This window comes from Cibotium barometz, chromosome 57, assembly GCF_041138505.1.
Source record: "Cibotium barometz isolate CiBa-2024 chromosome 57, ASM4113850v1, whole genome shotgun sequence".
Lineage (NCBI taxonomy): Eukaryota > Viridiplantae > Streptophyta > Polypodiopsida > Cyatheales > Cibotiaceae > Cibotium > Cibotium barometz.
Genome location: NC_141102.1, coordinates 12,259,281 through 12,331,369, shown reverse-complemented (window position 1 = coordinate 12,331,369; position 72,089 = coordinate 12,259,281).

Sequence of the window (72,089 nt, the reverse complement as noted above, 5' to 3'; positions counted from 1 at the left end):
GCACGTGAACGCGGCCGGCAAATCCGCAGAGAAAGCGGTGGAGCGTGGAGGATAAGGTAGGTGCATTTTTCTTTTTTTTTTAATTTTTAATTTTTTATGTTTTTTTTGTATTTTTAAATAAAAATAAAAATAATAAATATAAAAACAACCAAAAAAATATTTTTTTAAAAAAAAAGAGAGAGATAGAAAAAAAAGAAAAAAAAAATAAAAAAAGAAAAAAAAGAAAAAAATATTAAATTTAAAAAAAAAAGAAAAAAGAAGAAAAAGAAGAAAAACAATTTTTAGTTTTGGTAGTTTGAATCCATTTTTTAAAATTTTTGTAAAATTTTGCATAAGTAAAGTAGCGTGCATTTTTTATTTTTATTTTTGTAACTTTGTGCATAATTAGTAGATTTATATTTTTTGTAATTAGGCACAAAATTTATTAGTTAAAAAAAAAACCAAACAAACAAACAAACAAACCAAAAAAAAACAACAACAAAAGGAGAAAAAAACAAAAGAAAATTAAAAAAAAAATTCTATAAATTAAGTGTTTTTTAGGAGTCTATTTTTTTTTGCATATTTTGTAATTCTTCATTTTTTTAATTTTTTGCATAATTAGTGTAACCTGCATTTTTTTAATTTTTGTAACTTTGTGCATAATTAGTATTTTTTTAGTGTGATTCATAATTTTTGTGTAAATTTTAAAAAAAAAAGTAAAAACATAAAAATCATAAAATCATTTAAAAAAAAATCATTTAAAAAAAATAATAATAAAAAAATAGGATAGATAGTTACGCCACACGTACTCATTTTAGTTGCATTTAGTGATTAGGTAGGTTAAAAATATATATATATATATACACATATATATATATTTATTAAAAAAACAAAAACAAAACAAAACAAAAACACATAAAAAACCAAAAAATTTTTGACCTTATGCACTTGCGGTCGGGACGTCTTGTAGATTCTGCCATAGAGCCTAGGGCACCTTCTAGAGTACCTACGCAAGAAAGTGGGACCCAATCGGTAGGAAATTTGGCGGATATTGCTGAAACCCTTTCTGAATCCCAATCTGATACCCTTTCCTCCAGAACAACTAGTTCATTGTCCATGGACAATCTAGGGCCGACAAATAGTCACCCCTTAGTCCCAAATAGGACACCCACAAGATCTTTTAATCCATTTGAAGCCGACACCATGGGGTTAACACTTAATGTGAGACTCCAATATGTCTACACGAATGCTCAAGGAGCTGAGATCTTTAGGGATCCACAACAACGGTATCTTGTTAAGATCGCAGACATTTTCTCAGAACTTGATAGAGCACCTCTAGTCAATGACCAGGGTAACATGTACATGGGTGGAGATGGTGTTCGCTACGAAGTCACCTACCATCCAGAAAATGTAGACAAATTAGGGGAGCTCTCTAAAACCGAGTTCTTAGACTTATCAAAACTTTCCAGAGCAAGGGAGTCTAGAGATGACTGGCTCATTGAGCTGGACATGCCTGGACCCTCCAATGCCCAGTCCTCAAAACCATCCATAGATGATTTACTTCTTGTAGATCTAAATTTGGAAAGGGATAGGAAAGGCAAGAGCAAAATGGATCAGGGGGCTGAAAGCCAATGGGAGTTTGTACGACAAATTCCAGTGACAAAGGTCTTACAGGATGACCCACTTCAAGAGGTCTATAAGGACTCGTTAGAGGGATATTATGCCACAACTAAATTGCCGGAGCTGAGAGGCCGTAGGCCCTATGATGAGTATTCACGACAAGTAAGGCCATCAACTCTTCAGAAACTGGTAAAGAAGTATGAAGGGTCGGGAGATCCATACGACCATGTAGCAGCATTTAGGCAAGCAGTTCGAGCTGAGCAAGTGGCCGATAAGCATACTCAAATTGAAGGATTTGGACTCACTCTTGAGGGAAAAGCCCTGGCTTGGTTTCAGGCATTAGAGGCTTCAGACAAATCTTCTTTACGAGTTTTGGAAGAGAGATTCATTGCTGCTTTTTCCTTGATGGGAATTCAACATGACACGGTAGCACACATCTACTCTTTCAAGCAAGGCGAGAATGAGAGTGTTAGAGACTGTGTAAATAGAATGAAGCAGTACATTAATCGTTGCCCAGAAGATGAGAAGCCTGCCCAAAGTCGATTAATTTCTCTCTTCTTAAAAGGACTCAAAAATTCAACACTGCATACACATCTCTATGCGAAGAAGCATACAAATTTCAATAAGTGTTGCCATGATGCTATGGATTTCACCGATAACTTCAAATTCCAAGATGGTTCTGGCCCAGAGGTGAAACCTAGAGATCAGTGGGGTGATGACCAAAGTTCAGGGTCTAGCACGCTAGTAAATCCAGACCAGATAGCTAACCTAGTACTAAGGAGATTGGGACAGACCTATCGTCCACCCATGCAGCCACAACAACAGCAGAGAATGAGGAGTGTACTTCCTACAGGTCCTCATCTTTGTGGAGCATGTGGCGGTAACCATAAAACAGAGGAATGTAATACCTTTTCTCCTCTAGTCACAAACCAACCCACAAAAAAGTGGTGCCAAGCCTGTGCTTGGAACTTTACCCATACCACACAGGAATGTACTCGCATTGCGAGAATGAGACAGGAACGTGAGCAGCCAAGGGGTGGAGTGGCTCCACAAATGTATCAACAGTATACTAATTTTGAACGTAAGCCACCGATGGCACAAGAGCAAGCACGACCTATTCTTGGTGCTCAACCTCTTGCTCCTGGGACTGCTCCTGTGAGGGTTGTCGACTACGACAATTCAAATATGTGTAGAGAATTGATAAACCCAGGCTATGTGGAGGAGGAATATGTATCATATTCATCCAAAGAAAATATCTTTGAAAGTCCCACATACCCAAGCCCAGCACTGGACACTCAACCAGGGGAACAAAACTCTTTAATGTTGCTAGGCGGCTACCAACCTAGGACTCCAGGCCCCTCAGGTCAATGGCAGCCAAGGAAAGTAGAGGCCAAACCAATGGGCCCCTGTTATGAGTGCGGAGAATCCCATTGGGCTCGTGATTGTCCACATTGCTCAAGGCAAGCATCTCGATCCAATACAACAGTACAACAGTTTCCACCAATTGAAAGATATTGTCTAGGGTGTTGTGTAGAACACTTCCCAAAAGATTGTCTGCTGAAACCACATGAGGAAGGCACCTCTCAACCAAAGGTCTCACTCAACCTTGTAGGGGCAGTTCCATCACCACCTTCATCTGAGAATGAGGATGTCGTGCCACTTAGAGTCATGACTAGATCACATACACGAAATGCTGAAATACAAACTGATGAGACACCTCGAACTAGGGATGCAAAGACAAATCTAGTGGACAAGACCCTACAGTCCAATAAAAAAAAGACCACTAGGAGGAAGAAGAACCGAAACAAGCGAACTAAAAGTGCATCCACTAGTTCTCAAGAAGCCTCTAAACAAAACATGAGGGATAAAACTTTTACATCCCAAGAAGTGCATGAGGAGCATCAACCTCAACCTGGGCCTAGTACTAAACAAGATGAGGCTAGTATGACTGAGGATAGTTCTGGGGGTTCTATTTTTGTGGATAAAGTGAATGAGACTCTAGATGCCATCATTGATGCTCATAGAAGTCGCATTGCAGCTTTATCTGAGCTACCCAAGAAGCTTCAAGAATACCCAAACCCTCGTGAGGAGAAGATCAATCTAGCTGTACATCAGCAACTCATTAGGGAAGCTCAGTCAATACTTGAGGGACCACCACCACCTATTCCTCGGGGCCCAACCTCTCTTAAGCCAACATTAGAAACCATACCAGAAGTGTCATCAAGTCGGGAAATGAAAAGTGAGCTCATTTCACAAGCTCATAGCGAAAGGTCTGCACCAATTGACACCCAATTGAAAGGAGGTAATCTGCCACCACCTAGCCTTGTCTTCCCATGCAATGATGAAGTTATTGATGCCAATGAGGACATGGCAAATGAGATGTGGGCCGCAGTTCATGAGAAAGTTAATGAGAACATGTCTTCTATTAGTTCGCCTCCATTCTCTGAGGTGGATTTTACCAGAGGCACAGAAAACAACTTTGGACGCCCAAGCATCCAGGAGGAAGTTCAAACAATTGTTTCTCCTAGAAGTAAGCATACAATGAAAACCTTACCATCATATCTGGGAGAATATGAGAACTGTTCTCAAACCTTGAGGATACCCTCCATGCATAAAAGGTTGACAAAGGAGAATGATATGAGTATCGTGCAAGCTATTTTGTTAGCACCAGTGGCTTGTACCTTACCTTTGCTTGATTTGATAAAAATTCGACCTGAGTTGTGGAATGATATTGCCACATGTTTGTCAGAGCAGGTATTGCTACAAAAGGGTCACCATGAGTGTACTATACAAACTGAGACAAAGCATGTTATGCCAGTTCCTATCAACAAAGTAGGAAAATTTTGTGAGGACGATCAGGGAAATGCTACCCTCCCATTAGAAGTGCGAAAAGTAGCTTCAACTGCAATACTTGATAGTGGTGCAGGAGTGGGCATTGTGACAAGGTCCATTTGGGAAAAGTGGGGCAAACCGGCTATTAGGAGTACCAGGATGAGCTTGCAGCTAGCAGATGGAAGCTTAGAACATCCCCTTGGGCTACTTGAGAACATATTGGTCACCACATGTGGGATTGAATATGAGCACACCTTTGCAGTAGTGGATTTTGGAAAACATCCAAACTATGAAGTGATATTGGGTAGACCATTCATGTGACAATTTCAAATGATTCAAGATTGGGGATACAATTATTTGTACCTCCGACATGATTCTGTCATCACAAGGGTCAACCTAAGGAATCACTCATATCGTGATGTAACAAGGTCTCCAATAGATGAGTTTGATTCTGCTTCATCTGAGGGCTCAAGAGTTACATTGTCAGATGGGCGAGAAGATCTATGGATGTGTGGAGCCTCATGTAGGGATTTCAACACTGAGAGACTTAAGGGGAATCGAAGTGTATCAGACGAGGCATACATTCCACAACCCTTCCCTGAGCATTTAATTGATCCATTAGAATGGAGTCATGTCCTTGCAACATTATCGACCTGTGCTTTACCTAAGCCAATTCAATTCTGTGACTCAGATGGATATGATATTATTCCTATACGAATGGTACAACCACGTGACCTTCTAGATGATTTGTACTATAGGAATGCATCCACAACAGCACTGCAAGTAGAGGAAGTCTCTGCTAATCCACGAGCTTTATCATGTAAAAAGGGTGGTGTTTCTACCTTACACAAAGCACTTTCAAAATCTGCTCTTGAAGCTCCAACACAAATGATGTGGATAATTGATGAGTACTCAAGTGAGGGCCATGGCTGGCATGTTCCAACTACTCTAGTTGCTGCTCAAAGAAGTCCGGGCAAGAAGGAATTATCAATGTGGCTACCCAAAGATGCGTACAAACTTGTACCATTTAGTCCAGTTGAGAAGCACATAATTTCCAAGCCTAAATCTCGGATTGTTACTCGATGGATCCCAAAACATGTTCTTAAAGCACAAGGCTATTATGAGGGTGCAACAGCAATTTGGCTTCCAAAATTCCATGCTTTGCTAGGGGTAAAAGAGTGTTTCAGAAAGATTCCAAAAGCTACCCTTGATTTTCCTTATCAGTGGGTGCAAAAGAAATCAACACAAACTCTTCAAGAAAGGAAAGGTGGCTGTGATAGCACCTACAAATCTACTTGTGTTGATCTTCCTAAAACATGTCTTGAAACACCGGTTGTCCCGATTTCTCCTTATTACCCAATACCACCATCAACTTGTGTACCTACGACAAGTCCAAATGAGTCTCATTTGAGCATAGATTCTAGCATTTCAATGCCTAAATCCTCTTATCTTGCTCAAATTCCAAGACAATTGCTAAAATCCCCACCTAAGAAGGACATACCTAAAACCAAAGATAAGGCATTAACACTACAATTGAAGCTCTTTGGTAGATCAATGTTTGCATAGAGTGGTTCCTTATGCCTTTAGAGGATTGTGTTCTTTGTGAGATGATCTCCACCACCAGGGCAAGGGTAAGCTCAACGACTCCATAATAAGATCGACAAGCCAGGGCACTTTTCTCCCATTGGGTTTTTTCCCCTCGGCTATATTCGGTGATTGGCACCAATGGCAAATTTTATTCTTTTCTTTTCTTTTCTTGTTTGTTAATAAAAATTTTGCAGAGATCTTCGCTAAAACAAGAGCATCAAACACGCCCCAATAGTCCACCTATCGTGCACACAAATTAGGAAGGGGGGAGACATGCTACGCCTACAAAGATCAAGGAGGAGCAATCTGCACAAAATTAGCAATGCATCAATGCAAACGAACAACATCAACAGGGCACTACAACAGGTGTATTCAAATCTTAATCTTTATCTCTTTATGTGCTCTTATCTTTCGAATATATGGTTTGCATGTTCACACAATGTTGGCTGGTTTAAGTTTTTGATTAGTTGTTAAAATATGGTGAGTGAATTCTAGACTCTTAGAAGACTTAGTAAAAGATATTTCTATCTAAAGACAGTGTAGGATATATACCAAGGGAGTATGCCAAGTTCTTATGCTTTCAAGGTATATTAGTTATCCCTAGTGGTAGCTACCTCTTATAGGTGCTAGGAGTAATAAAAATTTATAAAAATTATACCCTTTAAAAAAAAAATGTACAAAGTAAATTGAGACATGACGTGTCTACAGCCATGAGAAATGCTTGGTAGGACCTGGGGTTGTCTTAGCACCTTGGGGCCGATGCCTTGGTTTCTATGGGGTGAACACTGATGTCTAAAAGCCTTAGAAAAAGACCTTTGAGGAATCTATCGCCTTGATGGATGTTGGTAGGACTCTGGGGTACACTATGGGCCCTCGAGACCGATGCCCTCATCTTCAATGGGTACTCCTTAGGTCATAAAAGAAAGAAAAAGGGTCTGTCGCCCTTGAGATACTTAGCGGTCTTTAGATTCTCTTGGCGGAGGTCTCTTGGCCATTGCTTGGGTCTCTTTGGGATGGAACCTTAATCTTTATCACCTTCTATACACACATCAAAAAAAAAGAAAAAAAGAAAAAAAGAAAAAAGAGTTCCAATCACCTTTGCTCATATTTAGGAGTAGGTTTGCCACTTAGGAATAACTTACATACTTGTAGGACATTGAGACTGCGGTCATAACCGGCGGTGTACAAAGCACACTTGCCTTTGCATAGCACTATCTACCACTTAAGTCTCACTTTGACTAGTCTTTACTCACCTATTTTAGAACTCATTAAAACTTTAATCAGCCTTGCACTTGTATGCTCACGTGTGAAATTATCATTGCTGGTTTTTCTTTTCTTTTCTTTTCTTTTTTTTTAATAAAAGACTTTACTTGTATCCATTGTTTTTTTGTTGCAGCTCTTGCTACTACCGCGCTCGAGGACATGCGCAAAATAGGAAGGGGGGAGTGTTGCATGACGAATGAAGATCAATACAAGGATGCAACAAAAAAGACACTTAGGGCTCTTGAAAAGAGTTCCAAGTTGTAGATGAATGTGGGAGAGGGCTTGACAATAATCCCACATGGGAACTTTTGGGAGTTCTAGAATTTTTGTATAAAAGGTGGCCCATTTGAGAGCTAGAGGACTCTTTGGTCATTTGGTTGAGAGGCTCATAGAGAGAGCTTGCTCCATAGCTCCATCTCATGTGCTCTCCCAAAGCTCTCCATCTCCATTCATGCTTCAATCTTGTACTCTCTATTCTCTACATTCTCAATGATATGAGGTTATGGTCTACACACTTGCTAATCTAGATTTCTTAATGATGTTTTGATTTGTGAATTGTAGAGTGCATGTGATGAAGCTTGTGCATGAAAAGATGTGTAGTTGAGGCTTGTGTGATAGCTCTTTGCATGTTAGATTCTTTGCATAAGTTACATTTTTGTGCTTAAGTGTAGCCTAATCTTGATGCGTTGATTATGTTAGATTGAGAAGGGATCAATGGTTGATTGCTTGAGTGATGAAGAAGCATTGAGTAGGACTAGAAGTCATTAGTGTGTGGTTAACTAATCTTCTCCCATTCGGGATAGCCTCTATGCGCTAATCGGGTTACATTCACGGATTGACAAGTGTGTGGGTTGGAGTGTAGCCTCCGCTATGCTATGATGTCCCAAACAACATGCCCAATGCCTAGTACAACTGGAGACCTTGGATGAGAGGCGACTTTAGGCACTTCAAAATTTGGAGGCTGCACAACAACGGCGCAAGGCAAGGCATGACACTCTCATGAAGAAGAAGAAGAAGCCAGAACTCAAGCAAGGAAGCTTAGTCTCATGAGGTATGATGGTCGTCATGTGGAGAAACAGCTAGATAAGAAGCTTCTTCGACGCTGGGAAGGCCCCTTCAGGATAAAGCAAAAGTTCAAAAATAACACCTATCTTCTAGAGGATGCAAGTGGCCCAGGAGGTTCCCAGACATGCCAATGAGTACCGCCGCTAAAGATATTTTACCCTCGAGCACCATGGCCAGACCCCCAAGACAAGCATGGAGGATCTGCTGTGGGGGGGAAAGATGTGACATGAAAAATTGATATCTTTCATTTTCAATTTTGTACATATTTTGATGGTTTCTTAATGGTAATAAGGTGAAAGCTTGTCCAAGAAGATTGTGGCACCCACAATGGAATAACGGTGTAGTGATGTGGCGGCTTGGCGGCTACCCTGATAACAGCATTCTATTTTCAAATATAATGGTTTTACTTGATTTAGGGTGCACACATTGTAAATGCCACAAGTATGCTTGATAAATACTTTGGTATGGTAGATAGGCTAGTGATGTGGAAAATAAAAGTGGGCCTTCATGCTTACATGGATTTTAATTGTATCATTAATATAGTATTCACCATAAGGCTATAAGTTGGGGAGTGTGGAAGGCATATGGAGGAGTGTGTGTAGGTGCATGTGTAGGTGCATAATTGGGAAAGATTGTTCTTGAATGCCTACATGGAAGAGAAGAATTCCGCCATATGTAAGTGGGATCTTCACCTACATGCCACTTAGACTTGGCAATTATCTCATCACACTTTCAAAGTCAAAAAGTCTTCAATTTAATAATCAATAGAAGACTTAGCCTAAGAGGATAATTGATGGTGACATCTACCCTTATGTAAATGAAGGGTTGAAGATTTTTATGTTGTAAATTTGTAACAATGGAAGAGAGGGTGATTCTCCACCTATAAAAGGAGCCCTCCTGCAAGATGCGATGCATGTTATGGAAAATGCGGTGCATGTTGTCGAGGTAGACAATGCAGAACTACATTGCAAAATGCAGGGTTTGGAGAAGGACAACAAAAAGGTGACAGCAATGCTTTCAAAGACTGTTGTTGCTGGAGCCTCCACGAAAACCAAACAAGCATGTGCGCATGTGAGGTCTATCAAATCACTTCATGAGTTGACCAGAGGGAGTGGGAAATATAATCGGCGGGTCTATGCACAATGTGTAAACATGAAGAATATGTTTTCCAACCCAAGTGAAGAGGTTGATGATGTAATTACAAAGGTCTTAAGCAAAGGTATGGTGAAGTATACATTGGAAAAACCTAAATTCAAAACCATTGGTGATGAGGTTGCAAGAGAACGCTTAAAGGAGGTAAGCAATACCTTCATAGCTACAGATGCTTAAGGCATATGTAACAAGGTAGGGATTAGCTCTAAATCCTATGCTATGATTTATAAGAAATTGGATGCAGGGTTTAAGGCTGTTCTTAACAAGAGATGGGTGGTGCCATTAGATCCTAAGTGGGATCCTATTTTAGAAATACCCTTAACAAGGGTCCAATTTTACACCTTGCATTGCATAGTAAGGATAATAGAGAAGTTGGTGTTTGGGATCCTATTTTAGAAATACCCTTAACAAGGGTCCACTTTTACACCTTGCATTGCATAGTAAGGATAATAGAGAAGTTGGTGTTTGAGTACGTGTGTTTTGCCTATAAGATGCAGCCTGCTTCAAATGCTGCTACAACATGTAAGAAGGTAGAACAAGTCTTGTCTGATGTTGGATTGCACCGGGGCCAAGTAGAAATAAAAAAGGACGAGAAAAAGTCAAAGAGTGGAAATTCGCCATGCAAACTATGTTTTGGGAGAGCAAAGGCTAGAAAATTCTTATCTCCACCATGAGATGAAGATGGTAAGCTGGTTGTAAAAAAACCAGAGAAGTACAAAGCATGGAAAAAACTACACATGGCTGTCCCTGATCAGAGCAATGGGGAGAAATAGACGCGGATAGCAAAGGCAAATGTGTGGATTGCACTTGATAAATTGGCACCACTTTTACAAAAGATGACATTCAATTCTGATGATACCAATGCATTTAAAGAGGTAGTTGTAAACTTTCATAACTCAATGAAAGAGGCATGGACGGGTTGTTGCAAGATCAGGGTGTTCAGTTTTATCCAGTTTATGCTGGACTGGGACAATGCTTGGAGAGTAAATTTTGGGGGGCAAGGTACTTAAAATGAGATCAAGAAAATAATAGAAAATACACTTGCCCTTAAATTAACCCAATATAACTTAAATTAATATAAATTAGTCTAATTAATCAAAAATATGATGAAATGATAAACAAATGATCTTTCGTGATCCAATTTATTTTTCCATAGATGCACCATTACAAGTACACTAGCCCCTATAGGTAATTTTATTAATTAGATTATTAATATTTACAGGCCTTTTGATAGTCTGGAAGAATTTTAAAAAAGAGATCATTAAAAATCCAACCATTGGATTTATAATTTTTACTAACCACCACATTCTACTAATGTCTCAATATCTACCCACTCTTTTGATCCACAAGATTGAGGATTTTAAGTGGTAGCTATTGTGGGTACAAAAAGTGGCGTATATTATAACACTTTAAAGACCTTGAAATATTTAAAGAAAATAGACAAATATCTTAAAATTTTCTCAAAAAATCAAGTTAAGCTCCATATTATGTGAAGATCTAAGGTACAAAGTGGGAATCTCATATGAGTTTATATGTAAAAGATATTAGCATTTTATGGAATCAGTTCAAATTTGGGACAGGGTGTATACATTGACTTTGTACCTAAGAAAATGAGGACTTTTGACTATCTAATGCTTAATAAAATTATGCAACTATATTTCCAACTTTGAATATGATGTTCTAACAAAAGAACTTGAAACGAAATTCCTTCATTTACTAGGAGAGATTAGTGACTAAAAAGACTGTATTAGGTATTATGGGAAAAATCCTGCATTATGAGAATTTTGAAATTGAGAGGTTTCATGTATTATGGGAATTTCCCACTTAATGTGGGAAAAGTTATTGTGGAATTTCTTAATATACAACGGAGGAAGGTAGTGTTGATCAAACCAAAAAAGTGGTATTAGTATTTGTGCATAAACATATTTGAAAGGAGTTTGATAATCATGTAGGAAGGTGGTGTTGATAAACACCATTAATAAGAAAGTGGTATTTGTTTCTTTGCAAGGACCTGCACCAATTGAGTTGTACACTGCACAAAATTTATGAAAAAATTGAACAAATAAGATAGAAACATTATTATATCAAAAAGATGTAGGCGGCACAAAGAAAAATTTCATTCAATAAGTGAAAATAAAAAATAAAGAAGATACCAAAGTACATCTCTTTTGGATATTAGAGTTATATTAACCTAAAAATCCACATTGTCAATATTGAATCTACAAATGCTACTCCTCATTGAAGGAACCATCAATATGAGCTTCATCCTCACAAGCCAAGCCTAAGCATGCTTTTGCTTTACGGGTTTCCTTTTCTGGTATCTTGATTCTTTTGTATGGTGGTGGATTCCTTGGTTTCCATGACCAAAGAATTGCATCAGTATTTTTCCATACTTGTTGTTCTGCCTCATTAATTTGCCAATATCCCTTCCAACAATCAGCATAAGCTTGAGCATCTGTCAAACCTTTCTTCCTTGCACAAGGTCCCCAATATTGAATCAAGAGTTTCTTGTAATTTGGTGATGTAGGCTCATCATCAGTATCCAATTCAGCCATAGCAAGCCAAACTGGATAGATGTTTGTGTCATCTGGGTGCAGCATGACAAAGTGTCCTTGCTGAACATGTAGCATAGGGTTAAATGCCTCCCTCCTTGGTTTATCCCGTGCAGGCCCACAATAATGATCATTATGTTCTTCAATACCTAAGAATCTTTGTGCCTGCAATTGTTCAACATTCATATCATCTAATTGATGGGACCCTTTAGATTTTGGCCAAAAATCTATGTACTTTCTTGCCTCTGATTGTATTGGTTTTCCAGGCTCTTTGATTACATTACTCCAATAATCTATCACGGGCCTATAATATCTTGGCACAAATGAACCATTACTTAGATTCTGCCAAAATTTTATGTAACCCTTCAATCCTGATATTACTTTTGCATGCATCTTTATATGCTCGGCCATTGGTAGTAGAGGTGGATCTCCTTTTGGTAACCTTGGTTTACCTTCATTGTCTGTCTTCCAAAGACAGATACTTCCACTCCAATTATGAATAGCTACATGTGCCTTAAATTGCATTACCGGTGTGTCTCCTTCCATGAAGAACCTGAATAGAAGTGGTTTGGAGTGACCTATAAGTGCTTCTTGCCCATCACAAATGTAGCCATCATAATATGCCTTGAAGTCAGGGACCTCTGTAAGCAAGAAGGGAGCTGGAGAAGAAGTTGAGCTGGTTCTTAAAGTATCCATCAAATGTGGTAAAGTAAAGGTTTGCTCCACTCTTAATTTCTCTGAAAACCTGCTAAACATGGCATCTATATCCTCATGTGTATGTCCGACCATTAGAAATCCCAACTGTATAGTTTTGAAAGCACCCCGTGCAACAAGCAATGACAAATAGGCAAATAAGTACCGATTTTTATTTTCTCCAGCAGCACAATTATCTAGTTGTAGCAACAAGTTTTCTGGCAACTTGCGAAACAAGGAACCCCAATTCATTGTGTCTCCCTGATTTATACATGGTTCAACAATGGGATCTTTACCATCACTCAAATTGTGGTTGTCTAAAGCTGTCCTTGAATTTAAAGCATGTAGAAGTGAAACATTGCTCCTTGGAAGCCCATTTGTTACTAGATCACCAAGAGGATGCTTATCCATCCTCTCTAAGTTATGTAAACAACTTGCGATTGAGCCAATTGTTAGATTGGGATCAGATGGCCATAAACCATTCAAAATAAAGTGTCCATAATGACCTTCTACATGGCCATGAGTCATCATACCAATCAATGCAATTGGTAAATTATATCCCGAATCCATACCCTTGGGAAGGACCCGTAGTCTGGGAATGGCTGTTTTCTTTTGATCCATCTTGTCATGGATGATGCATACATACTTTTGTGGTTGGGTTTCTGAAAATATGCACCATGCATAGTATAAGCTCCTGCAACTTTGCTGTTGTTGCATGTGAATATCTCTTTCACTGAGGAGCCTTGCTCTTTCTTCTAGACTAGGTTTGGCTTCTAGTTTTGCCTTGAGACCACTACACAAGGTGCACTTGGAGAACTCACTTGCCTTTGTTAGGGACACTTGTGGGTACTCTTTATTCCAAATTCTACTAAACAATGACTTTGATAGCAATTGCTCAAGTGTTGCGTTGATTTCATTTAAAATGTCAACTTGCTTGAATATTGATGGAATTGACAACCTGGTTTCCCTTGAGCCATCTAGCATTATTCTACTTTTGTGTGGTGCAGGCTCGGAGTTCATGTTCACAAATTCATCAAGTAGTGCTCTTGCCTCACTAGTATGTTGTAGGCCTCTCCTCAGTACCCCTATGTTTCCATGCAGATATTGACACACACCGGACTCAAACTTTTCCCTGTAATGGTAAAAGGATGACTTTGGTATACCATGCATCTCATACCATGCTTTGCAACAAACAATCACCCCATTTTACCTAAATTCATATTTAATTTTTTGAGCTGAATCACGATGCCAAGCTGTAGAAAGCACATCATATACATAATTTGTACGAGACTCCTGAGATTGTCCCCAAAAGTCTTGTCGTATCCTCATTAGTACATCACGATCGATTAGTTGACAACATTTTTTTGCACAACTATCAATGGATGAAATCCTCTGAACTGATTCACGTGACATATAAAAGGCAGAAGCTGGTTGTGGTCTCTGCTTTGGAATCCTGTTTATGAAAGTGTAGCGTCTTTTTGTAGAGGTTTGGGCAACATTAACCTCATTAGTTACATCTCCATCATTATCCTCATTACATACATCAGCATGTTCAGCATGCATGCCATTAAGCGGAACATAGCATTGCAATGGGCTCCCATCCAGCATTGTCAGCTGTTTAATAGGCCATTTAGCTAGGGTGATACTATCCACTTGCGGCATAGTTTTAAATTCATTTGCACTTTCAATAGCCACACCCACACAATCATCACCAAGTTGTTGAAAGTTGACACATTCAAATGGAAACACATATAAGATAGTCCCTTGATTGATAGTCTGCATCATGCTCTCATCCTTTAGAAGAACCATCTCATTCTTCCAAGATTGTCGGATTTGCATGTCAAGTTCTGGAGATGTTATCGGTATTGCATCTACAATTGGAGGTTCCACAGGCTCTTCTTGATCTGCATCACTGCATCTTTCACTCCACTCTCCAAATTCCAGCTCCCTTGTGAAAGGCCTTAAAAGCATTTTTGGCCAACGAACATTACTCCATAATGCATTTTTAGATAAATGGTATCCATTGTAGGGAATGGTAGTTCCACATCCTTCAAGCATTCCTCCACAAGTAATGACACATTTCCTTGACCAATCTTTGTTCCACTACAAGTGGAATTTGGATCAATTCTACACACGCAGCTAATACCAACAGAATCATTGTTCAACATCATGTAGACCCTCCCTCCAGATTGGAAATCCATCTTGCACATAATCATGTTGGACTTGTTAAACTAGTTATCAAATCTAGCAAGCATTTTTTTAAAGATTGGAACCTACATCAGACTCTACCATGAAGTATAGCTCTACCATGTGGCCGAGCTAGAACTAGCTCTATCATATGGTAGAGATAGAACCCATTGAAGACTATCTCTACTATGTGGTGGAGTTAGACTTTAAAGCATTCTAGCAATACCATGGTGTCTAGATAGATTATTTTGATATAGCTCTACCACATGGTAGAGCTAGATCAATGAATTCTAGCTCCGTTACATGATATAGTTACATTGATGCATTCTAGCTCCACCACATGATATAGTTACCAGATAGTAGAGCTAGTTCAATATATTCTAGCTCCACCACATGGTAGAGCTAGACCTCTAGGCATTCTAGGTCTACAATGTGGTTTATGGTACAGCTAGATTGATGCATTCTAACTCCACCACATGGTAGAGCTAGACCTTAAAGTTCTACGATGTGGTCTAGGTAGAATACAGCTCTACCATGTGGTAGAGCTAGATCAAATACTTTGAGGTCTATCTCTACCATGTGGTGGAGCTAGAATTGCGTTTAAGGTCTAGCTCTACTATGTGGTGGAGCTAGAATGCATCGATCTAACTGTGTACCATGCAGATCAACAAAACCAATTACTCCAAGAAGAGACCTACTTCACATGACAAGAACCAAGGAGCTAGAATTGCATTTGATCTTGCTCTACCACGTGGTAGAGCTATATTCTACCTAGACCACATCGTAGAGCTAGAATTATTTGAGGTCTAGCTCTACCATGTGGTGGAGCTAATGCAGATCAATAAAACCAATTACTCCAAGAAGAGACCTACTTCACATGATGAGAACCAAGGATCTAGAAAAAAGGTCAGACTCTATTAGTCCTAAAAATCTATATAAACTTGTAGTCTCTCATTCAATGCAATAGAAGTGTTTATGTAATCATGGTTTGTGTGTGAATTGATCTTCCCTAGTCCTTGATACCTAACAATCTATGGTAGGAATCAATGTTTCAAATTCTGGGCTTGTTATAGGAATTGCATCTGTAATTGGAGGATCAGAATGATCCCCTTCTTCATCACCGCTATAGCTTTCGTTTGATCAAATTAAGTTGCCATTCATGATAGTAGATTGCAAAATAATCTTTGGCCATCGAACGGCACTCCATAATGAGTCTTGGAGAGATGAAGTATCCATTGTAGGAAAAGGTAGGACCACATCTCTCAAACATTCGTCCACTAGTATGGATACATTTCCTTGCCCTATCTTTGTACCAAAATTCCCTTGAATTTATACATATACTTTAACCTATAATAAAAGCCATAATCAAACTTATAAGCTTACAGTTATATTTATTAAATAAGCTATAATATAGTAGCATTAAAATAAGCTTTTATTAACTATAAGTTACTATAAGCTATATAGTTATAAATATATAATTTAAGTTACTATAAGTTATATAGTTATAGTTGTAGGTTAATATATAGGTTAATGTATATAATTTAAGTCACTATAGGTTATTTATAAACTTTAAATTATATAGGTTTATCTATAAATAGGTTTGATTTATATAGCTATAGAAAGTTTATAAATAAGATATATAAAGTAAAATTATAAACTATAAATAGACTTTAAGTTACTATAGTGAACCTATTAAACCTATAAGCCTATTTATATATATCTTTAAGTCTATTTATATAATCAAACCTATAGTTACTATAGTTAATCTATTAAACCTATAAGCCTATAATTTATAATATATCTTTAAGTTACTATAGTTAACCTATTAAACCTATAAGCCTAATAATTTATATATATCTTTAAGCCTATTTATATAAACAAACCTATAAGCCTATTAATTATAAACTTTAAGCCTATATATATAACTATAAAAGCTATATTTTTATAATCAAATCTTTAAGCCTATCGATTATAACTTTATATTACCTATTTATAAAGGTTTATTTATAAACTGTAGGTTATTTATAAACTATAGGTTATTTATAAACTTAAACTATAGGTTTATTTATAAACTTAAATCCTATGTAAATGTATATATTAATATCATTTAATTTACATGTCCTACAGGCTGTCTGCAATTTCAAAAAAAAAACAAATTAGATCTTTTAATTACGAAACCTTATCCCAGCGCGTCTCTCTCGATTTTGAAACCTTATCCCGCATCTCTCTCTCTCTCTCTCTCTCCGAACTCTGTGGCGTGCGTTGGCCTGGCAGCTTGCGACCTCTGCGCCCTGCTCTGACTACTCTGCCCGCATCCTCCTACGTCTGCAGTAGTGCTGGTTCGTTGCCTAGAGCAGCAGATGCCAGTTCCTTGGGTGAGATTGGATTGGAGTTTTATGCGCTGCTTTCTTTTGGGCCTCATACAGCCGAGAGAAGCTGCAGCCTTAGTGGGGGAGAATGTGACAAACCTGTAGGATGCTCATGAGATAGCAGCATGCAGCGCAGTTGGGCAGATAAGCTTGACAAATATGGGCATAAAGCATGACAAATATGGGCATAAAGCATGCCGCAGTTGCGTGGGCAGTGTGGGGTAGGCTTGACTGTGAAATTTGGACTGTGATGCTCAGCAGGACGCCATAGCCAGAAAAGCTTCATCATCGCCAGCTTCTCTTCACACTCTGTTCTACTATCTCTTCTCTGTCCCCCAAACATCATGACAAAATCATTCAAAAGGAAGAGACCATGACGCTTGACAACCAAGGCATGCACTGCAGCTCCATGCACTTGGCGGAGTAGATTCAGGTTTTTTCTCTTCAACCATTCCTGATTTTTTGAATTCTTGCATACTTTTATTTTCTACTCTATATCAATGTGTATGATCTGAATTTTAACCATTCCTGATTTTTTGAATTCTTGCATACTTTTATTTTCTACTCTATATCAATGTGTATGATCTGAATTTTAATTGACATGTTCAAAACTTTAAATCTAATCATAGATAATGATTTAATATGAGACAAAAATATGTGTATCTTGTGGTATCGTTGAATTTGATAATGGATGCGGTGATGTCCAAGTGCTAGTTGTCAATGACAAGATGGGAAAGTAGGTTTGTATTACATAAGCGACATGGATGTCAAGGAAAATTTGAAAAAGAGCAAGACCATTTTAAATTCTTAAAGGGCGGGATAATTTGAATTTAAAATTGGGCGGGATAATTTGAATGCTCTACCACATGCTAGAGCTGGAGAAATGCATTCTAGCTCTACCACATGGTAGAGCTGGAGTTGAAGTGACTTAAACTAGTGCGAGATGACTTGAAATGACAAACCATCCATCTTTGTATGGGTGTCTTCACAAAAAAGCACTGCTTGTGTCCCAATGGTAGCCAAGAATATTGCTAAGCCGGCTATGGAAGCTCCCTTGTCCTAGAGCATGCACAAAAGACCCCTCTCCACCTTCTTCATAGCATAGCTTCTCCCCTCTCTCCTTGCTTGAAATTGTACTTTCCTGCTCTTACACTCTATGCATGAGATCTATGCAAGAGAGCTCTCATATAATGCAAGATGTAACTCTATGCATGTGAGCTCTATGTATGAGAGATCCTAATGCAAGGCCTAGCTCTATGCATGAGAACTCTTTCACTTTTTACATGAGATCTATCCATGGGAGCTCTTATAATAACGCAAGATATAGCTCTATGTATGAGAGCTCTTATAATAATTAATGCAAGATCTAACTCTATGCATGCGATCTCTATGTATGAGAGCTCTTAATGCAAGATTTAGCTCTATACATGAGAGCTCTTTCACTCTATACATGAGATCTATCCATGGGAGCTCTTATAATAATGCAAGATATAGCTCTATGCATGAGATGTATGTAAGAGAGCTCTCATAATAATGCAAGATCTAACTCTATGCATGTGAGATCTATGTATGAGAGCTTTGAATGCAAGACCTAGCTCTATGCATGGGGGCTCTTTCACTCTATACATGAGATCTATCCATGGGAACTCTTATAATAATGCAAGATATAGCTCTATGCATGCGAGCTCTATGTATGAGAGATCCTAATGTAAGAACTAGCTCTATGAATGAGCGCTCTAATGCAAGACCAAGCTCTATGCATGGGAGCTCTATGTATGAGAGCTCTTTGCATGAGAGCTCTAGTGCAAGACCAAGATCTCTATAGCTCTCATGCATATGAGAGATCTATGCATATGAGAGCTATTAATGCATGAGAGCTCTTACAATGCAAGAGGGATCTCATGCATGAGACCTCTTAGAATACAAGAGAGCTCCATGCATAAGATCTCATGTATGATAACTCTATATGCATGAGAGCTCATCGATATGCATAAGAGCTCTCATGCATGAAATATATATGCATGATAGCCCTCTATGCATAGGAGCTCTCACAATGACTCGCACTTGATAACAGCTGATCTATATGCATGAGAGCTCTCTATGCATGAGATTTGCAATCTATATGCATGGGAGCTCTCACAATGAATCACACACAATGATAGCTCTATATTTATGAGATCTATATGCATGGATCTCTCATGGAAGAGATCCACGCTTGAGAGCTTTATGTAAGATCTCTGACAATGCATGAAAACTCTCTATGCATGAGAGCTCTCACACCTTGCGTAGATATATCGTAGATCTATATGCATGAGTGCCCTCTATGCATAATCGATATCACCTGCATCAGAGTAAATAAAAGTATGTAAATAATTCTCTATTGTGTTATTCTCTTGACCTCACGTCCTGACCATGCTTTGGTGTTAGGTCCTCCATTAGGAACTCAATGGAGTCTTCTTGGGCCCTTTTATTTGGCAGTTTAAGGGAGTCAAACCTTTTCTCTTAAGAAGAAACGTTTTCTAATTTGAAGCTTCAAAACGGCTACTTTATTCGAATTTGAATTTGGGGGGGAAAATGGAATTTAAAATCTAGCGGATAAAACCATATCATGTAACATATCTATGGAAAGCTCTTGATGCGTAGATCACGGATCTGTAATCTCCGGTCAGATCGGAGCTTGTATGTAGAAGTTATGGAGGTCCGAAAATTGTAAAATTGCCCCCCCCCCCCTTTTGGGGGAAAAAGTGCACCCTTTGACCACTCTTACACCTCTCTTACAAACCAATGGTTTTTGCTTACATGGCGGGCTCCTATTTGTCAAAAAGTTAAACGTTTCCATAACCTCATGGCAAATTAAAGGGCCCAAGAAGACTCCATTGAGTTCCTAATGCACCACCTACCGAGTTGTGGTAAGATCTAAACCCAATGCTCTCTTTTTTATGTTGCAACCCACAAGGGTGCTATGGGAGTTTTTTTATAAGAGCATTAGTAGAGATCTCATGGCTGCAAGAGATCTCTATGCATAAGATCTCTTATTTTCATTTATTTGCATTGAGTATACGAGCTCTCGTGCGCTGCATGATATCTCTATATGCATGTGAGTTCTCTATCCATGAGAGCTCGCATTTATTAAGAGCTCTTTTGCATGAGAGCTCTCATTTTCATGAGTGTAAGTGCTCTCATACATGAGAGCTACATAGAGTTCACATGCATTGAGCTCATGCATGTGAGAGATTGTTATGCCTAGAGTGATCACATGCATGAGCTCAATACATAAGATCTCTCACATGTAAGAGCTTAATGCATGGATCTCTCACATACACACTCCTCTCAATGCATAGAGCTCTCAAATGCATAGAACTCTCAGTGCATAGAGATCTCACATGCACATTGTTGAAAGAACGATAGAGGGGGAGGAGACACACACACAGGAGCAAACCCTAATGTATATTGCAAACCCTAACCATAGAGGGAAGCCATCTCCACTCTCACACAAATCATAATGCCATAATCCATAATCCACACAACCCACAATGAGTTGTGTCCACACTCATCTAACCCTAGCTAATGTCCACACACTATGACCAGCTGGACACGCGGTCATTTATGTCTCACACATGTTCCTACCTAACATGCCAGCACATAGCATAGCTGGCTCACATTGACATCGAGCTTGAATCTCAACAGCCCCTCTCAAGCTCATGATGTACTGCCGCGATGAAGATGTAGATGAGCTTGGGATATCAAGACTCTCAACACTCCCCCTCAAGCTCATCCCATGTACTCCCAACATAGTCCGGAAGTACTCAAACTTCTCCCTGCTAAGTGGCTTTGTGAAGATATCAGCCACCTGCTCATTAGTCTTCACATACTGAAGATCAACTGTACCATCCAGCACCTTTTCTCTGACAAAGTGATAATGGATCTCTATGTGTTTGGTCCTCACATGAAACACTGGATTCTTGGCCAACTATATACTGCTCATGTTGTCACAATGAATGACAACTTTGCCATCAATAGTAGGCTCACATAAATCTGCCAAGAGACCCTTTAACCATACTGCCTCACAAGTAGCAATGGCTGCACCTCTATATTCAGCCTCTGTACTGGATAAAGCAACTGTAGGTTGCTTTTTGCTACTCCAACTCACCACGGCACTTCCAAGTGTAAAAGCATATCCACTAGTAGACCTCCTATCATATGCGCTACCTGCCCAATCAGCATCTGTGTAGCCATGTATGTCCAAGCTTTTACCACTCTCATAAAGTAGACCATAATGTGCAGTGGTCTTCACATATCTCATGATGCGTCTCACTGCATCCAAATGTGGTTTTCTGGGGCTCTGCATAAACTGGCTTACTAGCCCCACAGCATAACTCAAATTCGGGCGTGTAATAGTCATGTATATGAGACTACCAACCATCTTTCTGTACATAGATGGATCATTAAGCTCATCACCATAATCAGCCCGCAACTTCACATTTTGCTCCAAAGGTGTACTCATAGGCTTACACCCTGTCATGCCATATTTTGCCAACATATCCAATGCATATTGGCGCTGTACTAACCATGTACCTGCATGACCTTTTACCACTTCAATTCCAAGGAAGTATCTCAACTCACCAAGATCTTTCATGTCAAATTGCCCACTCAAAGCTTTCTTGACATGCATCACATCTGGACCATGATCACCTGTGATAATCAAGTCATCCACATAGATGACGAGTAAAACAATCCCATGCTGTGTCTTCTTCACATAGAGTGAAGAATCTGCTGTAGAAATCTGAAAACCAAGTGAGATAAGATATCTACTCATCTTATCACTCCAAGCACGAGGTGCTTGCTTCAGACCATACAATGGCTTTTTCAATCTGCATATGTGAGTGGGATATCTAGGGTGTACATACCCTTCTGGCTGTGCCATGTACACTTCTTCTTGTAGATCTCCATTTAGAAATGCATTTTTGACATCCATCTGATGCATTTCCCAGCCATTAGCTGCAGCCATAGCAATGACTGCTCTCACTGTGCCCATCTTAGCCACTGGACTAAAGGTTTCATCATAGTCCAAACCTTGGGTTTGTGCATAACCCTTTGCTACCAATCTTGCTTTATGTCTCTCAATAGAACCATCAGATTTGCACTTCACTTTGTAAACCCATTTACATCCAATAACATTTTTATCCTTTGGTAATGCAACCAAGTCCCATGTATCATTATGGACCAATGCGTCCATCTCAACATCCATTGCTTTCTCCCATACATGCTCTCCAATAGCCTCTGTATAGCATGTAGGTTCCACATGTTTCACCATAGATGTCATATATGCATAGTGCATAGCAAAATCTCAATATGTCAATCTGTCAACAGGATATCTGACTCTCTGGGATCTCCGCAATGCATGCGGGTCACTCTGTACACCTGTAACTCTAGCATGTGGTGGCACATATCTGTCCTGCCTAGCACCAGGTGTGCGTAAAATAGGTATGCCAAGCTCCTCATCCAAACTCTCTGAACTAGATGACTCATAACCTGTGATTCCAATTCCTTTGACTTTCTTCTTTCCTTTATCCATAGCACTACTCCCAGTGCTCACACTCTCATGCCTCAAACGTCCTGACCATGGACGTACACTACTACTCTCAGCCTCTGCTGCTGCTGGCCCAGACATAGTAGTAGAACTAGAACTTGCTTGTGGTGGCAAGTTCACAGGCACATCAGCCTCAAGTGACTCAATGACTCCCTCATCTTTTTCTTTGTACCAGCTAGCAAGCTCATCAAACACCACATCTCGTGAGATGACCACTTGTCTAGTTTGTGGATTATAACATTTGTATGCCTTTCGATCCTGTGCATATCCAACAAATACACATTTCTCTGCCTTAGGATCCAACTTCCTTCTTCTTTCATCAGGCACACATGTACATAAGCTATGCATCCAAATACTTTGAGGTGTCCAATGTCTGGCCTATAACCTGTAAGCCGCATCTCTGGCGTGCTTCCATGAATGGCTGCTGTAGGTGTTTTGTTCAGTATATACACTGCAGTAGCACATGCTTCTACCCAATAGTAATTTGGCATGCTCTTTTCATTGAGCATCGCCCTAGCCACTTCACAGATGACTCTATTCTTTCTTGTAGCCACACCATTCTGCTGAGGTGTATACCTGCAAGTCAACTATTTTCTTATTCCATGCTTCCTCAAGAAATGCTCAAAAGCTTTTGAGGTGTATTCACCACCTCCATCTGTCCTCAAACATTTAATCCAATAGCCATATTGCTTTTTTGCAAAAGCTTTGAAATCCATAAACTTTTCCAATACTTCACTCTTCTCTCTGAGAAAGTATATCCATGTCATCCTGCTGAAATCATCTATGAATGTCACATAGTATAAACTGCCTTTGATAGATGGATTTTGTGCAGGACCCCATACATCACTATGTACTATCTCAAGTGGCCTACAACTCATATTTCCTTCTCTAGGAAACCTCAACCTTGCATGCTTTCCAAACTGACAGGCTTCACAAACATGCATATTTCCATCATATTTGAATCTAGGCAATCCACTGACAATGCCTCTTGTTTGCATGTTCTTTAATCTCTGTATATTGACATGTCCAATCCTCTTATGCCACATATCAATGTCCTGTACCACATTCCTGCTTTTGGAGAACATGGCTGATTTTAGCTCAGGAATTCCAGCATCCTGCTTAAACAATCTGCCTTCTTTCTTGCCTTTAGCAATGACTCTACATCCATGTTTGAAGTCCTCAACGAAGCAACCATGCTCGTTGAAACGAACCTGTAATCCCTGTTCCACCATTTGACCAACTGAGGCCAAGCTCTTTGTGATAGAAGGCACATACAATACATCAGACATAGACTTTGTTTGACCATTGTGCATGACCAATGGTACACTTCCAACATGTGTAATGACATGCTGGGTATCATCACCTGTCTCCACATAGCCTTTTACATCCATAGGCTTCATATGCTCAAACCATTCACCATGACATGTCATATGGTTTGATGCTCCTGAGTCCATATACCATGTGTCATCATTCTCAGCATTTGTCGTCATAGAACCCACAACACGCTTCATGGCAAACAAATGATTTGCAATGCCATCATTACTGCTTGATGCATAGTTTCCACCATGTTGTGCATAATTTCCACCATAATGACCACCACGTTGTGCTCTACCCCCTCTCAAATCATTCTGTTTGCGGAAACAATCTCTCGCCATATGACCATATTTGCCACAATAATGGCATTCCACATCGTGCATAGAATTTTGTTGGCCTTGCCAACGTCCTCTACCACGGGGGTTACCTCTGCCTCGCTGAGGTGCATATCCACGACCACCTCGAGCACCATATGAAGGCTGAAAATTCTGTTGTGGAGACCTGTCCTGCCATCCACGACCATTACCACCACGTCCACGTGATGTGAATCTCCCCCTGCCTCTAAAACCTCTCTGCAAGTAGAAAGCCTGATTTCTACCATCATCATGGCTAGTAGATGCATCCAGAAATGAATCACTGAGTTTGATTTCCTCAACTAGCAAGAGTGAAACCAACTCATCAAAGTCCGGTAAACCTGTACTCCTCATTGAGATAGATGTATCAAAAGATTTGTAGTCCAAGACCACGCAAGGTAATATCCACCAAATCATCATCAGGCATGGGGGCATTTATTGTGGCCAATGCATCTGCAAACTTCTTGATTTCTTGCACATAATCATGTATGCTCCTTTTATTCCTTTTCACATTATGTATCTGCTGTCGCAACTGAGACTTGCGAGCACTCGTGTCTGTATCAAACATCTTTACCAAAGTATCCCATGCATCTTTGGGATTCTCAGCATCCTGTATGTGTATGAGCATAGCATCAGAAATACATATAGACAGATAATGCAGCACTTTGAACGCTCTCTCTGACCATTATGAGCAATAAGCTGTTGCTGTGTAGGTTGTCGAGGTAGCTTTGGCTCTGGCTCAGTACCTATAATGAGATTCCAAAATCCTTTTCCTTTCAAGAAACTCTTTATCCTGTACTTCCATGCCTGGAAGTTCTTCCTATCCAGCTTTTCACCAACAATCTGTACTGGATTATCTGACATGTTGCTCAATGCGTACACCTTTCGCACTTCCAAATCTGTAAATGAGCCTTCCTCAGCTCAACCACACTCCAATGAGTGTTCCAGATACTCCAATGTAGCCACAAATCTTCAAATTTGATGTAGAAAATCAACCTGTACGCATCCAAAATGAACTCTCACGTAGTCCGAGATACCCTGTTTTGATGCGCGTCCACGGCTCCAAATCACAATGTAGTGGTGCAATCAAGTATGGACAACTTGCATTGACACCTAAACAACCTCAATGTAGAGTATCAACACCATCTGACATGTGTACATATCAATTTTTGAAAACCCCTTTCTCTGTTTTGGGAAAAACAAAAAAAAAACCCAGAAAAACCAGTAGGAAAATGGCTCTAATTTCTTCAATATTTGTCCAAATTGAGCAACCAGGCATTCAATAGCTTAGCAATAGTGTCCATCAACTCCATAAAAGAGGAATTTTTCCAATTGTATAAGACCAAAGATTAATTGCTCAATTAAAATTGCTCTGTTTCTCTGCAACCAGTGGACAGCCTGTTTAATCAGCTCATTCGCAGCTCAATTAGGCATAATTCATCAATCCAATCACATAGTCCTCTTCTCAACTATGTGTAGCAACCAATTGCTAAAGCAATTGTGGAAGAAACCAAGCAACCAAGTGGAATTTGATCTCCTCTTTGCAAAATATTCAAAAAACTGTCCTGTTTCACTGTAGGAGCTGTGCCGCCTGCTCCTGAGGGCTTTGGGAGTGGTTGTAATGCTAAATGATGAGGTAATCAAGTCCCTAACACTCCTAGGTAAGTGTGTGACCCATTAATGCTTTGATTTTTACCAAATACATGCTCCAATTTCATCAATTTTTGGCTTCCTTTTCTCTGTTTTGTGAGAGCTCAAAAACCAAAAATTTCCACACATTTAAATGCATTCAAATTGCTCCAAAATTTGTTTAAGGCTTGCATAGGAGTTGCCAATACATCCCTCATTGTTAGATACATGTTTTCTTTGCTAGATTTACATGTATTTCCACCATACATCAGTGTTGCCAAGCTTTAATGGAAAGCTTCCAAAAACCAACATTTTTCTTTGCTTTGATTTGCTCTAACTTGCTTTGTTTTTGCCTGTATCACCTGCAATCCGCTCAAGGATGTTTAGAAGACCTTACCCGGTAGGCCAAGCTCTCAGATCTGATAGTATTTGGTGTGCTCCAAGCTTCATAGCTCCAATGGCAAGCTTCACAGCTTCTCTTCACAGCTTCTTCTCCCTCTTCTCTTCACTCACTCATAAACCCTAATAAATAGCACAAGGCTCTGATACCATGTTGAAAGAACGGTAGAGGGGGAGGAGACACACACACAAGAGCAAACCCTAATGTATATTACAAACCCTAACCATAGAGGGAAGCCATCTCCACTCTCACACAAAGCATAATGCCATAATCCATAATCCACATGTCAACCCACAATGAGTTGTGTCCACACTCATCTAACCCTAGCTAATGTCCACACACTATGACCAGCTGGACACGCAGTCATTTATGTCTCACACATGTTCCTACCTAACATGCCAGCACATAGCATAGCTGGCTCACACACATATCTCTCAATGCATAGAGCCCAATGTATGATAAGATACCGAAACATAGTTCATAATATGGTTTTAATTGAAATTTTGCTGTATAGAAAATGTGGATATGGGAAGGAGAAGGTGATACTAGTGGTCGGAAGGCAACACACCATGACGAAGTAACATTGATAATAACCCAAACATGATATCTCTATATGCATGTGAGTTCTCCATCCATGAGAGCTCGCATTTATTAAGAGCTCTTTTGCATGAGAGCTCTCATTTTCATGAGTGTAAGCGCTCTCATACATGAGAGCTTACATGTAAGAGCTTAATGCATGGATCTCTCACATACACACTCCTCTCAATGCATAGAGCTCTCAAATGCATAGAACTCTCAGCGCATAGAGATCTCACATGCACATATCTCTCAATGCATAGAGCCCAATGTATGATAAGATACTGAAACATAGTTCATAATATGGTTTTAATTGAAATTTTGCTGTATAGAAAATGTGGATATGGGAACGAGAAGGTGATGCTAGTGGTCGGAAGGTGATGCTAGTGGTCGGAAGGCAACACACCATGATGAAGTAACATTGATAATAACCCAAACAAATCCACTCTCCAAGCCCTCATCTCAAGAAATATGGATCTACCAGATGGATTTAGTACATGATGTAGAGGATTGTCCCCTTTGAAGCCTCCATCTATGCCCCTATCTATGCCCATGTCACTACTTTTATCCTGTCATTTATCGTAATCATCTTCGACGATCCTCTCCTAACCCTTCCCATGTTTTCTTCACTATTCTTAGCTCCATGCACCTAGCGGAGTTCACCAGTATTGCCTGGGAGGTCATCCCTGTGCACCCCTCTGCTCTGGAGATATTGGCTGAGCTTCAAGTAGATTCTTGACTATCTACTACTTCTACTCTGTACTGGCCTGTACCAGCTTTTCACTACCCAATCTTCTTGCCCGTATCAATTTAAATATCTTCTCCCCCGTATCAGTTTCAACATCACCATAAGAAGTGCAACCCAAATCTGTATTAGGTTTTTTCTCTTCAACCATTCTTGATTTTTTGAATTCTTGCATACTTTTATTTTCGACTCTATGTCAATGTGTATGATCTGAATTCTAATTGACATGTTCAAAACTTTAAAGCTAATCGATAATGATTTAATATGAGACAAAAATATGTGTACCTTGTTGTATCGTTGAATTTGATAATGGATGCGGTGATATCCAAGTGCTAGTTGTCCAATGACAAGATGGAAAAGTAGGTTTGTATTACATAAGTGACATGGACGTCAAGGAAAATTTGAAAAAGAGCAAGACCATTTTAAATTCTTAAAGGGCGGGATAATTTGAATTTAAAATTGGGCAGGATAATTTGAATGCTCTACCACATGCTAGAGCTGGAGAAATGCATTCTAGCTCTACCACATGGTAGAGCTGGAGTTGAAATGACATAAACTAGTGCAAGATGACTTGAAATGACAAACCATCCATTTAGTATCGTACCTTTATCTTGACTTGAAGAGTCAAAAATCACTTACTCTTACCTCTAGGCCTTTCAAGGTTCTATGCTATGGCTGACCTTACTAGTCAGACCCATTTAAGTCTAGCTCTACCACATGGTTCCGCCCCAGCTAGACTTTAGAGTGTTCTAGCTCTACCATTTGGTACAGCTACATTTATGCAACAAAAGATTTGTGAGACAATCTGGGTATGCAGCATAGTGAATTGATTCTTCTCTTTGTAAGGGTGACCCCATCAGAGAACGGACCACAAGGACTTGTGCTAGGGAAGTTGCTCTCTATGTCCACATCACTCCGTGCATGGATTTGAGCATCGCAATCACTTCTTCCAACGCGTCAAAGTTGGGTCCCGACGAAGATAGTGCAAGATCGCCATAACAGAGTTTCGGATCCGAAATGAGTCCGAATCACATCTGAACACAACAAGAAAGATCCGAGTTGCTTGCCACACATTTATCCATGCATGATTCGAATTTCATGCCTCTTCAGCACCGTTTGGGCCACGGTTGGAAATTTCGGCCATTTGGCACGCTCGTGCATCTTTTTCAAGAACTCAGATTCGACAGTTAGAAGTTGAGGATCTGGGACCCCATCAGAGAACGGACCACACGGACTTGTGCTAGGAAGTTGCTCTATGTCCACATCACTCCGTGCATGCATTTGGGGATCGCACTGACTAGTCCCAGCGCGTCAAAGTTGGGTCCCAGCGAAGATAGTGCAAAATCGCCATAACAGAGTTTCGGATCCGAAATGAGTCCGAATCGCATCTGAATGCAACAAGAAAGATCCGGGTTGCTTGCCACACATTTTTCCATGCATGATTCGAATTTCATGCCTCTTCGGCACCGTTTGGGCCACTATTGGAAATTTCCACCATTTACCATGCTCGTGCATCTTTTTCGAGAACCCGGATTCGGATAGATAGAAGTTGAGGATCCGGGACCCCATCAGAGAACGGACCACACGGACTTGTGTTAGGGAGGTTGCTCTATGTCCACATCACTCCGTGCATGGATTTGGGCATCGCAATTAGTTCTCCTAGCGCGTCAAAGTTGGGTCCCGGCCAAGATAGTGCAAAATCTCCATAACAGAGTTTCAGATCCGAAATGAGTCCGAATCGCATCTGAACACAACAAGAAAGATCCGGGTTTCTTGCCACACATTTGTCCATGCATGATTCAATTTTCATGCCTCTTCGGTGCCGTTTGGGCCCCTGTTGGAAATTTCTGCCATTTGGCACGCTCGTGCATCTTTTTCGTCGAGAACCCAGATTTGGACAGTTAGAAGTTGAGGATCCGGGACCCCATCAGAGAACGGACCACACGGACTTGTGCTAGGGAAGTTGCTCTATGTCCACATCACTTCGTGCACGGATTTGGGCATCGCAATCACTTCTCTCAGCGCGTCAAAGTTGGGTCTCGGCAAAGATAGTGCAAAATCGCCATAACAGAGTTTCGGATCCGAAATGAGTCCGAATCACATCTGAACACAACAAGAAAGATCCGGGTTGGTTTCCACACATTTGTCCATTCATCATTCGATTTTCATGCCTCTTTGGCATCGTTTGGGCCACGGTTGGAAATTTCCACCATTTGGCACGCTCGTGAATCTTTTTCGAGAACCCGGATTCGGACAGTTAGAAGTTGAGGATCCGGGACCCCATCAGAGGATGACAAGAACCAAGGAGCTAGAATTGCATTTGATCTAGCTCTACCACGTGGTAGAGCTGTATTCTACCTAGACCACATCGTAAAGCTAGAATGCTTTGAGGTTCAGCTCTACCATGTGGTGGAGCTAGAAATGCATTTGAGGTCTAGCTCTACCATGTGGTAGAGCTATATTCTATCTAGACCACATCATAGAGCTAAAATGCTTTGAGGTCCAGCTCTACCATGTGGTGGAGCTAGAATGCATTCTTCTAGCTCTACCATATGGTAGAGCTAGACTTCAATGAATGTAACCTGCTGAGGTTGAATGTAACTGTGGTAGAGCTGTATTCTACCTAAACCACATTATAGAGATAGAATGCTTTGAGGTCTAGCTCTACCATGTGATCGAGCTAGAATCGCATTTGAGGTCTAGCTCTACCATGTGGTAGAGCAAGAATGCATCGATCTAGCTCTGTTCCATACACATCAACAAAACCAATTTACTCCAAGAAGAGCCCTACTTCACATGACAAAAACCAAGGAGCTAGAATTGCATTTGATCTAGCTCTACCACGTGGTAGAGCTGTATTTACCTAGACCACATCATAGAGCTAGAATGCTTTGAGGTCCAGCTCTACCATGTGGTGGAGCTAGAACTGCATTTGAGGTCTAGCTCTACCATGTGGTAGAGCTGTATTCTATCTAGACCACATTGTAGAGCTAGAATGCTTTGAGGTTCAGCTCTACCATGTGGTGGAGCTAGAAAGCATTCTTCTAGCTCTACCATGTGGTAGAGCTAGACCTCAATGAATGTAACCGGCTGAGGTTGAATGTAACTGTGGTAGAGCTAGACCTCAAAGCTTTCTACTCTACAATTCTAGCTCCACCACATGGTAGAGCTAGACCTCAAATGCAATTCTAGCTCCACCACATGGTAGAGCTAGACCTCAAAGCATTCTATCTCAATTACTCCATCTTGGAGCTCTCGATACATTTATTAGTCTTGCTCTACCACATGGTAGATCTAGATAAATGCATTCTAGCTGGACTTCAAAGTATTCTAGTGCTGGTTTTTCAATGTATATTATCTCTACCAGGTGGTAGGGCAAGATTAATAAATGTATTGACCAAAATGCTTTGAAATCTAGCTCTACCATGTGGTGGAGCTAGAATGCATTCTTCTAGCTCTACCATGTGGTAGAGCTAGACTTCAACGGATGTAACCGGCTGAGGTTGAATGTAACTCTGGTAGAGCTGTATTCTACCTAAACCACACTGTAGAGAGATAGAATGCTTTGAGGTCTAGTTCTACCATGTGGTGGAGCTAGAATTGCATTTCAGGTCTAGCTCTACCATGTGGTGGAGCTTGAGTCGTAGAGGTAGAAAGCTTTGAGGTCTAGCTCTACCATGTGGTAGAGAAATAATGCATCGATCTAGCTGTGTTCCATACACATCAACAAAACCAATTACTCCAAGAAGAGACCTACTTCACATGACAATAACCAAGGAGCTTGAATTGCATTTGATCCAGCTCTACCACGTGGTAGAACTGTATTTTACCTAGACCACATCATAGAGCTAGAATGCTTTGAGGTCCAGGTCTACCATGTGGTGGAGCTAGAATTGCATTCTTCTAGCTCTACCATGTGGTAGAGCTAGACTTCAACGAATGTAACTGACTGAGGTTGAATGTAACTGTGGGGTAGAGCTGTATTCTACCTAAACCACATTGTAGAGATAGAATGCTTTGAGATCTAGCTCTACCATGTGGTGGAGCTAGAATTGCATTTGAGGTCTAGCTCTACCATGTGGTAGAGCTAGAATTGCATTTGAGGTCTAGCTCTACCATGTGGTAGAGTAAGAATGCATCGATCTAGCTGTGTTCCATACACATCAACAAAACCAATTACTCCAAGAAGAGACCTACTTCACATGACAAAAACCAAGGAGCTAGAATTGCATTTGTTCTAGCTCTACCACGTGGTAGAGCTGTATTCTACCTAGACCACATCGTAGAGCTACGATGCTTTGAGGTCCAGCTCTACCATGTGGTGGAGCTAGAATTGCATTTGAGGTCTAGCTCTACCATGTGGTAGAGCTGTATTCTATCTAGACCACATCGTAGAGCTAGAATGCTTTGAGGTTCAGCTCTACCATGTGGTGGAGCTAGAATGCATTCTTCTAGCTCTACCATGTGGTAGAGCTAGACCTCAATGAATGTAACCGGTTGAGGTTGAATGTAATTGTGGTAGAGCTAGACCTCAAAGCTTTCTATCTCTACGGTTCTAGCTCCACCACATGGAAGAGCTAGACCTCAAATGCAATTCTAGCTCCACCACATGGTAGAGCTAGACCTCAAAGCATTCTATCTCAATTACTCCATCTTGGAGCTCTCGATACATTTATTAGTCTTGCTCTACCACATGGTAGAGCTAGATAAATGCATTCTAGCCGGACTTCAAAGTATTCTAGTGCTGGTTTTTCAATGGATATTATCTCTACCAGGTGGCAGGGCAAGATTAATAAATGTATTGACCAAAATGATTTGAAATCTAGCTCTACCATGTGGTGGAGCTAGAATGCATTCTTCTAGGTCTACCATGTGGTAGAGCTAGACTTCAACGAATGTAACTGACTGAGGTTGAATGTAACTGTGGTAGAGCTGTATTCTACCTAAACCACACTGTAGAGAGATAGAATGCTTTGAGGTCTAGTTCTACCATGTGGCGGAGCTAGAATTGCATTTCAGGTCTAGCTCTACCATGTGGTGGAGCTTGAGTCGTAGAGGTAGATAGCTTTGAGGTCTAGCTCTACCATGTGGTAGAGCAATAATGCATCGATCTAGCTGTGTTCCATACACATCAACAAAACCAATTACTCCAAGAAGAGACCTACTTCACATGACAATAACCAAGGAGCTTGAATTGCATTTGATCCAGCTCTACCATGTGGTAGAGATGTATTCTACCTTGACCACATCGTAGAGCTAGAATGCTTTGAGGTCCAGGTCTACCATGTGGTGGAGCTAGAATTGCATTCTTCTAGCTCTACCATGTGGTAGAGCTAGACTTCAACGAATGTAATCGACTGAGGTTGAATGTAACTGTGGTAGAGCTGTATTCTACCTAAACCACATTGTAGAGATTGAATGCTTTGAGGTCTAGCTCTACCATGTGGTGGAGCTATAATTGCATTTGAGGTCTAGCTCTACCATGTGGTAGAGCAAGAATGCATCGATCTAGCTGTGTTCCATACACATCAACAAAACTAATTACTCCAAGAAGAGACCTACTTCACATGACAAAAACCAAGGAGCTAGAATTGCATTTGTTCTAGCTCTACCACGCGGTAGAGCTGTATTCTGTCTAGACCACATCGTAGAGCTAGAATGCTTTGAGCTCGAGCTCTACCATGTGGTGGAGCTAGAATTGCATTTGAGGTCTAGCTCTATCATGTGGTAGAGCTGTATTCTATCTAGACCACATCGTAGAGCTAGAATGCTTTGAGGTTCAACTCTACCATGTGGTGGAGCTAGAATGCATTCTTGTAGCTCTACCATGTGGTAGAGCTAGACCTCAATGAATGTAACCGGTTGAGGTTGAATGTAACTGTGGTAGAGCTAGACCTCAAAGCTTTCTACCTCTACGATTCTAGCTCCACCACATGGAAGAGCTAGACCTCAAATGCAATTCTAGCTCCACCACATGGTAGAGCTAGACCTCAAAGCATTCTATCTCAATTACTCCATCTTGGAGCTCTCGATACATTTATTAGTCTTGCTCTACCACATGGTAGAGCTAGATAAATGCATTCCAGCCGGACTTCAAAGTATTCTAGTGCTGGTTTTTCAATGGATATTATCTCTATCAGGTGGCAGGGCAAGATTAATAAATGTATTGACCAAAATGCTTTGAAATCTAGCTCTACCATGTGGTGGAGCTAGAATGCATTCTTCTAGGTCTACCATGTGGTAGAGCTAGACTTCAACGAATGTCACCGGCTGAGGTTCAATGTAACTGTGGTAGAGCTGTATTCTACCTAAACCACACTGTAGAGAGATAGAATGCTTTGACGTCTAGTTCTACCATGTGGCGGAGCTAGAATTGCATTTCAGGTCTAGCTCTACCATGTGGTGGAACTAGAGTCGTAGAGGTAGAAAGATTTGAGGTCTAGCTCTACCATGTGGTAGAGCAATAATGCATCGATCTAGCTGTGTTCCATACACATCAACAAAACTAATTACTCCAAGAAGAGACCTACTTCACGTGACAAATATCATGTGGTAGAGCTAGACTTCAACAAATGTAAGCGGCTGAGGTTGAATGTAACTGTGGTAGAGCTATATTCTACCTAAACCACATTGTAGAGATAGAATGCTTTGAGGTCTAGCTCTACCATGTGGTGGAGGTAGAATTGCATTTGAGGTCTAGCTCTACCATGTGGTAGAGCTAGAGACATAGAGGTAGAAAGATTTAAGGTCTAGCTCTACCATGTAGTAGAGCAAGAATGCATCGATCTAGCTGTGTTCCATACACATCAACAAAACCAATTACTCCAAGAAGAGACCTACTTCACATGATAAGAACCAAGGAGCAAGAATTGCATTTGATCTAGCTCTACCACGAGGTAGATCTGTATTCTACCTAGACCACATCGTAGAGCTAGAATGCTTTGAGGTCCAGCTCTACCATGTGGTGGAGCTGGAATTGCATTTGAGTTCTAGATCTACCATGTGGTAGAGCTAGACTTCAACGAATGTAACCGGCTGAGGTTGGGCTGAGGTTGAATGTAACTGTGGTAGTCCTGTATTCTACCTAAACCACATTGTAGAGATAGAATGCCTTGAGGTCTAGCTCTACCATGTGGTGGAGCTAGAATTGCATTTGAGGTCTAGCTCTACCATGTGGTAGAGCTAGAATCGTAGAGGTAGAAAGCTTTGAGGTCTAGCTCTAGCATGTGGTAGAGCAAGAATGCATCGATCTAGCTGTGTTCCATACACATCAACAAAACCAATTACTCCAAGAAGAGACGTACTTCACATGACAAGAACCAAGGACTTAGAATTGCATTTGATCTAGCTCTACCACGTGGTAGAGCTGTATTCTACCTAGACCACATCGTAGAGCTAGAATGCTTTGAGGTCAAGCTCTACCATGTGGTGGAGGTAGAATGCATTCTTCTAGCTCTACCATGTGGTAGAGCTAGACTTCAATGAATGTAACCAACTGAGGTTGAATGTAACTGTGGTAGAGCTGTATTCTACCTAAACCACATTGTAGAGATTGAATGCTTTGAGGTCTAGCTCTACCATGTGGTCGAGCTAGAATTGCATTTGAGGTCTAGCTCTACCATGTGGTAGAGCAATAATGCATCGATCTAGCTCTGTTCCATACACATCAACAAAACCAATTACTCCAAGAAGAGACCTACTTCACATGACAAGAACCAAGGAGCTAGAATTGCATTTGATCTAGCTCTACCACGTTGTAGAGCTGTATTCTACCTAAACCACATCGTAGAGCTAGAATGCTTTGAGCTCCAGCTCTACCATGTGGTGGAGCTAGAATTGCATTTGATCTAGCTCTACCATGTGCTAGAGCTGTATTCTACCTAGAACACATCGTAGAGCTAGAATGCTTTGAGGTCCAGCTTTACCATGTGGTGGAGCTAGAATTGCATTTGAGGTCTAGCTCTACCATGTGGTAGAGATTGATTGAGCAGAATGCATCGATCTAGCTGTGTTCCATACACATCAACAAAACCAATTACTCCAAGAAGAGACCTACTTCACACGACAAGAACCAAAGGAGCTATAATTGCATTTGATCTAGCTCTACCACAGCTGGAGCTAGAATGCTTTGAGGTCCAGCTCTACCATGTGCTGGAGCTAGAATTGCATTTGAGGTCTAGCTCTACCATGTGGTAGAGCAAGAATGCATCGATCTAGCTCTGTTCCATACACATCAACAAAACCAATTACTCCAAGAAGAGACCTACTTCACATGACAAGAACCAAGGAGCTAGAATTGCATTTGATCTAGCTCTACCACGTGGTAGAGCTGTATTCTACCTAGACCACATCGTAAAGCTAGAATGCTTTGAGGTTCAGCTCTACCATGTGGTGGAGCTAGAATTGCATTTCAGGTCTAGCTCTACCATGTGGTAGAGCTGTATTCTATCTAGACCACATCATAGAGCTAAAATGCTTTAAGGTCTAGCTCTACCATGTGGTGGAGCTAGAATGCATTCTTCTAGCTCTACCATGTGGTAGAGCTAGACTTCAATGAATGTAACCGGCTGAGGTTGAATGTAACTGTGGTAGAGCTGTATTCTACCTAAACCACATTGTAGAGATAGAATGCTTTGAGGTCTAGCTCTACCATGTGGTGGAGCTAGAATTGCATTTGAGGTCTAGCTCTACCATGTGGTAGAGCAAGAATGCATCGATCTAGCTCTGTTCCATACACATCAACAAAACCAATTACTCCAAGAAGGAACATAGCTAGATCAATGCATACTTGCTCCACCACATGGTAGAGCTAGACCTCAAAGCTTTCTACCTCTACGTCTCTAGCTCCACCACATGGTAAAGCTAGACCTCAAATGCAATTCTAGCTCCACCACATGGTAGAGCTAGACCTCAAAGCATTCTATCTCTATAATGTGGTTTAGGTAGAATACATCTCTACCACAGTTACATTCAACCTCAGTCGGTTACATTCGTTGAAGTCTAGCTCTACCACATGGTAGAGCTAGAAGAATGCAATTCTAGCTCCACCACATGGTAGAGCTGGACCTCAAAGCATTCTAGCTCTACGATGTGGTCTAGGTAGAATACAGCTCTACCACGTGGTAGAGCTGGATCAAATGCAATTCAAGCTCCTTGGTTATTGTCATGTGAAGTAGGTCTCTTCTTGGAGTAATTGGTTTTGTTGATGTGTATGGAACACAGCTAGATCGATGCATTATTGCTCTACCACATGGTAGATCTAGACCTCAAAGCTTTCTACCTCTACGACTCAAGCTCCACCCCATGGTAGAGCTAGACCTGAAATGCGATTCTAGCTCCACCACATGGTAGAACTAGACCTCAAAGCATTCTATCTCTCTACAGTGTGGTTTAGGTAGAATACAGCTCTACCACAGTTACATTCAACCTCAGCTGGTTACATTCGTTGAAGTCTAGCTCTACCACATGGTAGAGCTAGAAGAATGCATTCTAGCTCCACCACAAGGTAGGGCTAGATTTCAAAGCATTTTGGTCAATACATTTATTAATCTTGCCCTGCCACCTGGTAGAGATAATATACATTGAAGAACCAGCACTAGAATACTTTGGAGTCCAGCTAGAATGGATTTATCTAGCTCTACCATGTGGTAGAGCAAGACTAATAAATGTATTGAGAGCTCCAAGATGGAGTAATTGAGATAGAATGCTTTGAGGTCTAGCTCTACCATGTGGTGGAGCTAGAATTGCATTTGAGGTCTAGCTCTACCATGTGGTGGAGCTAGAATTGTAGAGGTAGAAAGCTTTGAGGTCTAGCTCTACCACAGTTACATTCAACATCAACCGGTTACATTCATTGAGATCTAGCTCTACCACATGGTAGAGCTAGAAGAATGCATTCTAGCTCCACCACATGGTAGAGCTGAACCTCAAAGCATTCTAGCTCTACGATGTGGTCTAGATAGAATACAGCTCTACCACATGGTAGAGCTAGACCTCAAATGCAATTCTAGCTCCTCCACATGGTAGAGCTGGACCTCAAAGCATTCTAGCTCTATGATATGGTCTAGGTAGAATACAGCTCTACCACGTGGTAGAGCTAGATCAAATGCAATTCTAGCTCCTTGGTTTTTGTCATGTGAAGTAGGTCTCTTCTTGGAGTAATTGGTTTTGTTGATGTGTATGGAATACAGTTAGATCGATGCATTCTTGCTCTACCACATGGTAGAGCTAGACCTCAAATGCAATTCTAGTTCCACCACATGGTAGAGCTAGACCATAAAGCATTCTATCTCTACAATGTGGTTTAGGTAGAATACAGCTCTACCACAGTTACATTCAACCTCAGCCGGTTACATTCATTGAAGTCTAGCTCTACCACATAGTAGAGCTAGAAGAATACATTCTAGCTCCACCACATGGTAGAGCTCGACCTTAAAGCATTTTAGCTCTACGATGTGGTCTAGATAGAATACATCTCTACCACATGGTAGAGCTAGACCTGAAATGCAATTCTAGCTCCACCACATGGTAGAGCTGAACCTCAAAGCATTCTAGCTTTACGATGTGGTCTAGGTAGAATACAGCTCTACCACGTGGTAGAGCTAGATCAAATGCAATTCAAGCTCCTTGGTTCTTGTCATGTGACGTAGGTCTCTTCTTGGAGTAATTGGTTTTGTTGATGTGTATGGAACACAGCTAGATCGATGCATTCTTGCTCTACCACATGGTAGAGCTAGACCTCAAATGCAATTCTAGCTCCAGCACATGGTAGAGCTGGACCTCAAAGCATTCTAGCTCTACGATGCGGTCTAGGTAGAATACAGCTGTGGTAGAGCTAGATCAAATGCAATTATAGCTCCTTGGCTCTTGTCATGTGAAGTAGGTCTCTTCTTGGAGTAATTGGTTTTGTTGATGTGTATGGAACACAGCTAGATCGATGCATTCTGGTCAATCGAGCTCTACCACATGGTAGAGCTAGACCTTAAATGCAATTCTAGCTCCACCACATGGTAGAGCTGGACCTCAAAGCATTCTAGCTCTACGATGTGGTCTAGGTAGAATACAGCTCTAGCACATGGTAGAGCTAGATCAAATGCAATTCTAGCTCCACCACATGGTAGAGCTGGAGCTCGAAGCATTCTAGCTCTATGATGTGGTCTAGGTAGAATATAGCTCTACAACGTGGTAGAGCTAGATCAAATGCAATTCTAGCTCCTTGGTTCTTGTCATGTGAAGTAGGTCTCTTCTTGGAGTAATTGGTTTTGTTGATGTGTATGGAACAGAGCTAGATCGATGCATTCTTGCTCTACCACATGGTAGAGCTAGACCTCAAATGCAATTCTAGCTCGACCACATGGTAGAGCTAGACCTTAAAGCATTCTATCTCTACAATGTGGTTGAGGTAGAATACAGCTCTACCACAGTTACATTCAACCTCAGTCAGTTACATTTATTGAAGTCTAGCTCTACCACATGGTAGAGCTAGAAGAATGCATTCTACCTCCACCACATGGTGGAGCTTGACCTCAAAGCATTCTAGCTCTACGATGTGGTCTAGGTAGAATACAGCTCTACCACGTGGTAGAGCTAGATCAAATGCAATTCTAGCTCCTTGGTTCTTGGAGTAATTGGTTTTGTTGATGTGTATGGAACAGAGCTAGATCGATGCATTCTTGCTCTACCACATGGTAGAGCTAGACCTCAAAGCTTTCTACCTCTACGATTCTAGCTCCACCACATGGTAGAGCTAGACCTCAAATGCAATTCTAGCTCCACCACATAGTAGAGCTAGACCTCAAGGCATTTTATCTCTACAATGTGGTTTAGGTAGAATACAGCACTACCACAGTTACATTCAACCTCAGCCGGTTACATTCGTTGAAGTGTAGCTCTACCACATGGTAGAGCTAGACCTCAAATGCAATTCCAGCTCCACCACATGGTAGAGCTGGACCTCAAAGCATTCTAGCTCTACGATGTGGTCTTGGTAGAATACAGATCTACCTTGTGGTAGAGCTAGATCAAATGCAAGTAGGTCTCTTCTTGGAGTAATTGGTTTTGTTGATGTGTATGGAACACAACTAGATCGATGCATTATTGCTCTACCACATGGTAGATCTAGACCTCAAAGCTTTCTACCTCTACGACTCAAGCTCCACCACATGGTAGAGCTAGACCTGAAATGCAATTCTAGCTCCACCACATGGTAGAAGTAGACCTCAAAGCATTCTATCTCATGAGATCAAGACATCTTGGGTTTTCTGAGCGGGTCTTCTTACTAGCGTGTTTTCTTCCTCATGAGAAGATATGCCTTTATCCCGTTTTTGGCTTGCCTCTCAGAGGTCCTTTTGTTAGATCACCTCATACCACTGAGATAGGTGCAGCAATAACCAACAGAATTATTCCCATAGATGAGTTACCTTATACTTGTGCAGCTTGTGAGGACTGCTTTTGTGATCATATGATGGACGGGCTTATGGAAGTGTAAAGAGTTCTTCTATCTTTACTGTATAAGTTCCGAGAATGAATAAAGTTTAAATCTTGTTCTTATTTTGAATCTTGCTCTCTTTAAGACGTTTCTTGGTGGTTAATCTTGATTAAAATTTTTCTTTAAGTCTCATATTCGTGCATCTTGCGAAATTTTCCCAGTTTGCGAGATGAGGACATCTCGCATTTTTTAAGTGGGGTAGAATGTAAGATTCCTCCCCCACCCCCTTTTTGATGTCTAGTATCTTTCCCTGTAATCAATCCCTCTTCAGAAATATAAAGACCTTGTTTCTATCTGTTTTAGCCTAGAGAGAGAAAAATATTCTAGAGAGAGAATATTCAGATTTTGAATATTTTTGGATAGAAAAATATCTCTTCTAATTCAGATGAGTTCCCCTGAAACAGAAATTCAAAAAGAATTTTCCAATGTGCAATTGAAATTAATTGAAAATAGGTATAAAGAACCTTAGCCTAAGGGTCTAGATTTTCAGAAATCTTTAGACTATGGTCCAATTAAGGTTCCTATGGACCAATAGCATCAATCCATGTGTAGGGAGGAGATAAATCCAACTTGTAAAAAGAAAATACCCAAAAATGAGTAAATGCTCACATGAGGTGAAGAGTTGAAAATGTACAAGGTTTATTAGTAAAAAACTATGTGCAATATTAAAAATATGAGATATTTTGGGTATAATGATTTTATTATGACACATATGTAAGGAAGGGGAGTCCCTTAAATGCTCACATAAGATGAAGAGTTGAAAATGTACAAGGTTTATTAATAAAAAACTATGAGCAATATTAAAATGATTCCATTATGACACATATGTAAGGAAGGGGAGTTCTTTAAAGGAGGTGCATATTTCACATAAGATGAAGAGTTGAAAATGTACAAGGTTTATTAGTAAAAAAACTATGAGCAATATTAAAATGATTCCATTATGACACATATGTAAGGAAGGGGAGTTCTTTAAAGGAGGTGCATATTTCACATGCTTGAATGAGTTTTAAACTCATAAAAATTGAGATATTTCATCTCTCCTCTCTCCTCATTCAAGTCTAGTTCCAAAAAGTTAGCTTAACTGACCTAAAAATGGTCAAATATTGACCAAACTGATTTAGAAAATTCTAGAATCAGTTTGTTTGGTTAGGAGCTCAATTTTTCCTATAAATAGAAGCCTCCCCCTTGTTGAAAAATATATAGTGTTTATGCATCGTTACTCTACTCCACCTAAGCCAAGAACTGTGAATTCATTTAATAATTCACTAGTTTTTGGAGCTTCCCTCTTTCTTCAATCCCCATTAGTGGCTCCATCAACATACTTAACCAATTGATTGGTTGGGGGCCTCTACCGTGAACAAAGAATCAAGCAATTTGTAAGGTAATTAGTGAATATTGATCTTTCTATAATTTCTCAATGTTTCTCTCTTCTCAACCCCTCTCAAGCTTGAGAAGCTTAATTGGTATGATTTTTTAAATGCTATTAAAGTTAATTGGTGAATAGTAGTGAAGAGTTACATAATTTAATAAATGCTATTGAAGTTAATTTTTATTTATGTTTAAATTCTAATGGTTTTTATGTAATTTCTCTCTCTCACTCAAGAAATGGTCATACTCATGACCCATTCTCAATCCACATGAAGCTTTTCATAAAGCTTTTCCTTAATCCAAGATTAAGCTATGCTTGAGGACAAATTAATGGCTTTTTCCTATGCTTTTAGTTTATGCATATTGATGATTCAATCCATTATAGATTAATGATCCAATTAGAGATCATTTTAATTATTTCCTTAATGATAAGCTTTATCCCTTAGAAAAAATTGAGATTTATCAGTCATAGCAGCGGAGCTATGGCAAAATTTTTATAAAAATTATGCATAAAATAATTTCATGCAAAGCATAAAAAGAGGACTTCCTACCATATTCTAGGAATTATCATCCTAGATTAATTGAAAGAATTTCATTATAATCATGGAGAAATTGAATTTTAATATCATGCATAAAGGATAATTTTTTTATATTAAAAGTGTTACTTTTATCATTTTTAATTTTCATACATAGAAGTATGCATAAAGGAAAATTTTTTATATCAAAAGTGTTACTTTTATCATTTTTAATTTTCATGCATAGAAGTATGCATAAAGGATAATTTTTTTATATTAAAAGTGTTACTTTTATCATTTTTAATTTTCATACATAGAAGTATGCATAAAGGAAAATTTTTTATATCAAAAGTGTTACTTTTATCATTTTTAATTTTCATGCATAGAAGTATGCATAAAGGATAATTTTTTAATATCAAAAGTGTTACTTTTATCATATTGGATTTCATGCATAGAGGTATGCATAAAAGTTGAATATTTTATTATAAAAGTGTTACTTTTAGCATAATTGAATTTCATGCATAGAGGTATGCATAAAAGATATGGGAAGTGATAAGATATGATAAGATGCATGTGGATATGGATATGGATGTGTATGTATGAATGTGGATATGGGAAGTGGATGTATAAATGAGGATGTGAAAATGGAGATAAGCATGTAGATGTGGATGTATGGATGTGAATGTGGATGTGGATGTGGATGTATGAATGTGGATGTATGGACGTATGAATGTGGATGTATGGATGTGAATGAGGATGTAGGTGTGGATGCATGGATGTAAATGTGGATGTGGATGTATGGATGTATGCATGTAGATGTGGATGCATGAATGTGGATGTATGGATGTGAATGAGCATATAGATGTGGATGTATGGATGTGAATGTGCATGTAGATATGGATGTATATATGTGAATGGGAATGTGGATGTGGATGTATGTATGCATGTGGATGTGGATATGGATGTGTATGTATGAATGTGGATATGGGAAGTGGATGTATAAATGAGGATGTGAAAATGGAGATAAGCATGTAGATGTGGATGTATGGATGTGAATGTGGATGTGGATGTGGATGTATGAATGTGGATGTATGGATGTATGAATGTGGATGTATGGATGTGAATGAGGATGTAGGTGTGGATGCATGGATGTAAATGTGGATGTGGATGTATGGATGTATGCATGTAGATGTGGATGCATGAATGTGGATGTATGGATGTGAATGAGCATATAGATGTGGATGTATGGATGTGAATGTGCATGTAGATATGGATGTATATATGTGAATGGGAATGTGGATGTGGATGTATGTATGCATGTGGATGTGGATATGGATGTGTATGTATGAATGTGGATATGGGATGTGGATGTATAAATGAGGATGTGAAAATGGAGATAAGCATGTAGATGTGGATGCATGAATGTGGATGTATGGATGTGAATGAGGATATAGATGTGGATGTATGGATGTGAATGTGCATGTAGATATGGATGTATATATGTGAATGGGAATGTGGATGTGGATGTATGTATGCATGTGGATGTGGATATGGATGTGTATGTATGAATGTGGATATGGGATGTGGATGTATAAATGAGGATGTGAAAATGGAGATAAGCATGTAGATGTGGATGTATGGATGTGAATGTGGATGTGGATGAGGATGTATGAATGTGGATGTATGGATGTGAATGAGGATGTGGATGTGGATGCATGGATGTAAATGTGGATGTGTATGTATGGATGTATGCATGTAGATGTGGATACATGAATGTGGATGTATGGATGTGAATGAGGATATAGATGTGGGTGTATGGATGTGAATGTGCATGTAGATATGGATGTATAGATGTGAATGGGAATGTGGATGTGGATGTATGTATGTATGTGGATGTGGATGTATGAATGAGGACGTGATAATGAATGTATGCATGTGGATGTGGATATGGATGTGTATGTATGAATGCGGATATGGATGTGGATATGGATGTGTATGTATGAATGTGGATATGGGATGTGGATGTATAAATGAGGATGTGAAAATGGAGATAAGCATGTAGATGTGGATGTATGAATGTGAATGTGGATGTGGATGTGGATGTATGGATGTGGATATGGATGTGAATATATGATATGTGACGTGAAGGAATCTGAAGTGAAGAGATGGAAAATGATGTGATTGGATGAGTACACATATAAATGAAATGTGGAATAAGTAATGTGGATTGTATGAGGGATAATGTGGAAAAATGAGAGTTAACATAGAAATTGTATTTGTAAACTGTTTATAAATGCTGTTTGTAAATGGCTGTTTTATGTCAAGAATGCTGGGAAAGCATTTTGACCGTCTTGTGATTAAGGTCGTGGAGACCTAACTGATAAAGTTGCAACTGCTGACGGAGAGTCAATGGAGGACGTCTCACGTAGCAAGGTCGGCCGAGGTCTTGACCAGCCTCGGTTCGATTAAAATGGTGAGCTGCCGGTACGGTGGATGAGGGACCAAGGAAGCGGCCTATGAGTGAAGCGCTAGGTCACCTGCGAAGGATCCTAGAGGGTGCTGACCATACGGTGCTCGGGCTCTGGGTCGCCTAGGATACCCACGCGTGCGTCGAGGAAGATATTGGAACAAGGAGTAAGAGTTGTTTTCTGGAACCGGGCATGGATCTGGTTGACTGACCTTGCTGGTCCTCAACGGATGAGTCCATGGCTCTTTTATATGGATCTGTTGGTTGATCTTGCTGATCTTCAACGAGAGTCCATCTTGATAAGTGATTATATTGTTGAGTATTATGGGCTAGGAACTATTGAAACGGCCCCTGTGTGGACAGGTGGTGAGCGTTCTAGTTGCCAATGATGCCATAGATACTCTGATGAAGGAATGATGGGAAATTATGAATCAACTGGATAAATTGGGAGATTGTGATCAGTGGTACTATGGTTTCATTAAAGGATTGTTTTAAAGTTAGCTGATGCTAAGAAAAAGGCAATTTTCATATTGGGTGTGTAAGTGGTGTGGCTAGTTTTATGTTTGCATGAAACTCCGGCTAGGGGGCCTTGGAACTCTTTTCCTTGGTACCCGGGACAAAACCTAACCAAATTCCAAATTGGATCCCATCACTACAGTGGTTGGGCGGTTGGCTAACCCATGGATCGGATGGGGTTAGGCTGGACTGATGGATCCGTAAATCGAGACTCAATTTCTGTTATTACGATAGATAAAGTAAATCCCGGATAGTAATTGTTCTATGGATAGGAATCAACAGCTGTGCCTCCTTGGTGGGGAAAAAAGCGTTGATCCCAATGATCCAAGTGCAAGTTTCTTCCTTGATCTGACCAAGTATCTTTATAGATGCAGTCGGATCTGTTTGATCAGTAAGGGTTTTGACTACGTTAGAGTAAAGAGTTATCCTGGTGGAATCGCCCATGCTTTCCGGATAAGGGAAGTTTTTTTCGGGTTCGGTTTTTGAAAAACCGACGGATTAGTCTCTTGTCCGGATATCCGTGGACGAGGCCCCGAATGTGGGATCCCTGTCCCGCGCGAGAAGTGCTACTTCCGCTGCTAGTACCCCGAATCCGTTGCGCGGTGGGAACAGGGATCTCACAGTTGGTATCAGAGCGAATTGGTTAATAAAGATCAACTGAGAAGACAAATATGTCAAAAATTTATGTAGAAACACAAAAAGGTTGTAATTGTGTGATATAATTCATGCAATTCGATATTCAAACTGAAATTCGTAATTTGGTAATTGGGTCTTCAGATAGAAGTACCGCAATTATATAGAATCCCTGACTTGCTTGAGGCCTAGACATGATGGTATTTACCTTATAATTCCAAGAGCCACGACTACCCGTATATACCGAGAGTATACTGCAGCTCTTTACTGACAGTATATACAAGTAAATCTAAGACTTGAAATTATAAGCGTTAATGCTATCCAGATGATGAATTCGAATGTGGTTGATATGATTTTTAATTCTGTTTGAGAATTGATGAATTGAATTGGATTCTGATTGAAAAATGATGATTTCTGAAATTAGTTGAAATATAAAAATCTGAACAAAACCACAATGAGGATGAATGGGACGAGTCCCAGTAATGATATTCATAACTGGAATGATGATAATGAATTCAGCAAATCACTATGAGATTAGTGGGTTGTGCTGTCAAATTGTTACTGTTAACACTTGATCAGTAGATCAAGTTAAGGGATGACAAATTGAGAACTTGCTTGACTGATATTCCCGTGGAGGAATGTTCAGAAGAAAATTTTTCGGTCTAATGGACCATTATCATGTTAAAGATATGAATGATATGATCTGAATATTAATGATGAGTTCTATATAAGGGATATTTATCCCAGTGTTCTGTTGGGTTGACCAGAATATAAGGAACCCCAAAATAAAATTGGATGTTAAGAAAAAGAGTTGTCCTCTACCTTGCGAGATGAGGACATCTCGCACTTTTTAAGTGGGGTAGAATGTAAGATTCCTCCCCAGCCTTTGAGGTATACAGGAGTAAGAATCTCCCTTTCTGATCTTATAATTATTCCCTCTCTAAAATAAAAGAAAGTTCTGTTTAACAAAGGAAAACCCTTTTCCTAGAATACTTCTCAAGAGTCCCACCTGTTTTAAGGATTCAGAACAATGAGTTCAGAAGTGAGAATCGATGTTTTGGATATCAAGGTTTTGGTCTTCATTCGAGTACGGCCCAAAAGAAGTTCTTTATCTCTTGGGGAGTATATGAACTTATCCCCCAATTATTGTGAGCCTTATATCTGAATTCAATGAAAGTAGGTGACTTATATCCAAATATTGTGAGCCTTATATCTGAATTCAATGAAAGTAGGTGACTTAGCCTACAAGCTTCTTTTATCTCTTCATCTCAAAATTCTTAATGCCTTCTATAGAAAAATGTGTCAAACCCAAATCATGGAAAGACGGTAAAACTTTAGTGGCAAGTTACCGTTGGCTTCTAAGTTACGCTAGCTCCTTCCTTTATATAAGTCGTAACTTTTACTTGTCGCTCACAGTAATCTTACTTCCATCGATCTCCTTTCTTTCTTAATCTCCTTCATGGCTTGGCAACAAGAACTAGTTTTATCCATAATGATTCCTCACCTTCAAGACGCAAGTGAATCTGTGAAGAAGGATTTTATAGAGCAGTATGAGCGCTCACTTTTCCCTTACTTGGGAACTTCTGTAGCGCAAACCAAATGGCGGACCTATCAAAACATAACTAGGGTAACACCCTGGGGTCAGCAGCACTTTCGTAACAATGTCCGCTTGGCCATGGTTATCGAAGCCTTGGGTTTGGGTCCCCGATACTACTGCGTCATGAGATCAAGACATCTTGGGTTTTCTGAGCGGGTCTTCTTACTAGCGTGTTTTCTTCCTCATGAGAAGATATGCCTTTATCCCGTTTTTGGCTTGCCTCTCAGAGGTCCTTTTGTTAGATCACCTCATACCACTGAGATAGGTGCAGCAATAACCAACAGAATTATTCCCATAGATGAGTTACCTTATACTTGTGCAGCTTGTGAGGACTGCTTTTGTGATCATATGATGGACGGGCTTATGGAAGTGTAAAGAGTTCTTCTATCTTTACTGTATAAGTTCCGAGAATGAATAAAGTTTAAATCTTGTTCTTATTTTGAATCTTGCTCTCTTTAAGACGTTTCTTGGTGGTTAATCTTGATTAAAATTTTTCTTTAAGTCTCATATTCGTGCATCTTGCGAAATTTTCCCAGTTTGCGAGATGAGGACATCTCGCATTTTTTAAGTGGGGTAGAATGTAAGATTCCTCCCCCACCCCCTTTTTGATGTCTAGTATCTTTCCCTGTAATCAATCCCTCTTCAGAAATATAAAGACCTTGTTTCTATCTGTTTTAGCCTAGAGAGAGAAAAATATTCTAGAGAGAGAATATTCAGATTTTGAATATTTTTGGATAGAAAAATATCTCTTCTAATTCAGATGAGTTCCCCTGAAACAGAAATTCAAAAAGAATTTTCCAATGTGCAATTGAAATTAATTGAAAATAGGTATAAAGAACCTTAGCCTAAGGGTCTAGATTTTCAGAAATCTTTAGACTATGGTCCAATTAAGGTTCCTATGGACCAATAGCATCAATCCATGTGTAGGGAGGAGATAAATCCAACTTGTAAAAAGAAAATACCCAAAAATGAGTAAATGCTCACATGAGGTGAAGAGTTGAAAATGTACAAGGTTTATTAGTAAAAAACTATGTGCAATATTAAAAATATGAGATATTTTGGGTATAATGATTTTATTATGACACATATGTAAGGAAGGGGAGTCCCTTAAATGCTCACATAAGATGAAGAGTTGAAAATGTACAAGGTTTATTAATAAAAAACTATGAGCAATATTAAAATGATTCCATTATGACACATATGTAAGGAAGGGGAGTTCTTTAAAGGAGGTGCATATTTCACATAAGATGAAGAGTTGAAAATGTACAAGGTTTATTAGTAAAAAAACTATGAGCAATATTAAAATGATTCCATTATGACACATATGTAAGGAAGGGGAGTTCTTTAAAGGAGGTGCATATTTCACATGCTTGAATGAGTTTTAAACTCATAAAAATTGAGATATTTCATCTCTCCTCTCTCCTCATTCAAGTCTAGTTCCAAAAAGTTAGCTTAACTGACCTAAAAATGGTCAAATATTGACCAAACTGATTTAGAAAATTCTAGAATCAGTTTGTTTGGTTAGGAGCTCAATTTTTCCTATAAATAGAAGCCTCCCCCTTGTTGAAAAATATATAGTGTTTATGCATCGTTACTCTACTCCACCTAAGCCAAGAACTGTGAATTCATTTAATAATTCACTAGTTTTTGGAGCTTCCCTCTTTCTTCAATCCCCATTAGTGGCTCCATCAACATACTTAACCAATTGATTGGTTGGGGGCCTCTACCGTGAACAAAGAATCAAGCAATTTGTAAGGTAATTAGTGAATATTGATCTTTCTATAATTTCTCAATGTTTCTCTCTTCTCAACCCCTCTCAAGCTTGAGAAGCTTAATTGGTATGATTTTTTAAATGCTATTAAAGTTAATTGGTGAATAGTAGTGAAGAGTTACATAATTTAATAAATGCTATTGAAGTTAATTTTTATTTATGTTTAAATTCTAATGGTTTTTATGTAATTTCTCTCTCTCACTCAAGAAATGGTCATACTCATGACCCATTCTCAATCCACATGAAGCTTTTCATAAAGCTTTTCCTTAATCCAAGATTAAGCTATGCTTGAGGACAAATTAATGGCTTTTTCCTATGCTTTTAGTTTATGCATATTGATGATTCAATCCATTATAGATTAATGATCCAATTAGAGATCATTTTAATTATTTCCTTAATGATAAGCTTTATCCCTTAGAAAAAATTGAGATTTATCAGTCATAGCAGCGGAGCTATGGCAAAATTTTTATAAAAATTATGCATAAAATAATTTCATGCAAAGCATAAAAAGAGGACTTCCTACCATATTCTAGGAATTATCATCCTAGATTAATTGAAAGAATTTCATTATAATCATGGAGAAATTGAATTTTAATATCATGCATAAAGGATAATTTTTTTTATATTAAAAGTGTTACTTTTATCATTTTTAATTTTCATACATAGAAGTATGCATAAAGGAAAATTTTTTATATCAAAAGTGTTACTTTTATCATTTTTAATTTTCATGCATAGAAGTATGCATAAAGGATAATTTTTTTATATTAAAAGTGTTACTTTTATCATTTTTAATTTTCATACATAGAAGTATGCATAAAGGAAAATTTTTTATATCAAAAGTGTTACTTTTATCATTTTTAATTTTCATGCATAGAAGTATGCATAAAGGATAATTTTTTAATATCAAAAGTGTTACTTTTATCATATTGGATTTCATGCATAGAGGTATGCATAAAAGTTGAATATTTTATTATAAAAGTGTTACTTTTAGCATAATTGAATTTCATGCATAGAGGTATGCATAAAAGATATGGGAAGTGATAAGATATGATAAGATGCATGTGGATATGGATATGGATGTGTATGTATGAATGTGGATATGGGAAGTGGATGTATAAATGAGGATGTGAAAATGGAGATAAGCATGTAGATGTGGATGTATGGATGTGAATGTGGATGTGGATGTGGATGTATGAATGTGGATGTATGGACGTATGAATGTGGATGTATGGATGTGAATGAGGATGTAGGTGTGGATGCATGGATGTAAATGTGGATGTGGATGTATGGATGTATGCATGTAGATGTGGATGCATGAATGTGGATGTATGGATGTGAATGAGCATATAGATGTGGATGTATGGATGTGAATGTGCATGTAGATATGGATGTATATATGTGAATGGGAATGTGGATGTGGATGTATGTATGCATGTGGATGTGGATATGGATGTGTATGTATGAATGTGGATATGGGAAGTGGATGTATAAATGAGGATGTGAAAATGGAGATAAGCATGTAGATGTGGATGTATGGATGTGAATGTGGATGTGGATGTGGATGTATGAATGTGGATGTATGGATGTATGAATGTGGATGTATGGATGTGAATGAGGATGTAGGTGTGGATGCATGGATGTAAATGTGGATGTGGATGTATGGATGTATGCATGTAGATGTGGATGCATGAATGTGGATGTATGGATGTGAATGAGCATATAGATGTGGATGTATGGATGTGAATGTGCATGTAGATATGGATGTATATATGTGAATGGGAATGTGGATGTGGATGTATGTATGCATGTGGATGTGGATATGGATGTGTATGTATGAATGTGGATATGGGATGTGGATGTATAAATGAGGATGTGAAAATGGAGATAAGCATGTAGATGTGGATGCATGAATGTGGATGTATGGATGTGAATGAGGATATAGATGTGGATGTATGGATGTGAATGTGCATGTAGATATGGATGTATATATGTGAATGGGAATGTGGATGTGGATGTATGTATGCATGTGGATGTGGATATGGATGTGTATGTATGAATGTGGATATGGGATGTGGATGTATAAATGAGGATGTGAAAATGGAGATAAGCATGTAGATGTGGATGTATGGATGTGAATGTGGATGTGGATGAGGATGTATGAATGTGGATGTATGGATGTGAATGAGGATGTGGATGTGGATGCATGGATGTAAATGTGGATGTGTATGTATGGATGTATGCATGTAGATGTGGATACATGAATGTGGATGTATGGATGTGAATGAGGATATAGATGTGGATGTATGGATGTGAATGTGCATGTAGATATGGATGTATAGATGTGAATGGGAATGTGGATGTGGATGTATGTATGTATGTGGATGTGGATGTATGAATGAGGACGTGATAATGAATGTATGCATGTGGATGTGGATATGGATGTGTATGTATGAATGCGGATATGGATGTGGATATGGATGTGTATGTATGAATGTGGATATGGGATGTGGATGTATAAATGAGGATGTGAAAATGGAGATAAGCATGTAGATGTGGATGTATGGATGTGAATGTGGATGTGGATATGGATGTATGGATGTGGATATGGATGTGAATATATGATATGTGACGTGAAGGAATCTGAAGTGAAGAGATGGAAAATGATGTGATTGGATGAGTACACATATAAATGAAATGTGGAATAAGTAATGTGGATTGTATGAGGGATAATGTGGAAAAATGAGAGTTAACATAGAAATTGTATTTGTAAACTGTTTATAAATGCTGTTTGTAAATGGCTGTTTTATGTCAAGAATGCTGGGAAAGCATTTTGACCGTCTTGTGATTAAGGTCGTGGAGACCTAACTGATAAAGTTGCAACTGCTGACGGAGAGTCAATGGAGGACGTCTCACGTAGCAAGGTCGGCCGAGGTCTTGACCAGCCTCGGTTCGATTAAAATGGTGAGCTTCCGGTACGGTGGATGAGGGACCAAGGAAGCGGCCTATGAGTGAAGCGCTAGGTCACCTGCGAAGGATCCTAGAGGGTGCTGACCATACGGTGCTCGGGCTCTGGGTCGCCTAGGATACCCACGCGTGCGTCGAGGAAGATATTGGAACAAGGAGTAAGAGTTGTTTTCTGGAACCGGGCATGGATCTGGTTGACTGACCTTGCTGGTCCTCAACGGATGAGTCCATGGCTCTTTTATATGGATCTGTTGGTTGATCTTGCTGATCTTCAACGAGAGTCCATCTTGATAAGTGATTATATTGTTGAGTATTATGGGCTAGGAACTATTGAAACGGCCCCTGTGTGGACAGGTGGTGAGCGTTCTAGTTGCCAATGATGCCATAGATACTCTGATGAAGGAATGATGAGAAATTATGAATCAACTGGATAAATTGGGAGATTGTGATCAGTGGTACTATGGTTTCATTAAAGGATTGTTTTAAAGTTAGCTGATGCTAAGAAAAAGGCAATTTTCATATTGGGTGTGTAAGTGGTGTGGCTAGTTTTATGTTTGCATGAAACTCCGGCTAGGGGGCCTTGGAACTCTTTTCCTTGGTACCCGGGACAAAACCTAACCAAATTCCAAATTGGATCCCATCACTACAGTGGTTGGGCGGTTGGCTAACCCATGGGATCGGATGGGGTTAGGCTGGACTGATGGATCCATAAATCGAGACTCAATTTCTGTTATTACGATAGATAAAGTAAATCCCGGATAGTAATTGTTCTATGGATAGGAATCAACAGCTGTGCCTCCTTGGTGGGGAAAAAAGCGTTGATCCCAATGATCCAAGTGCAAGTTTCTTCCTTGATCTGACCAAGTATCTTTATAGATGCAGTCGGATCTGTTTGATCAGTAAGGGTTTTGACTACGTTAGAGTAAAGAGTTATCCTGGTGGAATCGCCCATGCTTTCCGGATAAGGGAAGTTTTTTTCGGGTTCGGTTTTTGAAAAACCGACGGATTAGTCTCTTGTCCGGATATCCGTGGACGAGGCCCCGAATGTGGGATCCCTGTCCCGCGCGAGAAGTGCTACTTCCGCTGCTAGTACCCCGAATCCGTTGCGCGGTGGGAACAGGGATCTCACATGGTAGAGCTAGACCTCAAATGCAATTCTAGCTCCACCACATGGTAGAACTGAACCTCAAAGCATTCTAGCTTTACGATGTGGTCTAGGTAGAATACAGCTCTACCATGTGGTAGAGCTAGATCAAATGCAATTCTAGCTCCTTGGTTCTTGTCATGTGAAGTAGGTCTCTTCTTGGAGTAATTGGTTTTGTTGATGTGTATGGAACACAGCTAGATCGATGCATTCTTGCTCTACCACATGGTAGAGCTAGACCTCAAATGCAATTCTAGCTCCAGCACATGGTAGAGCTGGACCTCAAAGCATTCTAGCTCTACAATGTGGTCTAGGTAGAATACAGCTATGGTAGAGCTAGATCAAATGCAATTATAGCTCCTTGGTTCTTGTCATGTGAAGTAGGTCTCTTCTTGGAGTAATTGGTTTTGTTGATGTGTATGGAACATAGCTAGATCGATGCATTCTGGTCAGCCGAGCTCTACCACATGGTAGAGCTAGACCTCAAATGCAATTCTAGCTCCACCACATGGTAGAGCTGGACCTCAAAGCATTCTAGCTCTACGATGTGGTCTAGGTAGAATACAGCTCTAGCATATGGTAGAGCTAGATCAAATGCAATTCTAGCTCCACCACATGGTAGGGCTGGAGCTCAAAGCATTCTAGCTCTACGATGTGGTCTAGGTAGAATACAGCTCTACAACGTGGTAGAGCTATATCAAATGCAATTCTAGCTCCTTGGTTCTTGTCATGTGAAGTAGGTCTCTTCTTGGAGTAATTGGTTTTGTTGATGTGTATGGAACAGAGCTAGATCGATGCATTCTTGCTCTACCACATGGTAGAGCTAGACCTCAAATGCAATTCTACCTCCACCACATGGTAGAGCTAGACCTCAAAGCATTCTATCTCTACAATGTGGTTTAGGTAGAATACAGCTCTACCACAGTTACATTCAACCTCAGCCGGTTACATTCATTGAAGTCTAGCTCTACCACATGGTAGAGCTAGAAGAATGCATTCTACCTCCACCACATGGTGGAGCTTGACCTCAAAGCATTCTAGCTCTACGATGTGGTCTAGGTAGAATACAGCTCTACCACGTGGTAGAGCTAGGTCAAATGCAATTCTAGCTCCTTGGTTCTTGTCATGTGAAGTAGGTCTCTTCTTGGAGTAATTGGTTTTGTTGATGTGTATGGAACACAGCTAGATCGATGCATTCTTGCTCTACCACATGGTAGAGCTAGACCTCAAAGCTTTCTACCTCTACGATTCTAGCTCCACCACATGGTAGAGCTAGACCTCAAATGCAATTCTAGCTCCACCACATGGTAGAGCTAGACCTCAAGTGCAATTCTAGCTCCACCACAGTGTAGAGCTAGACCTCAAAGCATTCTATCTCTACAATGTGGTTTAGGTAGAATATAGCTCTACCACAGTTACATTCAACCTCAGCCGGTTACATTTGTTGATGTCTAACTCTACCACATGATATTTGTCATGTGAAGTAGGTCTCTTCTTGGAGTAATTAGTTTTGTTGATGTGTATGGAACACAGCTAGATCGATGCATTATTGCTCTACCACATGGTAGAGCTAGACCTCAAAGCTTTTTACCTCTACGACTCTAGTTCCACCACATGGTAGAGCTAGACCTGAAATGCAATTCTAGCTCCGCCACATGGTAGAAGTAGACCTCAAAGCATTCTATCTCTCTACAGTGTGGTTTAGGTAGAATACAGCTCTACCAGAGTTACATTCAACCTCATCTGGTTACATTCGTTGAAGTCTAGCTCTACCACATGGTAGACATAGAAGAATGCATTCTAGCTCCACCACATGGTAGAGCTAGATTTCAAAGCATTTTGGTCAATACATTTATTAATCTTGCCCTGCCACCTGGTAGAGATAATATTCATTGAAAAACCAGCACTAGAATACTTTGAAGTCCGGCTAGAATGAATTTATCTAGCTCTACCATGTGGTAGAGCAAGACTAATAAATGTATCGAGAGCTCCAAGATGGAGTAATTGAGATAGAATGCTTTGAGGTCTAGCTCTACCATGTGGTGGAGCTAGAATTGCATTTGAGGTCTAGCTCTTCCATGTGGTGGAGCTAGAATCGTAGAGGTAGGAAGCTTTGAGGTCTAGCTCTACCACAAGTACATTTAAACCGGTTACATTCATTGAGGTCTAGCTCTACCCTAGAGCTACAAGAATGCATTCTAGCTCCACCACATGTGGTAGAGCTGAACCTCAAAGCATTCTAGCTCTACGATGTGGTCTAGATAGAATACAGCTCTACCACATGGTAGAGCTAGACCTCAAATGCAATTCTAGCTCCACCACATGGTAGAGCTGGACCTCAAAGCATTCTAGCTCTACGATGTGGTCTAGGTAGAATACAGCTCTACCACGTGGTAGAGCTAGAACAAATGCAATTCTAGCTCCTTGGTTTTTGTCATGTGAAGTAGGTCTCTTCTTGGAGTAATTGGTTTTGTTGATGTGTATGGAACACAGCTAGATCGATGCATTCTTGCTCTACCACATGGTAGAGCTAGACCTCAAATGCAATTCTAGCTCTACCACATGGTAGAGCTAGACCTCAAATGCAATTCTAGCTCCACCACATGGTAGAGCTAGACCTCAAAGCATTCTATATCTACAATGTGGTTTAGGTAGAATACAGCTCTACCACAGTTACATTCAACCTCAGTCGGTTAAATTCATTGAAGTCTAGCTCTACCACATGGTAGAGCTAGAAGAATGCAATTCTAGCTCCACCATATGGTAGAGCTGGACCTCAAAGCATTCTATCTCTACGATGCGGTCTAGGTAGAATACAGCTCTACCACGTGGTAGAGTTGGATCAAATGCAATTCAAGCTCCTTGGTTATTGTCATGTGAAGTACGTCTCTTCTTGGAGTAATTGGTTTTGTTGATGTGTATGGAACACAGCTAGATCGATGCATTATTGCTCTACCACATGGTAGAGCTAGACCTCAAAGCTTTCTACCTCTACGACTCAAGCTCCACCACATGGTAGAGCTAGACCTGAAATGCAATTCTAGCTCCACCACATGGTAGAACTAGACCTCAAAGCATTCTATCTCTCTACAGTGTGGTTTAGGTAGAATACAGCTATACCACAGTTACATTCAACCTCAGCCGGTTACATTCGTTGAAGTCTAGCTCTACCACATGGTAGAGCTAGAAGAATGCATTCTAGCTCCACCACATGGTAGAGCTAGATTTCAAAGCATTTTGGTCAATACATTTATTAATCTTGCCCTACCACCTGGTAGAGATAATATACATTGAAAAACCAGCACTAGAATACTTTGAAGTCCAGCTAGAATGCATTTATCTAGCTCTACCATGTGGTAGAGCAAGACTAATAAATGTATTGAGAGCTCCAAGATGGAGTAATTGAGATAGAATGCTTTGAGGTCTAGCTCTACCATGTGGTGGAGCTAGAATTGCATTTGAGGTCTAGCTCTACCATGTGGTGGAGCTAGAATTGTAGAGGTAGAAAGCTTTGAGGTCTAGCTCTACCACAGTTACATTCGACCTCAGCCGGTTACATTCATTGAGGTCTAGCTCTACCACATGGTAGAGCTAGAAGAATGCATTCTAGCTCCACCACATGGTAGAGCTGAACCTCAAAGCATTCTACCTCTACGATGTGGTCTAGATAGAATACAGCTCTACCACATGGTAGAGCTAGACCTCAAATGCAATTCTAGCTCCACCACATGGTAGAGCTGGACCTCAAAGCATTCTAGCTCTATGATGTGGTCTAGGTAGAATACAGCTCTACCACGTGGGAGAGCTAGATCAAATGCAATTCTAGCTCCTTGGTTTTTGTCATGTGAAGTAGGTCTCTTCTTGGAGTAATTGGTTTTGTTGATGTGTATGGAACAGAGCTAGATCGATGCATTCTTGCTCTACCACATGGTAGAGCTAGACCTCAAATGCATTTCTATCTCCACCACATGGTAGAGCTAGACCTCACAACATTCTATCTCTACAATGTGGTTTAGGTAGAATACAGCTCTACCACAGTTACATTCAACCTCAGCCGGTTACATTCATTGAAGTCTAGCTCTACCACATGGTAGAGCTAGAAGAATGCATTCTAGCTCCACCACACATGGTAGAGCTGGACCTTAAAGCATTTTAGCTCTACGATGTGGTCTAGATAGAATATAGCTCTACCACATGGTAGAGCTAGACCTCAAATGCAATTCTAGCTCCACCACATGGTAGAGCTGAACCTCAAAGCATTCTAGCTTTACGATGTGGTCTAGGTAGAATACAGCTCTACCACGTGGTAGAGCTAGATCAAATGCAATTCTAGCTCCTTGGTTCTTGTCATGTGAAGTAGGTCTCTTCTTGAAGTAATTGGTTTTGTTGATGTGTATGGAACACAGCCAGATCGATGCATTCTTGCTCTACCACATGGTAGATCTAGACCTCAAATGCAATTCTAGCTCCAGCACATGGTAGAGCTGGACCTCAAAGCATTCTAGCTCTACGATGTGGTCTAGGTAGAATAAAGCTGTGGTAGAGCTAGATCAAATGCAATTATAGCTCCTTGGTTCTTGTCATGTGAAGTAGGTCTCTTCTTGGAGTAATTGGTTTTGTTGATGTGTATGGAACACAGCTAGATCGATGCATTCTGGTTAATCGAGCTCTACCACATGGTAGAGCTAGACCTCAAATGCAATTCTAGCTCCACCACATGGTAGAGCTAGACCTCAAAGCATTCTAGCTCTACGATGTGGTCTACGTAGAATACAGCTCTAGCACATGGTAGAGCTAGATCAAATGCAATTCTAGCTCCACCACATGGTAGAGCTAGAGCTCATAGCATTCTAGCTCTACGATGTGGTCTAGGTAGAATACAGCTCTACAACGTGGTAGAGCTACATCAAATGCAATTCTAGCTCCTTGGTTCTTGTCATGTGAAGTAGGTCTCTTCTTGGAGTAATTGGTTTTGTTGATGTGTATGGAACAGAGCTAGATCGATGCATTCTTGCTCTACCACAAGACCTCAAATACAATTCTAGCTCGACCACATGGTAGAGCTAGACCTCAAAGCATTCTATCTCTACAATGTCGTTTGGGTAGAATACAGCTCTACCACAGTTACATTCAACCTCAGCCGGTTACATTCATTGAAGTCTAGCTCTACCACATGGTAGAGCTAGAAGAATGCGTTCTACCTCCACCACATTTTTGAAGTCTAGCTCTACCACATGGTAGAGCTAGAAGAATGCATTCTACCTCCACCACATCGTGGAGCTTGACCTCAAAGCATTCTAGCTCTACGATGTGGTCTAGGTAGAATACAGCTCTACCACATGGTAGAGCTAGATTAAATGCAATTCTAGCTCCTTGGTTCTTGTCATGTGAAGTAGGTCTCTTCTTGGAGTAATTGGTTTTGTTGATGTGTATGAAACACAGCTAGATCGATGCAATCTTGCTCTACCATATGGTAGAGCTAGACCTCAAAGCTTTCTACCTCTACGACTCTAGCTCCACCACATGGTAGAGCTAGACCAGAAATGAAATTCTAGCTCCACCACATGGTAGAGCTAGACCTCAAAGCATTCTATCTCTACAATGTGGTTTAGGTAGAATACAGCTCTACCACATGGTAGAGCTAGACCTCAAAGCATTCTATCTCTACAATGTGGTTTAGGTAGAATACAGCTCTACCACAGTTACATTCAACCTTAGCCGGTTACATTCATTGAAGTCTAGCTCTACCACATGGTAGAGCTAGAAGAATGCATTCTAGCTCCACCACATGGTAAAGCTAGATTTCAAAGCATTCTGGTCAATACATTTGTTAATCTTGCTCTACCACCTGGTAGAGATAATATCCATTGAAAAACCAGCACTAGAATTATACTTTGAAGTCTAGCTAGAATGCATTTATCTAGCTCTACCATGTGGTAGAGCAAGACTAATAAAGGTATTGAGAGCTCCAAGATGGAGTAATTGAGATAGAATGCTTTGAGGTCTAGCTCTACCATGTGGTGGAGCTAGAATTGCATTTCAGGTCTAGCTCTACCACAGTAACATTCAACCTCAGTCGGTTACATTCATTGCAGTCTAGAGCTAGAAGAATGCATTCTAGCTCCACCACATGGTAGAGGTGGACCTCAAAGCATTCTAGCTCTACGATGTGGTCTACATAGAATACAGCTCTACCACATGGTAGAGCTAGACCTCAAATGCAATTCTAGCTCCACCACATGGTAGAGCTAAACCTCAAAGCATTCTAGCTCTACGATGTGGTCTATGTAGAATACAGCTCTACCACGTGATAGAGCTAGATCAAATGCAATTCTAGCTCCTTGGTTCTTGTCATGTGAAGTAGCCTGTCTCTTCTTGGAGTAATTGGTTTTGTTGATGTGTATGGAACACAGTTAGATCGATGCATTCTTGCTCTACCACATGGTAGAGCAAGACCTCAAATGCAATTCCAGCTACACCACATGGTAGAGCTAGACCATAAAGCATTTTATATCTACAATGTGGTTTAGGTAGAATACAGCTCTACCACAGTTACATTCAACCTCAGCCGGTTACATTCATTGAAGTCTAGCTCTACCACATGGTAGAGCTAGAAGAATGCATTCTAGCTCCACCACATGGTGGAGTTTGACCTGAAAGGATTCTAGCTCTACGATGTGGTCTAGGTAGAATACAGCTCTACCACGTGGTAGAGCTAGATCAAATGCAATTCTAGCTCCTTGGTTCTTGTCATGTGAAGTAGGTCTCTTCTTGGAGTAATTGGTTTTGTTGATGTGTATGGAACACAGCTAGATCGATGCATTCTTGCTCTACCACATGGTAGAGCTAGACCTCAAAGCTTTCTACCTCTACGATTCTAGCTCCACCACATGGTAGAGCTAGACCTCAAATGCAATTCTAGATCCACCACATGGTAGAGCTAGACCTCAAGGCATTCTATCTCTACAATGTGGTTTAGGTAGAATACAGCTCTACCACAGTTACATTCAACCTCAACCGGTTACATTCGTTGAAGTGTAGCTCTACCACATGGTAGAGCTAGACCTCAAATACAATTCTAGCTCCACCACATGGTAGAGCTGGACCTCAAAGCATTCTAGCTCTACGATGTGGTCTAGGTAGCATACAGCTCTACCTCGTAGGAGAGCTAGATCAAATGCAATTCTTGCTCCTTGGTTCTTGTCATGTGAAGTAGGTCTTTTCTTGTTGTAATTGGTTTTGTTGATGTGTATGGAACACAGCTAGATCGATGCATTCTTGCTCCACTACATGAGAGAGCTAGACCTCAAAGCTTTCTACCTTTACGTCTCTAGCTCCACCACATGGTAGAGCTAGACCTCAAATGCAATTCTACCTCCACCACACATGGTAGAGCTAGACCTCAAAGCATTCTATCTCTACAATGTGGTTTAGGTAGAATACAGCTCTACCACAGTTACATTCAACCTCAGTCGGTTACATTCGTTGAAGTCTAGCTCTACCACATGGTAGAGCTAGAAGAATGCAATTCTAGCTCCACCACATGGTAGAGCTGGACCTCAAAGCATTCTAGCTCTACGATGTGGTCTAGGTAGAATACAGCTCTACCATGTGGTAGAGTTGGATCAAATGCAATTCAAGCTCCTTGGTTATTGTCATGTGAAGTAGGTCTCTTCTTGGAGTAATTGGTTTTGTTGATGTGCATGGAACACAGCTAGATCGATGCATTATTGCTCTACCACATGGTAGATCTACCACATGGTAGATCTAGACCTCAAAGCTTTCTACCTCTACGACTCAAGCTCCACCACATGGTAGAGCTAGACCTGAAATGCAATTCTAGCTCCACCACATGGTAGAACTAGACCTCAAAGCATTCTATCTCTCTACAGTGTGGTTTAGGTAGAATACAGCTCTACCACAGTTACATTCAACCTCAGCCGGTTACATTCGTTGGAGTCTAGCTCTACCACATGGTAGACGTAGAAGAATGCATTCTAACTCCACCACATGGTAGAGCTAGATTTCAAAGCATTTTGGTCAATACATTTATTAATCTTGCCCTGCCACCTGGTAGAGATAATATACATTGAAAAACCAGCACTAGAATACTTTGAAGTCCAGCTAGAATGCATTTATCTAGCTCTACCATGTGGTAGAGCAAGACTAAAAAATGTATTGAGAGCTCCAAGATGGAGTAATTGAGATAGAATGCTTTGAGGTCTAGCTCTACCATGTGGTGGAGCTAGAATTGCATTTGAGGTCTAGCTCTACCATGTGGTGGAGCTAGAATTGTAGAGGTAGAAAGCTTTGAGGTCTAGCTCTACCACAGTTACATTCAACCTCAACCGGTTACATTCATTGAGGTCTAGCTCTACCACATGGTAGAGCTAGAAGAATGAATTCTAGCTCCACCACATGGTAGAGCTAGAAGAATGCATTCTAGCTCCACCACATGGTAGAGCTGAACCTCAAAGCATTCTAGCTCTACGATGTGGTCTAGATAGAATACAGCTCTACCACATGGTAGAGCTAGACCTCAAATGCAATTCTAGCTCCACCACATGGTAGAGCTGGACGTCAAAGCATTCTAGCTCTACCACATGGTAGAGCTGGACCTCAAAGCATTCTAACTCTATGATGTGGTCTAGGTAGAATACAGCTCTACCACGTGGTAGAGCTAGATCAAATGCAATTCTAGCTCCTTGGTTTTTGTCATGTGAAGTAGGTCTCTTATTGGAGTAATTGGTTTTGTTGATGTGTATGGAACAGAGCTAGATCGATGCATTCTTGCTCTACCACATGGTAGAGCTAAACCTCAAATGCAATTCTAGCTCCACCACATGGTAGAGCTAGACCTCAAAGCATTCTATCTCTACAATGTGGTTTAGGTAGAATACAGCTCTACCACAGTTACATTCAAGCTCAGCCGATTACATTCATTGAAGTCTAGCTCTACCACATGGTAGAGCTAGAAGAATGCATTCTAGCTCCACCACATGGTAGAGCTGGACCTTAAAGCATTTTGGCTCTACGATGTGGTCTAGATAGAATACAGCTCTACCACATGGTAGAGCTAGACCTCAAATGCAATTCTAGCTCCACCACATGGTAGAGCTGAACCTCAAAGCATTCTAGCTTTACGATGTGGTCTAGGTAGAATACAGCTCTACCACGTGGTAGAGCTAGATCAAATGCAATTCTAGCTCCTTGGTTCTTGTCATGTGAAGTAGGTCTCTTCTTGGAGTAATTGGTTTTGTTGATGTGTATGGAACACAGCTAGATCGATGCATTCTTGCTCTACCACATGGTAGAGCTAGACCTCAAATGAAATTTTAGCTCCAGCACACGGTAGAGCTGGACCTCAAAGCATTCTAGCTCTACGATGTGGTCTAGGTAGAATATAGCTGTGGTAGAGCTAGATCAAATGCAATTATAGCTCCTTGGTTCTTGTCATGTGAAGTAGGTCTCTTCTTGGAGTAATTGGTTTTGTTGATGTGTATGGAACACAGCTAGATCGATGCATTGTGGTCAATCGAGCTCTACCACATGGTGAAGCTAGACCTCAAATGCAATTCTAGCTCCACCACATGGTAGAGCTGGACCTCAAAGCATTCTAGCTCTACGATGTGGTCTAGGTAGAATACAGCTCTAGCACATTGTAGAGCTAGATCAAATGAATTTCTAGCTCCACCACATGGTAGAGCTGGAGCTCAAAGCATTCTAGCTCTACGATGTTGTCTAGGTAGAATACGCTTGCATGTCCCATGCCACAATGTTGTTCAAAACAAAGCTAGAATCTATATCTTTGGTTGGATGTTGAGGTGAAAGGCAAAAGTGTCATGAGTTTGTAAGAGGCTCAACATGTATGGCTGTTTCATGCAAATGAAGATCAATACCAGGATGCAACAAAAAACGATACTTAGGTCTCTTGTAAAGAGTTCCACTTTGTAGAGGAATGTGGGAGAGGGTTTGACAATAATCCCACATGGGAACTTTTTGGAGTTCTAGAATTTTTGTATAAAAGGTGGCTCATTTGAGAGCTTAGACACACTTTTTGGGCTTAGTTCATGCAAGAGCTCCTTTGAGAGACCTACTCTCCCTCTTCTCCATAGAGGTGAAGACTCTTCTCTCACCCCATCTACATCATTGTATGAGGTAAATCTCTTTATTGAATCATTAGCAATGTCATGAGTCTTTCTCATCCTCTTCTCTAATCATTTTACTCTTGTGCATGCTTTTAGTATTTCATTTTTGAGTACATGGATTGATTTGAAGCTTTCATGGAAGCTTGATGCTTGAATGTGTGCATGCTTGTAGGAAGATAGGAGTGGAGTGAGGTCTTTCTCTTTGCTTGAGTGCATAGTGATTGTATTCCTCTTGCTTGTATTTGTGAATGAAGGGGTGTGAAGGAATGAGGACAAGTTGAGCTTGTGTGTATGCTTAGTCTAGTGTCAAGTGATGGTAGCCATGAGCATTCTCTCCATTTGTGGATAAGCTCTTGTGCACCGGTACGGGTCGAATCCCTAGCTCCGAAAGGGATGCAAATCCCATTGGATTGAGCTACACGTGGATCATGCTACTCTTACTACAAGTGAGAGAGTTTTCCGTCTCTCCATTGGCGCCGCTGCCGGGGAGAAGACTCAAATCCGGTTGAGAGTGTGTGGAAACCACCACTATTTCCTCTTTTGGTTGCAAAACCATTGAGTGATTAGATTAAGTTTGGGTGTGTGATCCTGGTGTGAGTGGATAAGGTTAACCATTGAGCGGTTGAGGTTTCTCCCGCATTGTTTTTTTTATGTTTCATTGCTTTTATGCTTTTTCAAGTACCGTTCATTATGCTTACCTTCATTGTTTTTTTGTCATTTCATTCTTTCATGCTCTTCGTTAACACGTGATTAGTAAAAAAAGAAAAAGAAAAGAGGTGCGTTGCTAAGCTCTTCCATAGCTTATGCAAGCCCCATAGACTCCCAAGCAAGAAGTCCGCTTAAGGATGAGAGGGGAGAGGGAAAGAGAAGGGAGATAGGAAGTGTTGGAGGCGGTTTTTTTGGTTTTGTTTTTATTTTTTTTTATTTTGTTGTTTTGTTATTGGTGGGGAGGCATCTCCATCAAGTGCAGCAAAGAAAAGAATAGGTATATATATATATATATATACTTGCAACCGTGGGCGGCCAGCTGAAAGCCTGCATAGAAGGCGGCCTTTTAAAAAAAAATAATAATAATTTAAACTATATATATATATATATATATATATATATTTACAGCGAAAGAAGACGGCAAACGGCGGGAGGTGGCAGCCAAGAGGCGGGTGAGAGGCGGCAAGCAAAAGTTGACGGCGGCAAGAGAGGCGTTGGTCGTCTGGCTAGCGAAGGCCTTGGAGGTGGTTGGAGTAGGCGGCCAAAACAGCTTTAATATATATATATATATATATATATTAAACATTTACGCAGAAGGCGTCGGTAAGCTGTTGGAATTAGGGTTGCAGGAATGCACACACAACTTCAAGAAGATGAGGAAGCTTGAGCACAACACAGTAGTGTATTATGAGTGCCAAAAATGAAAGATAACAAGCCCTAGAAGATAATGGGCGTATATACAATGCACGGGGAAAAAAACCTCCCAGTGAGGGAAAAAGTGCCCCGGCGGTCCTAAGTGTGTTCACACACATCACTACTATAATATGGTAACAAATCCCCCCTGGAGTGATGCGGTGAACAAGAGCTAGCACTCATGTATAGGGAAGTGTCTAGCTATGTGGACGAATCCACAAAAGGGAGTAAGCCCAAAGCTTTGCGAAAAGCTTCGAACTTTTCACGAGGCAGAGCCTTTGTGAAAAGGTCTGCAAGGTTATCCTGTGTTGGCACATAAGCCAAACTGATCTCTCCTGCAGAGAGTTTCTCCCTGACATAATGGTAGTGCACCTCAATGTGCTTCGTACGAGCATGGAACACTAGGTTCCGCGCAACTGCCAATGCGCTCTGACTGTCAGTGAAGATGGTGGTGGCAGATGGCTGCCCAACACCCAAATCAGCCATAAGGCGTCTGAGCCACACACACTCAACCGTAGCTGTGAAAGCTGCCCTGTACTCAGCTTCACAACTAGAAGTGGCCACAGTAGGCTGCTTCTTGCTCAACCATGATATGCATGAGCTTCCAAGCATGAAGCAAAAACCACTCGTGGACACACGTGTGTCATAACAACCAGCCCAGTCAGAATCTGAAAAAACATGTAAATCTGGCGGCAATGATCCCCCCTTGGGATAAAACAACCCAAGATGCCGAGTACCACTCAAATAGTGAAAGATACGCTTCACTGCCTGCCAATGCTTAATGCCTGGGCTATGCATAAATCTGCTCACCTGTGAGACTGCAAACTGAATGTCTGGCCTCGTAATGCATACATAAATGAGGCAACCAACAGCTGTCTGATAGAGTGTGACATCAAAGTGATCTCCAGCATCATGAAGACTCAACTTCAAACCTGTCTCCATTGGAGTAGCAATAGGCTTGCAGTCTTCAAGGCCAAATCTCCGCAACAATGTTTCAATATACTTTGTCTGACACAAAGCAATACCTCCATCACACTGCTTAAATTGTATCCCCAAATAATGATGCAAATGCCCCAAATCTGACATCTCAAAAGAGGCATTCAAATCAGCCTTAAAATCAGCAATATGACTCTTATTTGGTCCTGTGAGCAGCATGTCATCGACATAGAGAGCAATGATTAGATGTACACCATCCACACGTTTAACATACAAAGTGCTTTCTGTTGGACTATTCTGAAACCCATGTGCAGTCAAATATGCATGTATTTTTTCATACCAAGCTCGTGGAGCTTGCTTTAAACCATATAAAGCCTTTTTTAACCTGCACACTTTGTTTTCCTGCCCTCTTTGAACAAAACCACGAGGCTGCGATACATACACCTCCTCATGCAAATCTCCATTTAAGAACGCAGTCTTTATGTCCAGCTGATGTACATTCCAACCATTATGAGCTGCTAATGCACAGATGCTACGAACAGTGGTCATACGACATGTGGGAGCAAAAGTCTCATCAAAATCAATGCCCTTCTCTTGAGCATAACCTTTTGCAACAAGCCTAGCCTTATGGCGATCCACTGTGCCATCAGGCTTACGCTTCAATTTGTATACCCACTTAGTGCCAATGGCCTTCTTGCCAGGGGGCAAGTCACATAAAGACCATGTACCATTCTTCATAATAGCATCGTATTCTGCTTGCATAGCAGCCATCCAATTTTCTGAACTTTGTGCCTCATCAAATGAAACAGGCTCACTTTCATCGCACATACTAGAAACAGCCAATGCATAACAATCTGACGCATAAGAGGCACCATGAGAGCCAGAACGAGTGCGACTAGACAAAGGGGCATCCAACTTGCTGTCACGCAAAGTCTGCACCAGCCATCTAGGCATATTCCTAGAGCCCTCAATCTCTTGTCTCTCATCCTCAAGTGCATCATGCACATCTGCATCAGATATAGGCTGATCTGTGCCATCATTTAAAACCTGCATAGGCTGAAAAACTGCCTCATGAGGTATTGCACTTGACTGTGCACCACTGAAAAGAGGCAACAATGTATCATAGACATCACGTGAGCTGATATCTGTCTCCTTAGTACATGAAACCAAGGGCTGAACTGCATCTTTCACAAATACAACATCACGGCTAACCAAAATGCGCTTTGTCTGTGGATGATACAAACGATAGCCTTTGCTCTCAGCACTATATCCAACAAAAATACATTTGACAGCTTTGTCATCCAATTTTCTGCGATGTTGCACAGGCACTAATGCATATGCCAGGCAACCAAAAACACGTAAATGGCCAACAGATGGCTTGCGGCTATGCCAAGCCTCATATGGAGTGACAACCTGTAATGCTTTGGTGGGACACCTGTTTAGTACATAAGTGGCACACATGACAGCCTCAAGCCAAAAACCATGTGGTAGACTTTGACTCTTAACCATACATCTTGCCATTTCCATGAGAGACCTGTTTTTTCTCTCAGCCACACCATTTTGCTGTGGTGTATACGGCACTGTACATTGGTGTTTTATCCCACGCTCAGCCAGAAATGCATTAAATTCTGAAGACATATACTCCCCCCCTCGATCTGAACGGAGGGTGCCCATTTTACATTCTGACACATTTTCAGCCATAACCAAAAACTGTTTGAAGCACAAAAACACTTCGGACTTTGCCTTCAAAGGATATACCCATGCATGCCTGGTAAAATCATCAATGAAAGTCACGAAGTAAAGGTAGTTTCCAAATGATGGAGTTTGCATGGGACCACAAACATCACTGTGAACAAGTTGCAATCTGCGTTCAGCTCTCACTGATCCATCTTTGGGAAAGGAAGCACGCTGCATTTTACCCAATATGCAGCCCTCACAAACATGCTTGACAGGTGCCTCAAGCTTAGGCAAAGAAGACACCATTTCAGATTTCTGCAGGCGCAGCAAACTTGCAAAATTCAGATGACCAAAACGTGCATGCCACAGTTTTGCATTTGAAATAGCCTGCGTATCCATAATAGCACATGCTGAATCCTCTACACATTTGCCATCCATATTGAGCTTATACAGCCCTCGACATAGTGAACCAGATGCTACAATGATGTCACCACAAGAGAGATCATGAACAGTACATCTGTCATCCACAAATTTTACAACCAAACCTGTTTTGGCAAATGCGGAGACTGACAGCAGATTCTTTTTGATCCCTGGCACATACAATGCATCAAAAAGTGTAAAGGTGTTGCCATTTGCAACATTCAGCACAATCTGTCCAACTCCTTCAACGGGATAAGAGGAGTTATTGGCACAAGTGACAGTATTCCCTGTGGGAGCAGACTCAAGGAAAGTGAATAAACTGCGCTGCGAGGTGATATGCTTAGTGGCACCACTGTCAAAGTACCATACATCTGAATCTACTGCAGACATACATGTGTCATGCAAAGATGGGTCATAACTGCACTGCGCATTGAATGCCCATTCTGTATCTAGCACAACATTAGCAGATTCATTGTTAGAAGGAGAGGCATCTGCAACAGCCATACCAGCCTCTTTCTTCTTAGCCTCTTTCGCAGCCAGCTTAGGACACGCTTTGATGACATGATCATTTCCCTTACAGTACTTGCAAAATGTCTTCTGTTTGTCACCCTTCTTCTCATCTTTGTCTTCCTTCTTTGGTTGCGCAGCATTTGCAGATTTTTGCTTACTAGAAGAAAAGCCAGCTTTACCTTTCCCGCTTCTCTGACTAGCAACGAAAGCTTGATCTGCGACACGCATAATATTCCTGTTTTGCCTTGACTGGTCTTCTTGCAGCAAAACAGAAACTAACTCCTCAAATGATAAGGCATTGGGATTGCCTTTCATCATCAAGCGAAGAGTGGAAGCAAAACCCTGATAAGAATCTGGTAGACCATTCAAAACAGTCTGCACAAGTGAACTGTCTGACAGGATTTCATCTGCAGAAATGAGCTGCTCTTTGAAATCCTTGATCTTTGTCAAAAAGCTATCCATAGAATCACCTTCGTTCATATGCTCACTCTCCAACTGTTTTCGGAGATAAGCAACACGAGCCTCATTTCTTGCCTGATACAATGTGGCAAGTACATCCCAAGCATCCTTAGAAGTCCTGCAGGAGCGAATATGTGGGATAATGGTACGTTTGACAGACAGCGCAATCAAGGCATGAGCCTGCGCATCTCTACCATCCCAACGAATCTGCTCTGCTGAAAGTGGTGGTTCTCGAACAGCTGCTACAACACTTGTGCCTGCACCATCATCAACAGTACCTGTTTCTGATGTGTTTGCAGCATTCCCAGCCACAATAGGACGTGCATCAATACCCTGCACAATGTTCCATAACCCCTTTGCTACCAATACATGTCGCATCATATATGCCCACAATGGATAGTTGGTGCCATCCAACTTATCCTCAGCAGCCAACATGCGGAATACATCATTGTTGTCAGCCATGGCCAATGACTGTACTACTAGATGTAAATGCTGTCTGTAAGAGGTAAACCTGTATAAAATCGACCTGTGCTATGTAGCACAGCCCAAAACAGACGAATGGGCACCTGTCCTGCAGATTTTAATCTTGATAGAAAATCTGCACAGTAGGACGATTTTGCCTGCGCAGTACTTGGAATGCAAAAACGGAGGGCGAAATGACTTCAGATCAAAATTCAGACGCTCGTGAAACCTCGTTGCAATCGGAGGAGATGAAGCGGCAGGTGCCGGTGATGCTGCCCGGGAGGAGGAAGCCTGCTCTGATACCAATTGTTGGAATTAGGGTTGCAGGAATGCACACACAACTTCAAGAAGATGAGGAAGCTTGAGCACAACACAGTAGTGTATTATGAGTGCCAAAAATGAAAGATAACAAGCCCTAGAAGATAATGGGCGTATATACAATGCACGGGGGAAAAAACCTCCTAGTGAGGGAAAAAGTGCCCCGGCGGTCCTAAGTGTGTTCACACACATCACTACTATAATATGGTAACAAATCCCCCCTGGAGTGATGCGGTGAACAAGAGCTAGCACTCATGTATAGGGAAGTGTCTAGCTATGTGGACGAATCCACAAAAGGGAGTAAGCCCAAAGCTTTGCGAAAAGCTTCGAACTTTTCACGAGGCAGAGCCTTTGTGAAAAGGTCTGCAAGGTTATCCTGTGTTGGCACATAAGCCAAACTGATCTCTCCTGCAGAGAGTCTCTCCCTGACATAATGGTAGTGCACCTCAATGTGCTTCGTACGAGCATGGAACACTGGGTTCCGCGCAACTGCCAATGCGCTCTGACTGTCAGTGAAGATGGTGGTGGCAGATGGCTGCCCAACACCCAAATCAGCCATAAGGCGTCTGAGCCACACACACTCAACCGTAGCTGTGAAAGCTGCCCTGTACTCAGCTTCACAACTAGAAGTGGCCACAGTAGGCTGCTTCTTGCTCAACCATGATATGCATGAGCTTCCAAGCATGAAGCAAAAACCACTCGTGGACACACGTGTGTCATAACAACCAGCCCAGTCAGAATCTGAAAAAACATGTAAATCTGGCGGCAATGATAAGCTTGGAGGCGGTAGTCTGCAACAACAGAAGCAAAAAAACAGAAGAGAAGGCAAACGGCGGGCGGAGGCTGTGGGAGGCGGCCGTTGGCAGGCGAAAGAGAAGCTGCGTGGCTGGTGAGAGGCAGAGGCGGCTGGCGACTCAGAGGAAGACGGCAGCCTGTAGCACGCGGGGGCAGTAGCAGAGCAGCAGCCGGCAAAGAGCTGAGGAAGCGGCCAGTTGCAAGAAGGCGAAGCTGTTGAAGGCGTCCGCAAGTGCAGTGGAGGCGACGGTGTGATGGTTGGAGTAGGCGGCAAAAGAAGTGGAGGCTGCTACAGCTACAGCTGAGGCGACTGGCTGTGTGCAGCAGATGACAGCGTAGAGGTGGCTTTAAGCAGAAGCGAGTGGGCAGCTGGACGTGGAGTCGAGGTGGCCTGCAAAGGCAAAGGGCTGCGTTGAAGACAAGCACGCGCGCCCGGCGACAAATCCGGAAGAAATCCAGCGAGCGGTGCGGCGAGCGGCGAGCAGACGATAAGGTTAGTGGATTTTTTCATTTTTTTTATTTTTTATTTTTTTAATTAATTTTTATGTTTTTTTTATTTTTAAATTAAAAAAAACAAACAAAAAATAATAATATTTTTTATTTTAAAAAAAAGAAAAAAAAAGATTAAAAAAGAAAAAAAACGAATTAAAAAAAAAGAGATTAAAAAAGAAAAAAAGAAAAAAACAATTTTTATTTTGAAATCATTATTCATCATTTAAAATTTTACATAATTTAAGTAGCTTGCATTTTTTATTTTTTATAAAATTTTTGTAAATGATGCATAATTAGTATAGTCATATTTTTTTTATCTGGCACGAAATTTATTCATTTTATTAAAAAAAACCAAAAAAAAAAACAAAAAACAAAAGGAAATTTTTTGATTTTTTAGGAGTCTATTATTTTTTGCATATTCTGTAATTCTTCATTCTTTAATTTTTTTGCATAATTAGTTTAACTTGCATTTTTTAAATTTTTGTAACTTTGTGCATAATTAGTATTTTTTAGTGTGATTCATAATTTTTGTGTTAAAAAAAAAGTAAAAATCATAAAATCATAAAATAAAAAAAAAACATAAAAAAAAACAAACAAATAACAAAAAAATAGGGTAGATAGTTACGCCACACAGACCCATTTTTAGTTGCCTTTAGTGGTTAGGTAGGGTAAAAAATATATATATATATACAAATATATATATATTTTTATCAAAAAAAAAACAAAACACAAAAACCAAAACCAAAACAAAACAAAAACACATAACAAAACCAAAAAAATTTAACCTTATGCACTTGCGGTCGGGACGTTGTGTAGATTCTGCCATAGGACCTAGGGCACCTTCTAGAGTGCCTACGCAAGAAAGTGGGACCCAATCGGTAGGAAATTTGGCAAATATTGCTGAAACCCTTTCGGAATCCCAATCCGATACCATTTCCTCTAGAACAACTAGTTCATTGTCCATGGACAATCTAGTGCCGACAAATAGTCATCCCGTAGCCCCAAATAGAACACCCTCAAGATCCTTTAATCCATTTGAAGCCGACACCATGGGGTTAACACTCAATGTGAGACTCCAATATGTCTACACAAATGCTCAAGGA